The sequence below is a fragment of the Oncorhynchus clarkii genome, unplaced genomic scaffold (genome assembly GCF_045791955.1).
Source record: "Oncorhynchus clarkii lewisi isolate Uvic-CL-2024 unplaced genomic scaffold, UVic_Ocla_1.0 unplaced_contig_5072_pilon_pilon, whole genome shotgun sequence".
NCBI classification, from domain to species: Eukaryota; Metazoa; Chordata; class Actinopteri; order Salmoniformes; family Salmonidae; genus Oncorhynchus; species Oncorhynchus clarkii.
In genome coordinates, this window is record NW_027258352.1 from 1833 (window position 1) to 73921 (window position 72089).

Here is a 72089-nt window from a genome sequence, read left to right on the forward strand (position 1 = left end):
GGTGTCTGTATAGAGCCTTATTACTAACAGGTGTCTGTATAGAGCCTTATTACTAACAGGTGTCTGTATAGAGCCTTATTACTAACAGGTGTCTGTATAGAGCCCTGCTACTAACAGGTGTCTGTATAGAGCCTTATTACTAACAGGTGTCTGTATAGAGCCTTATTACTAACAGGTGTCTGTATAGAGCCCTGCTACTAACAGGTGTCTGTATAGAGCCTTATTACTAACAGGTGTCTGTATAGAGCCCTGCTACTAACAGGTGTCTGTATAGAGCCTTGCTACTAACAGGTGTCTGTATAGAGCCCTGCTACTAACAGGTGTCTGTATAGAGCCTTGCTACTAACAGGTGTCTGTATAGAGCCCTGCTACTAACAGGTGTCTGTATAGAGCCCTGCTACTAACAGGTGTCTGTATAGAGCCTTGCTACTAACAGGTGTCTGTATAGAGCCCTGCTACTAACAGGTGTCTGTATAGAGCCCTGCTACTAACAGGTGTCTGTATAGAGCCCTGCTACTAACAGGTGTCTGTATAGAGCCCTGCTACTAACAGGTGTCTGTATAGAGCCATGCTACTAACAGGTGTCTGTATAGAGCCCTGCTACTAACAGGTGTCTGTATAGAGCCCTGCTACTAACAGGTGTCTGTATAGAGCCCTGCTACTAACAGGTGTCTGTATAGAGCCCTGCTACTAACAGGTGTCTGTATAGAGCCCTGCTACTAACAGGTGTCTGTATAGAGCCCTGCTACTAACAGGTGTCTGTATAGAGCCCTGCTACTAACAGGTGTCTGTATAGAGCCCTGCTACTAACAGGTGTCTGTATAGAGCCTTGCTACTAACAGGTGTCTGTATAGAGCCCTGCTACTAACAGGTGTCTGTATAGAGCCCTGCTACTAACAGGTGTCTGTATAGAGCCTCTACTAACAGGTGTCTGTATAGAGCCTTATTCCTAACAGGTGTCTGTATAGAGCCCTGCTACTAACAGGTGTCTGTATAGAGCCCTGCTACTCTTTTTTCAAATATCTTTCTACTGTTGTTTTATTTCTTTACCTACACACACACACACACACGCACACACACACACACACACACACACACACACACACACACACACACACACACACCTTTTTTTTGGCACCATTGGTTAGAGCCTGTAAGTAAGCAGGTCTACTACACCTGTTGTATTAGGCGCACGTGACAAATAAACTTTGAGACTACACCTAATCTATACAGACTACACCTAATCTATACAGACTACACCTAATCTATACAGACTACACCTAATCTATACAGCACCAACAGACTACACCTAATCTATACAGCACCAACAGACTACACCTAATCTATACAGCACCAACAGACTACACCTAATCTATACAGCACCAACAGACTACACCTAATCTATACAGACTACACCTAATCTATACAGCACCAACAGGCTACACCTAATCTATACAGCACCAACAGACTACACCTAATCTATACAGCACCAACAGACTACACCTAATCTATACAGCACCAACAGACTACACCTAATCTATACAGACTACACCTAATCTATACAGCACCAACAGACTACACCTAATCTATACAGCACCAACAGACTACACCTAATCTATACAGACTACACCTAATCTATACAGCACCAACAGGCTACACCTAATCTATACAGCACCAACAGACTACACCTAATCTATACAGACTACACCTAATCTATACAGCACCAACAGACTACACCTAATCTATACAGCACCAACAGACTACACCTAATCTATACCTCACCAACAGACCTGGGACAACAGACTACACCTAATCTATACAGACTACACCTAATCTATACAGACTACACCTAATCTATACAGCACCAACAGACCTGGGACAACAGACTACACCTAATCTATACAGACTACACCTAATCTATACAGACTACACCTAATCTATACCTCACCAACAGACCTGGGACAACAGACTACACCTAATCTATACAGACTACACCTAATCTATACAGACTACACCTAATCTATACAACACCAACAGACTACACCTAATCTATACAGACTACACCTAATCTATACAGACTACACCTAATCTATACAACACCAACAGACTACACCTAATCTATACAGACTACACCTAATCTATACAACACCAACAGACTACACCTAATCTATACAGACTACACCTAATCTATACAGGCTACACCTAATCTATACAACACCAACAGACTACACCTAATCTATACAACACCAACAGGCTACACCTAATCTATACAGCACCAACAGACTACACCTAATCTATACAACACCAACAGGCTACACCTAATCTATACAGCACCAACAGACTACACCTAATCTATACAGACTACACCTAATCTATACAGCACCAACAGGCTACACCTAATCTATACAGCACCAACAGACTACACCTAATCTATACAACACCAACAGACTACACCTAATCTATACAGCACCAACAGACTACACCTAATCTATACAGCACCAACAGACTACACCTAATCTATACAGCACCAACAGACCTGGGACAAACAGACTACACCTAATCTATACAGACTACACCTAATCTATACAACACCAACAGACTACACCTAATCTATACAGACTACACCTAATCTATACAGCACCAACAGACCTGGGACAACAGACTACACCTAATCTATACAGCACCAACAGACTACACCTAATCTATACCTCACCAACAGACTACACCTAATCTATACAGCACCAACAGACTACACCTAATCTATACAGACTACACCTAATCTATACAGCACCAACAGACTACACCTAATCTATACAACACCAACAGACCTGGGACAACAGACTACACCTAATCTATACAGCACCAACAGACTACACCTAATCTATACCTCACCAACAGACTACACCTAATCTATACAGCACCAACAGACTACACCTAATCTATACAGCACCAACAGACTACACCTAATCTATACAGCACCAACATACTATACCTAATCTATACAGCACCAACAGACTACACCTAATCTATACAGCACCAACAGACTACACCTAATCTATACAACACCAACAGGCTACACCTAATCTATACAGCACCAACAGACTACACCTAATCTATACAGACTACACCTAATCTATACAGCACCAACAGGCTACACCTAATCTATACAGCACCAACAGACTACACCTAATCTATACAACACCAACAGACTACACCTAATCTATACAGCACCAACAGACTACACCTAATCTATACAGCACCAACAGACTACACCTAATCTATACAGCACCAACAGACCTGGGACAACAGACTACACCTAATCTATACAGCACCAACAGACTACACCTAATCTATACAGACTACACCTAATCTATACAGCACCAACAGACTACACCTAATCTATACAGCACCAACAGACTACACCTAATCTATACAACACCAACAGACCTGGGACAACAGACTACACCTAATCTATACAGCACCAACAGACTACACCTAATCTATACCTCACCAACAGACTACACCTAATCTATACAGCACCAACAGACTACACCTAATCTATACAGCACCAACAGACTACACCTAATCTATACAGACTACACCTAATCTATACAGCACCAACAGACTACACCTAATCTATACAGCACCAACAGACTACACCTAATCTATACAGCACCAACAGACTACACCTAATCTATACAGCACCAACAGACTACACCTAATCTATACAGCACCAACAGACTACACCTAATCTATACAGCACCAACAGACTACACCTACTCTATACAGCACCAACAGACTACACCTAATCTATACAGACTACACCTAATCTATACAGCACCAACAGACTACACCTAATTTATCCCTGTGTTGTCTGTTCTTGTTTCCAGGGCTGTCTGATTCTGAGTGATGAGCTGAACCACACCTCGCTGATCTTGGGGGCCAGGTTGTCAGGGGCAACTATTTGGGTGTTTAAGCACAACAGTAAGTAGACATACTCTCAAACTAAAGTACTCAAACCCAACACATCTCTCTGCTCAAACCCCAAACCATATCTCTGCTCAAACCCCAACACATCTCTCTGCTCAAACCCCAACACATCTCTCTGCTCAAACCCCAAACCATCTCTCTGCTCAAACCGAAACACATCTCTCTGCTCAAACCCCAAACCATCTCTCTGCTCAAACCCCAAACCATCTCTCTGCTCAAACCCCAAACCATCTCTCTGCTCAAACCCCAACACATCTCTCTGCTCAAACCCCAACACATCTCTCTGCTCAAACCCCAAACCATCTCTCTGTTCAAACCCCAACACATCTCTCTGCTCAAACCCCAAACCATCTCTCTGCTCAAACCCCAAACCATCTCTCTGCTCAAACCCCAACACATCTCTCTGCTCAAACCCCAACACATCTCTCTCTGTTTTGTGGTGGAAGACTCATTCTGATTGGTTGGTCCAGGCTCCCCATTAGCTGGCCCTATACCCTCCCAGGCCATCCATGGCTGCACCCCTGCCCAGTCATGTGAAATCCATGGATTGGGGCCTAATTAATTTATTACAATTGACTGCTTTCCTCATATGAACTGTAGGAAAATCTTTGAAATTGTTGCACGTTGAGTTGACATTCTGGTTCACTGTAGACACCTCACATCTCTTAGAGGAAAACGGTGCTATCCTCTCCCCAGGTGTCCAATGTGTTCTTTGTTCGGCTGGGTGATGTTGTTGGGTAGAAACATGGTTGAGATTGGCACTTTATTAACTATGGTTTTGACCAGGGCTCTGTAGGGAACAGGGTGCCTTTCAGCCGTCATCTCCCTCTCGGTACAGTAGACAAGACAGATGAGTTTATCAGACGTCTGCTGTAAACCTCGGTCTGTAATGTGTCCTGATTGGTACAAGCAGAACCAGTTAATTAAGGGGGCTGCCCTCGGGGCCTCAGAGCAGCCTCACAGCAGACCTGTCCCCGCAGGGACTCTGACTGAGCTGAAGCCTCAGGCACCAGCTGACCCCCCCCCCCACCCCACCCCTCCTCCACTACCATATCTCTCCTCCGTCCATGTCCATCCAACACTGGACTGAGTGAAACACAGGCTGAGATTCAATATGGTTAACACATGGGTCTACTACTGAAGTGGACATTTGTTACAGTTCAGTCTGTCAGCAATGGGACTTTTTTTTAAATGATTATACACGCCACAATGTTTACAATGTATGCCCGACAACGCCCCACAACACCCCACAACGCCCCACAACGCCCCACTACGCCCCACTACGCCCCACAACGCCCCACTACGCCCCACAACGCCCCACTACGCCCCACTACGCCCCACTACGCCCCACAACGCCCCACAACGCCCCACAACACCCCACAATGCCCCACTACACCCCACAACGCCCCACAACGCCCCACTACGCCCCACAACGCCCCACAACACCCCACAACGCCCCACAACGCCCCACAACGCCCCACAACGCCCCACAACGCCCCACAACGCCCCACTACACCCCACAACGCCCCACTACACCCCACAACGCCCCACTACGCCCCATTGGCATTGTGATTGTGATTGAATTGGTGTGTAAAGGTTTTGATCCACTGGCCACTGTGGCAGGTAGATAAAAAATATATACCAGCCACATTTTTACCAGTCAATATATATATATATATATTCATAATTATTATATATATTTTTTCCTTCATAATTATTATATATATTTTTTCCTTCATAATTATTATATATATTTTTAAATGTATTAGCATGCTTTTTGTTTCAAAAACAATATATATATATATATTACTACACTCAACAACAATATAAACACAACATGCAACAATTTTAATGATTTTCCTGAGTTACAGTTCAGATAAGGAAATCAGTCAATTGAAATCAATTCATTAGGTCCTAATCTATAGATTTCAAATGACTGGGCAGGGGCACAGCCATGGGTGGGCCTGAGAGGGCATAGACCCACCCACTTGGCAGCCAAGCCCACCCACTGTGGAGCCAGGCCCAGCCAATCAGAATGCATTTTTCCCCACAAAAGGTGTTTTTTACAGACAGAAATTCTCCTCAGAACCCCCACCCCTTCCTTTAGTGTAGAACGAAGTAATGGGGATATATTGCTGAATTTCATTTCATTTTTTTGTGACCTGCGTCTTTCAAACAATGTATGTTCAAATAAACAATAGTAAAAACAGATTAAATAATTCTACAATCAAGAATCATCCAGTCTGCCACAAAATGCTGAGTGATACGGTTTAATTAATTATAGATCAGGTCTAAGTAAATAAAAACAAGGTGTACACATGATGTGCTCCTAAAGTAGAAATGTAAAAACTCACAAATAAATCCAGGCGAACAATGACTCAACGTTTTTATTCTGGGGAGCGATCCATCAAACGCAATCATTAGCTGGGACAAATATTTCCAGCTGGCACCTTTTTAAAGGGGGACAGGTCGTTACCGGGGTAACTCGAACACTCGCTTGTCTGCGACGAAGAAGAAGAAGAAGAAGAATCTCCCAACTGCGATGACTCCCGAGCAGCAACTCAAACTAACATTGAAACAACAACCAAAGCGTTTGAACAAAACGATGCAACTAGCCAGAATAAAGTCAGACTTTTTAGTAGTAGCCTTTCAGGTTAATACGACCAACGTCTACAATGTGGTCTTTGGATAAATAAAAATAACGGTTCCCAAATGCTGTGTGTGAAAACGGGTCTGGTGAAATAGACGTTCTTATCCGCCAATGACAAAATCTACCCGCATATGTACCCGCATATGGTTAATTTCCAGCCCTGCCCATCACCTAGTCTGAGAGGCTTGACTCGCGAAGGTGGCCTGTCTCTGTTTGTGTGTCTCTCTGTGTGTAGGAAACCGTGTGTCTCTCTGTGTGTGTAGGAAACTGTGTGTCTCTCTGTGTGTGTAGGAAACTGTGTGTCTCTCTGTGTGTGTAGGAAACTGTGTGTCTCTCTGTGTGTGTAGGAAACTGTGTGTCTCTCTGTGTGTAGGAAACCGTGTGTCTCTCTGTGTGTGTAGGAAACTGTGTCTCTCTGTGTGTAGGAAACTGTAGTGTCTCTCTATCTCTGTGTGTGTAAGAAACTGTGTGTCTCTCTGTGTGTAGGACACTGTGTGTCTCTCTGTGTGTAGGAAACCGTGTGTCTCTCTGTGTGTGTAGGAAACTGTGTCTCTCTGTGTGTAGGAAACTGTGTGTCTCTCTATCTCTGTGTGTTGGAAACTGTGTGTCTCTCTGTGTGTAGGACACTGTATGTCTCTCTGTGTGTAGGAAACTGTGTGTCTCTCTGTGTGTAGGAAACTTTGTGTCTCTCTGTGTGTGTAGGAAACTGTTTGTCTCTCTGTGTGTAGGAAACTGTGTGTCTCTCTATCTCTGTGTGTGTAAGAAACTGTGTGTTTCTCTGTGTGTGTAGTAAACTGTGTGTCTCTCTGTGTGTGTGTGTGTGTGTGTGTGTGTGTGTGTGTGTGTGTGTGTGTGTGTGTGTGTGTGTGTGTTTAGGAAACGGTGTGTCTATGTGTGTGTAGGAAACTGTGTGTCTCTCTATCTCTGTGTGTGTAGGAAACTGTGTGTCTATCTGTGTGTAGGAAACTGTGTGTCTCTCTATCTCTGTGTGTGTAGGAAACGGTGTGTTTCTCTGTGTGTAGGAAACTGTGTGTGTCTCTCTGTGTGTGTAGTAATCTGTGTGTCTCTCTAGCAGATAGACAGAGAAACAGGCTGTGGTGTAGGTACCTGTTCTTAATATTTAGATGACTTTTGGTATTTACAGTGGTACTGTGGAATAGAGTTCCATGTAGTCATGGCTCTGTGTAGTACTGTGGAATAGAGTTCCATGTAGTCATGGCTCTATGTAGTACTGTGGAATAGAGTTCCATGTAGTCATGACTCTATGTAGTACTGTGGAATAGAGTTCCATGTAGTCATGACTCTATGTAGTACTGTGGAATAGAGTTCCATGTAGTCATGGCTCTATGTGGTACTGTGGAATAGAGTTCCATGTAGTCATGGCTCTATGTAGTACTGTGGAATAGAGTTCCATGTAGTCATGGCTCTATGTAGTACTGTGGAATAGAGTTCCATGTAGTCATGGCTCTATGTAGTACTGTGGAATAGAGTTCCATGTAGTCATGGCTCTATGTAGTACTGTGGAATAGAGTTCCATGTAGTCATGGCTCTATGTAGTACTGTGGAATAGAGTTCCATGTAGTCATGGCTCTATGTAGTACTGTGGAATAGAGTTCCATGTAGTCATGGCTCTATGTAGTACTGTGGAATAGAGTTCAATGTAGTCATGGCTCTATGTAGTACTGTGGAATAGAGTTCCATGTAGTCATGGCTCTATGTAGTACTGTGGAATAGAGTTCCATGTAGTCATGGCTCTATGTAGTACTGTGGAATAGAGTTCCATGTAGTCATGGCTCTATGTAGTACTGTGGAATAGAGTTCAATGTAGTCATGGCTCTATGTAGTACTGTGGAATAGAGTTCCATGTAGTCATGGCTCTATGTGGTACTGTGGAATAGAGTTCCATGTAGTCATGGCTCTATGTAGTACTGTGGAATAGAGTTCCATGTAGTCATGGCTCTATGTAGTACTGTGTGCCTCCCATAGTCTGTTGTGGACTAGGGGACTGTGAAGAGACCTCTTGTGGCATGTCTTGTGGGATATCCACGGGTGTCTGAGCTGTGTGCTTGTAGATTAATGTTTATGTTTGTTTTGTTGCTGTCATGGTTTCTTATAGGTCAGGGCTGCCCAATCCTAGTCCTGAAGAGCCCGAAACACTTCTGGTTTGTGTTGCTACCTGGTAGTTAATTGCACTCACCTGGTGTCCCAGGTCTGAAATCAGTTCCCTGATTCGAGAGAAGAGGATGAAAACCAGAAGTGGGCCTCCAGGAGCCCACTTGGACAGTCCTGCTATAGGATTGGACAGTCCTGCTATAGGATTGGACAGTCCTGCTATAGGATTGGACAGTCCTGCTACAGGATTGGACAGTCCTGCTATAGGATTGGACAGTCCTGCTATAGGATTGGACAGTCCTGCTATAGGATTGGACAGTCCTGCTATAGGATTGGACAGTCCTGCTATAGGATTGGACAGTCCTGCTATAGGATTGGACAGTCCTGCTACAGGATTGGACAGTCCTGCTATAGATGCGTATGTCGTCGGTGTGACTTTTACCACTTTACCAAATAGAGTTAATCAACACTGCCATCTAGTGGTAAAACCGCGCTAACTGCAGTATCAATCCCTTCTAGAAACCCATGCATTTATCCAACAATTCTTACAGTGCAACAATGTATGATCCCTGCATAATTAAACCCACAGTCGTTCTCTTGCCAACACAGCTATATATCCACTACTGGTCATTTCCCAGAGACCTCCACACTAGGCTCAGTCAGCAAAATAAGAAGAATTTGGTCAGTGCTCATGTTTGTCCTATTTCACACAAGTACAAGTGTATATTAATATGTGTGTGTGAATTCAAAATGTTTTTTTTCTTCATATCCCAATTCCCCCTGAGTCACCGTCAAAAAATGTGTTCCTATTCTTCTCTATGTAGTCCACTATGTAGTCCACTATGTAGGGAACACTATATAGGGAACACTATACAGGGAACACTATGTAGGGAGCACTATGTAGGGAACACTATGTAGGGAACACTATGTAGGGAACACTATGTAGGGAACACTATGTAGGGAACACTATGTAGGTAACACTATGTAGGGAACACTATACAGGAAACACTATGTAGGGAACACTATACAGGGAACACTATGTAGGGAACACTATACAGGGAACACTATACAGGGAACACTATACAGGGAACACTATGTAGGGAACACTATGTAGGGAACACTATGTAGGTAACACTATGTAGGGAACACTATGTAGGGAACACTATGTAGGTAACACTATGTAGGGAACACTATGTAGGGAACACTATGTAGGTAACACTATGTAGGTAACACTATGTAGGGAACACTATACAGGGAACACTATGTAGGGAACACTATGTAGGGAACACTATGTAGGGAACACTATACAGGGAACACTATGTAGGGAACACTATGTAGGGAACACTATGTAGGTAACACTATGTAGGGAACACTATGTAGGGAACACTATGTAGGTAACACTATGTAGGGAACACTATGTAGGGAACACTATGTAGGGAACACTATGTAGGTAACACTATGTAGGTAACACTATGTAGGTAACACTATGTAGGGAACACTATACAGGGAACACTATGTAGGGAACACTATACAGGGAACACTATGTAGGGAACACTATACAGGGAACACTATGTAGGTAACACTATGTAGGTAACACTATACAGGGAACACTATGTAGGGAACACTATACAGGGAACACTATGTAGGGAACACTATGTAGGGAACACTATGTAGGGAACACTATGTAGGTAACACTATGTAGGTAACACTATGTAGGGAACACTATACAGGGAACACTATGTAGGGAACACTATACAGGGAACACTATGTAGGGAACACTATACAGGGAACACTATGTAGGGAACACTATGTAGGGAACACTATGTAGGGAACACTATGTAGGGAACACTATAAAGGGAACACTATGTAGGGAACACTATATAGGGAACACTATGTAGGGAACACTATAAAGGGAACACTATGTAGGGAACACTATACAGGGAACACTATGTAGGGAACACTATGTAGGGAACACTATGTAGGGAACACTATATAGGGAACACTATGTAGGGAACACTATGTAGGGAACACTATGTAGGGAACACTATGTAGGTAACACTATGTAGGGAACACTATGTAGGGAACACTATGTAGGGAACACTATGTAGGGAACACTATGTAGGTAACACTATGTAGGTAACACTATGTAGGGAACACTATGTAGGGAACACTATGTAGGTAACACTATGTAGGTAACACTATGTAGGTAACACTATACAGGGAACACTATGTAGGGAACACTATACAGGGAACACTATACAGGGAACACTATGTAGGGAACACTATGTAGGGAACACTATGTAGGGAACACTATGTAGGTAACACTATGTAGGTAACACTATGTAGGGAACACTATACAGGGAACACTATGTAGGGAACACTATACAGGGAACACTATGTAGGGAACACTATACAGGGAACACTATGTAGGGAACACTATGTAGGGAACACTATGTAGGGAACACTATGTAGGGAACACTATGTAGGTAACACTATGTAGGTAACACTATGTAGGTAACACTATACAGGGAACACTATGTAGGGAACACTATACAGGGAACACTATACAGGGAACACTATGTAGGGAACACTATGTAGGGAACACTATGTAGGTAACACTATGTAGGTAACACTATGTAGGGAACACTATACAGGGAACACTATGTAGGGAACACTATACAGGGAACACTATGTAGGGAACACTATACAGGGAACACTATGTAGGGAACACTATGTAGGGAACACTATAAAGGGAACACTATGTAGGGAACACTATATAGGGAACACTATGTAGGGAACACTATAAAGGGAACACTATGTAGGGAACACTATACAGGGAACACTATGTAGGGAACACTATGTAGGGAACACTATATAGGTAAAAGTAAATAGGGAACACTATAAAGGGAACACTATGTAGGGAACACTATGTAGGGAACACTATGTAGGGAACACTATGTAGGGAACACTATGTAGGGAACACTATAAAGGGAACACTATGTAGGGAACACTATGTAGGGGACACTATGTAGGGAACACTATACAGGGAACACTATACAGGGAACACTATGTAGGTAACACTATGTAGGGAACACTATACAGGGAACACTATACAGGGAACACTATACAGGGAACACTATACAGGGAACACTATGTAGGTAACACTATGTAGGGAACACTATACAGGGAACACTATACAGGGAACACTATGTAGGGAACACTATGTAGGGAACACTATACAGGGAACACTATGTAGGGAACACTATGTAGGGAACACTATGTAGGGAACACTATATAGGTAAAAGTAAATAGGGAACACTATAAAGGGAACACTATGTAGGGAACACTATGTAGGGAACACTATGTAGGGAACACTATGTAGGGAACACTATGTAGGGAACACTATGTAGGTAACACTATGTATGGAACACTATAAAGGGAACACTATGTAGGGAACACTATGTAGGGGACACTATGTAGGGAACACTATACAGGGAACACTATACAGGGAACACTATGTAGGTAACACTATGTAGGGAACACTATACAGGGAACACTATACAGGGAACACTATACAGGGAACACTATACAGGGAACACTATGTAGGTAACACTATGTAGGGAACACTATACAGGGAACACTATGTAGGGAACACTATGTAGGGAACACTATACAGGGAACACTATGTAGGGAACACTATGTAGGGAACACTATACAGGGAACACTATACAGGGAACACTATGTAGGGAACACTATGTAGTGAACACTATGTAGGGAATACTATGTAGGGAACACTATGTAGGGAACACTATGTAGGGAACACTATGTAGGTAACACTATACAGGGAACACTATGTAGGGAACACTATGTAGGGAACACTATACAGGGAACACTATGTAGGTAACACTATACAGGGAACACTATAAAGGGAACACTATGTAGGGAACACTATGTAGGGAACACTATGTAGGGAACACTATAAAGGGAACACTATGTAGGTAACACTATGTAGGGAACACTATGTAGGGAACACTATGTAGGGAACACTATGTAGGTAACACTATGTAGGTAACACTATGTAGGGAACACTATGTAGGGAACACTATGTAGGTAACACTATGTAGGTAACACTATGTAGGTAACACTATACAGGGAACACTATGTAGGGAACACTATACGGGGAACACTATACGGGGAACACTATGTAGGGAACACTATGTAGGGAACACTATAAAGGGAACACTATGTAGGGAACACTATGTAGGGGACACTATGTAGGGAACACTATGTAGGGAACACTATGTAGGGAACACTATGTAGGGAACACTATTTAGGGGACACTATGTAGGGAACACTATGTAGGGAACACTATGTAGGGAACACTATGTAGGTAACACTATGTAGGGAACACTATGTAGGGAACACTATGTAGGGAACACTATGTAGGGAACACTATACAGGGAACACTATGTAGGGAACACTATGTAGGGAACACTATGTAGGGAACACTATGTAGGGAACACTATGTAGGGGACACTATGTAGGGAACACTATGTAGGGAACACTATGTAGGTAACACTATGTAGGGAACACTATGTAGGGAACACTATTTAGGGAACACTATGTAGGTAACACTATGTAGGGAACACTATGTAGGGAACACTATGTAGGGAACACTATGTAGGGAACACTATGTAGGGAACACTATGTAGGGAACACTATGTAGGGAACACTATGTAGGGAACACTATGTAGGTAACACTATGTAGGGAACACTATGTAGGGAACACTATGTAGGTAACACTATGTAGGGAACACTATGTAGGGAACACTATGTAGGGAACACTATGTAGGTAACACTATGTAGGGAACACTATGTAGGGAACACTATGTAGGGAACACTATAAAGGGAACACTATGTAGGGGACACTATGTAGGGTACACTATGTAGGGAGCACTATACAGGGAACACTATGTAGGGAACACTATGTAGGGAACACTATGTAGGGAACACTATACAGGGAACACTATGCAGGGAACACTATGTAGGGAACACTATGTAGGGAACACTATGTAGGGAACACTATGTAGGGAATACTATGTAGGGAACACTATGTAGGTAACACTATGTAGGGAACACTATGTAGGGAACACTATGTAGGGAACACTATGTAGGTAACACTATGTAGGGAACACTATGTAGGGAACACTATGTAGGGAATAGGGTGCTATTTGGAATGGTGTCAGTATTTGCTGCAGTTAAAGTTGTTATTTAGCCTCTTGTTGTCTTGGTACTTCCTGTTGTGGTCGATAAGCAGGTGTTGTCTTGGTACTTCCTGTTGTGGTCCATAAGGTGTTGTCTTGGTATTTCCTGTTGTGGTCCATAAGATGTTGTCTTGGTATTTCCTGTTGTGGTCCATAAGAAGATGTAGCCTCTCTACTGTATATAGCCTCTCTACTGTATATAGCCTTGCTACTGTATATAACCTCTCTACTGTATATAGCCTCTCTACTTTTATAGCCTCTCTACTGTATATAGCCTCTCTATTGTATATAGCCTCTCTACTTTTATAGCCTCGCTACTGTATATAGCCTCGCTATTGTATATAGCCTCTCTACTGTATATAGCCTCGCTACTGTATACAACCTCTCTACTGTATAAAGTCTCTCTACTGTATATAGCCTCGCTACTGTATATAGCCTCGCTATTGTATATAGCCTCTCTACTGTATATAGCCTCTCTACTGTATATAGCCTCTCTACTGTATATAACCTCTCTACTGTATACAACCTCTCTACTGTATATAGTCTCTCTACTGTATATAGCCTCGCTACTGTATATAGCCTCGCTATTGTATATAGCCTCTCTACTGTATATAGCCTCTCTACTGTATATAGCCTCTCTACTGTATATAGCCTCACTACTGTATATAGCCTCTCTACTGTATATAGCCTCTCTACTGTATATAGCCTCACTACTGTATATAGCCTCTCTACTGTATATAGCCTCACTACTGTATATAGCCTCTCTACTGTATATAGCCTCTCTACTGTATATAGCCTCTCTACTGTATATAGCCTCTCTACTGTATATAACCTCTCTACTGTATATAGCCTCTCTACTGTATATAACCTCTCTACTGTATATAGCCTCTACTGTATATAATCTCTCTACTGTATATAGCCCCTCTACTGTATATAGCCTCGCTACTGTATATAGCCTCGCTACTGTATATAGCCTCTCTACTGTATATAACCTCTCTACTGTATGTAGCCTCTCTACTGTATATAGCCTTGCTACTGTATATAGCCTCTTTACTGTATATAGCCTCTCTACTTTATATAGCCTCTCTACTGTATATAGCCTCTCTACTGTATATAGCCTCTCTACTGTATATAGCCTCTCTACTGTATATAGCCTCTCTACTGTATATAGCCTCTCTACTGTATATAGCCTCTCTACTGTATGTAGCCTCTCTACTGTTTATAGCCTCTATACTGTATATAGCCTCTCTACTGTATATAACCTCTCTACTGTATATAGCCTCTCTACTGTATATTACCTCTCTACTGTATATAGCCTCTCTACTGTTTATAGCCTCTCTACTGTATATAGCCTCTCTACTGTATATAGCCTCTCTACTGTATATAGCCTCTCTACTGTCTATAGCCTCTCTACTGTATATAACCTCTCTACTGTATATAGCCTCTCTACTGTATATAGCCTCTCTACTGTATATAGCCTCTCTACTGTATATAGCCTCTCTACTGTATATAACCTCTCTACTGTATATAGCCTCTCTACTGTATATAGCCTCTCTACTGTATATAGCCTCTCTACTGTATATAGCCTCTCTACTGTATATAGCCTCTCTACTGTATATAACCTCTCTACTGTATATCACCTCTCTGTATATAGCCTCTCTACTGTTTATAGCCTCTCTACTGTATATAGCCTCTCTACTGTCTATAGCCTCTCTACTGTATATAGCCTCTCTACTGTATATAGCCTCTCTACTGTATAAAGCCTCTCTACTGTATATAACCTCTCTACTGTATGTAGCCTCTCTACTGTATATAGCCTCTCTGCTGTATATAACCTCTCTACTGTATATAGCCTCTCTACTGTATATAGCCTCTCTACTGTATATAGCCTCTCTACTGTATATAGCCTCTCTACTGTATATAGCCTCTCTACTGTATATAGTCTGTCTTTTTACTGTTGTTTTATTTCTTTACCTACCTATTGTTCACCTAATACCTTGTTTGCACTATTGGTTAGAGCCTGTAAGTAAGAATTTAACTGTAAGGTCTACTACACCTGTTGTATTCAGCATTTCACTGTGGGGTCTACTACACCTGTTGTATTCAGCATTTAACTGTACGGTCTACTACACCTGTTGTATTCAGCATTTAACTGTAAGGTCTACCCACACCTGTTGTATTCAGCATTTAACTGTAAGGTCTACCCACACCTGTTGTATTCAGCATTTAACTGTAAGGTCTACCCACACCTGTTGTATTCAGCATTTCACTGTAAGGTCTACCCACACCTGTTGTATTCGACACAGGTGACAAATAAACTTTGATTTGATTTGAGATATAAAACACTGTACTCTGGTCCATAAGATGGTGTTGCTGGCAGTTTAAACACTGTACTCTGCACGTGATCTGCCTGCCCTGTGGTTCGGGTGCTGCTTATTATGGGATGCAACACCGCGGGGAGTCTGTAGTTTTATTTATGTGGTGCTAATTTTCAACTATTGCGTATTTGTGGTTGCATTGTTGTGTATTTTCAGACTTGTTTCTCTATCTCTCTTTGTGTGTGTGTGTGTGTGTGTGTGTGTGTGTGTGTGTGTGTGTGTGTGTGTGTACACGTTTTACTTTACTTGTGAGTACCATAAGTCCTCACAAGAATAGTAAACCAACAAAACATTCTGAGAAGTGAGGACATTTTGCCAGGCTATTTTAGGCTTAGGGGTTAGGGGTTAGTTTTAGGGTTAGGGGTTAGGGTTAGGGTTAGGGTTAGGGGTTAGGGTTAGGGTTAGGGGTTAGTTTTAGGCTTAGGGGTTAGTTTTAGGGTTAGGGGTTAGTTTTAGGGTTAGGGGTTAGTTTTAGGCTTAGGGGTTAGTTTTAGGGTTAGGGGTTAGTTTTAGGGTTAGGGGTTAGTTTTAGGGTTAGGGATTAGTTTTAGGGTTAGGGGTTAGTTTTAGGCTTAGGGGTTAGTTTTAGGGTTAGGGGTTAGTTTTAGGGTTAGGGGTTAGGTTTAGGGTTAGGGGTTAGTTTTAGGGTTAGGGGTTAGTTTTAGGCTTAGGGGTTAGTTTTAGGGTTAGGGGTTAGTTTTAGGGTTAGGGGTTAGTTTTAGGGTTAGGGGTTAGTTTTCGGGTTAGGTTTAGGCTTAGGGGTTAGTTTTAGGGTTCGGGGTTAGTTTTAGGGTTAGGGGTTAGTTTTAGGGTTAGGGGTTAGTTTTAGGGTTAGGGGTTAGTTTTAGGGTTAGGGGTTAGTTTTAGGGTTAGGGGTTAGTTTTAGGCTTAGGGGTTAGTTTTAGGGTTAGGGGTTAGTTTTAGGGTTAGGGGTTAGGTTTAGGCTTAGGGGTTAGTTTTAGGGTTCGGCTTAGTTTTAGGCTTAGGGGTTAGTTTTAGGCTTAGGGGTTAGGTTTAGGCTTAGGGGTTAGGTTTAGGCTTAGGGGTTAGTTTTAGGGTTAGGGATTAGTTTTAGGCTTAGGGGTTAGTTTTAGGGTTCGGCTTAGTTTTAGGCTTAGGGGTTAGGTTTAGGCTTAGGGGTTAGTTTTAGGGTTAGGGATTAGTTTTAGGCTTAGGGGTTAGTTTTAGGGTTCGGCTTAGTTTTAGGCTTAGGGGTTAGTTTTAGGGTTAGGGATTAGTTTTAGGGTTAGGGGTTAGTTTTAGGGTTAGGGGTTAGTTTTAGGGTTAGGGGTTAGTTTTAGGGTTAGGGGTTAGGTTTAGGCTTAGGGGTTAGTTTTAGGGTTAGGGGTTAGTTTTAGGGTTAGGGGTTAGTTTTAGGCTTAGGGGTTCGTTTTAGGGTTAGGGGTTAGTTTTGGGGTTAGGGGTTAGTTTTAGGTTTAGGGGTTAGTTTTAGGCTTAGGGGTTAGTTTTAGGGTTAGGGGTTAGTTTTAGGTTTAGGGGTTCGTTTTAGGGTTAGGGGTTAGTTTTAGAATTAGGGGTTAGTTTTAGGTTTAGGGGTTAGTTTTAGGGTTAGGGGTTAGTTTTAGGGTTAGGGGTTAGGTTTAGGCTTAGGGGTTAGTTTTAGGGTTCGGCTTAGTTTTAGGCTTAGGGGTTAGTTTTAGGCTTAGGGGTTAGGTTTAGGCTTAGGGGTTAGGTTTAGGCTTAGGGGTTAGTTTTAGGGTTAGGGATTAGTTTTAGGCTTAGGGGTTAGTTTTAGGGTTCGGCTTAGTTTTAGGCTTAGGGGTTAGGTTTAGGCTTAGGGGTTAGTTTTAGGGTTAGGGATTAGTTTTAGGCTTAGGGGTTAGTTTTAGGGTTCGGCTTAGTTTTAGGCTTAGGGGTTAGTTTTAGGGTTAGGGATTAGTTTTAGGGTTAGGGGTTAGTTTTAGGGTTAGGGGTTAGTTTTAGGGTTAGGGGTTAGTTTTAGGGTTAGGGGTTAGGTTTAGGCTTAGGGGTTAGTTTTAGGGTTAGGGGTTAGTTTTAGGGTTAGGGGTTAGTTTTAGTCTTAGGGGTTAGTTTTAGGGTTAGGGGTTAGTTTTGTGGTTAGGGGTTGGTTTTATGTTTAGGGGTTAGTTTTAGGCTTAGGGGTTAGTTTTAGGGTTAGGGGTTAGTTTTAGGTTTAGGGGTTCGTTTTAGGGTTAGGGGTTAGTTTTAGAATTAGGGGTTAGTTTTAGGTTTAGGGGTTAGTTTTAGGGTTAATGGTTAGTTTTAGGCTTAGGGGTTAGTTTTAGGCTTAGGGGTAAGTTTTAGGGTTAGGGGGTTAGTTTTAGGGTTAGGGGTTAGTTTTGTGCTTAGGTGTTAGTTTTAGGGTTAGGGGTTAGTTTTAGGGTTAGGGGTTAGGGAAAATAGGATTTTGAATGGGAATCATTCGTGTGTGTGTGTGTGTGTGTGTGTGTCCAAGACATGCAGAGCCTGGAGCGTCTGTTGAGGGAGGCGGTGTGTAGTGGGCAGCCTCGGACCCACCGGCCCTGGAGGAAGATCCTGATCATGGTGGAAGGAATCTACAGGTTAGTACACCTAATTATTCTCTGGGACAGTGGGCAGCTCTCTCTCTCTGTCTCTCTGTCTCTCTCTCTGTCTCTCTCTCTGTCTCTCCCGCTCTGTCTGTCTCTCTCTCTGTCTCCCTCTCTGTCTCTCTCTCTCTGTCTGTCTGTCTCTCCCTCTCTCTCTGTCTGTCTGTCTCTCCCTCTCTCTCTGTCTCTCTCTCTGTCTCTCTCTCTGTCTCTCTCTCTGTCTCTCTCTGTGTCTCTCTCTCTCTCTCTCTGTCTCTCTGTCTCTCTGTCTGTGTCTCTCTGTCTCTCTGTCTCTCTCTCTGTCTCTCTCTCCCAGATGCAGACCACAAAATAATCAATAGTTTAATGAACTGGCAACACACAAACAGCGAACACAGGTATAAAAACACAGGGGATAATGGGGAAGATGGGCGACACCTGGAGGGGGGTGGAGACAATCACAAAGACAGGTGAGACAGATCAGGGTGTGACAGTACCTCTAGGGGCACCACCTGACGTCCTACCTGGGCGCACACCTGATTGACCGGGGTGTCGGCGATGAGGCCTGGGTCCAGGATGTCCCTGGCGGGGATCAAGCGCCTCTCCTTCCGGGCCATAACCCTCCCAGTCAACCAGGTACTGGAACCCCCTGCCCCGGGGTCTAACCGTGTGGGGAGACGCCTCACCGTGTAAGCTTGTTGGTCGTCGGTGAGACGGGGGAGAGGGATGGGCCTGAAAATGGGAGACAAAGGGCTGTGAGACATGGGTTTGACTCTGGATACATTAACGTTGGGATGTATACAAAGGGGCAACAGAAGGGCTGTGAGACATGGGTTTGACTCTGGATACATGAAAGTCGGGGTGTATACAAAAGGGTAGGGGGCAACAGAAGACAAACAGCAGATGGTCTAATGATCTTGGAGATGGGGAACGGGCCAATAAACCGGGGGGAGAGTTTGCGGGATTCCACCCGGAGGGGCAGATCCCGGGTGGATAGCCATACCTTCTGCAGAAGACGATACCGAGGAGCCAGTGTCCGATGGCGGTCCGCTTGTCGACGATACCTTGAGGAGGGCCGACCGGGCTGTCCTCCAGGGAATAAGGTATGACGACCTCCTCTTCCTGCTCAGGGAAGAGTGGGGGCTGATACCCTATGGAACACTCAAACGGTGATAGGCCCATGGCAGAGCAGGGAAGGATTCCACCCACACCAGCTGGCTCCAGGTGGTGGGGTTGGTGGAGACTAGGCAGCGCAGGGTGGTTGGCTCGTTCCGACTGGCCGTTAGACTGGGGGTGGAACCCGGAGGACAGGCTGGCCGACGACCAAATGAGAGTGCAGAATGCCTTCCAGAACCAAGACGAGAACTTAGGACCCCGGTCGGAGACCATGTCCATGGGCAGTCCATGAATCCGGAAGACGTGTTGCACCATGAGCTGGGCCGTCTCCTTGGCCGAGGGTAACTTGGGGAGAGGAATGAATGAAGTGGGCAGCCTTGGAAAAGCGATCCACCACGGTCAGGGTGGCCTTGTTACCATCAGATGGGGGGAGACCCGTGACAAAGTCCAGGGAGATGTGAGACCAGGGGCGATGAGGGACAGGCAGAGGTTGGAAGAGGCCAGCCGGAGCTTGTCGAGGGGACTTGTTCCGTGCACAGACCGTGCAGGCGACGACAAAGGTGGCAACGTCCGGACCATGGTAGGCCAATTAAAGCGTTGTCGCACGAAGGCCAGGGTCCGCTGGGAGCCGGGGTGGCAGGAAAGATGGAGGAATGGGCCAGGACCGCGGAGCAGACAGCGTCAGGCACGAACATCCGGTTACCAGGGTTTGGCTCGGACCGCTGCGCCTCCCGGAACTGTTTCCCGATTCCCCAGCTGAGTGCTGTCGCCAGGCACGAGGTGGGAAGGATGGTCTCGGGCTCCGGGGTGGGAGCCGTGGGGTTATAGTGGCGAGACAGGGCATCCAGCTTGACGTTCTTGGACCCCGTCCGGTAGGAGAGGGAAAAGTTGAACCAGGTTAACAGCATCTCGCCTGCCTGGAGTTGAGGCGCTTGGCGGTGCGGAGATACTCCAGGTTTTTGTGGTCGGGAAGAGAGATAGAGAGATTGGGTATTAGTGGTTATGTAATCAGGGAGAGATGGGTATTAGAGGTAATGTAACCAGGGAGACAGAGAAAGATGGTATTAGAGGTAATGTAACCAGGGAGACAGAGAAAGATGGTATTAGAGGTAATGTAACCAGGGAGACAGAGAAATATGGTATTAGAGGTAATGTAACCAGGGAGACAGAGAAAGATGGTATTAGAGGTAATGTAACTCAGTGTATATCTCTGTGCCCTGTTCTAGTATGGAGGGGTCGGTGGTGCGTCTGCCAGACATCGTAGCCCTGAAGAAGAAGTACAAGGCCTACCTTTACCTGGACGAGGCTCACAGTATCGGGGCGGTGGGGCCGACAGGGAGGGGTGTGACAGAACTGTTTGGTCTGGACCCCTCAGACATCGACGTCATGATGGGAACATTCACCAAGAGTTTCGGGGCTGCAGGAGGATACATCGCTGGGAAAAAGGTAGGTGGGCGTTGGGCATTCCTGGGCATCCCTGGTCAATTAGATGAACTTGTCATTAGTCCTGGGTCATGTTCAGCAAGGACAACACGTCTTGGAAAGTTTTTTAAATGTTTTGAAGCTAACTCCACTCCCCAGATGTGTAGTTAAACAACTAGGATGCTGAGACAGACAGACAGACAGACAGACAGACAGGCCTAACTCGAGTCCCCAAATGTGGGCTGGATTTCGGACATGTTCCTAGTTGAATTCAGTCGGAGCAAAACCCCTTCAAGGCCCTAAAGCAGAGATAGTTACCCAGCCCTAGCTAGAACCAGATGTCTGCTTGTTTCAGGGTTCATTTACCCCTGCCCCCCAGGGCTGACAAAACTAATCCTGTCAACCACTAGCTGAATGAATCTACTGTTGACGTTTAGGAACAATGAGCATGACAGGCCTCATCCTTTGGGGCGGCAGGTGGTTAGAGCGTTGAACTTGTAACCGAAAGGTTGCAAGATCGAATCCCCGAGCTAACAAGGTAAAAATCTGTCATTCTGCCCCTGAACAAGGCAGTTAACCCACCGTTCCTAGGCCGTCATTGAAAATATGAATTTGTTCTTAACTGACTTGCCTGGTTAAATAAAGGTTATAAAAAAATTAAAATAATAAAAAAAACTCCTGCCTCACTACAACACGGTCTCTTTACAGTTAGTTGCTGCACTGGTATCCCAAAAGTCTTCCTGTTGTATTCAGTCTTCAGATGGCTGAGGAACAGTGACAGAAATGGTTTTCAGGCTCACGTTGTGTCACATGAGCTCCCTCTACATTATGGTCTTGTGTCGTTTGAGAACAGTTGACTAAGTCAGAGGGTCTCAGGTCTCTCCTCAGGGACCCACAGCTGTTCCAGAGGGTCTCAGTTCTCTCCTCAGGGACCCCACAGCTGTTCCAGAGGGTCTCAGTTCTCTCCTCAGGCACCCACAGCTTTTCCAGAGGGTCTCAGTTCTCTCCTCAGGGACCCACAGCTGTTCCAGAGGGTCTCAGTTCTCTCCTTAGGGACCCAAGGCTGTTCCAGAGGGTCTCAGTTCTCTCCTCAGGGACCCACAGCTGTTCCAGAGGGTCTCAGTTCTCTCCTCAGGGACCCACAGCTGTACCAGAGGGTCTCAGTTCTCTCCTCAGGGACCCACAGCTGTTCCAGAGGGTCTCAGTTCTCTCCTCAGGGACCCACAGCTGTACCAGAGCTACCACACCTGATTCAACTAGACAAGTATTAACACAATAATAACAGAGAAGTTCAACAAAATAACATTCTGGTTAAACAGAATAAATCCCTGTATGGTTCTATAGTACAACATTATCTACAAAGAACCTTTACGATTGAGAAAGGTTTTTTATAGAACCCCTCTTTATAGAACCTTGGGAAATGGTTCTTTATAGAACCTTAGGAAAGTTTTTTTATAGAACCTAAGGAAAGGGTTCTTTATAGAACCTAAGGAACGGGTTCTTTATAGAACCTTAGGAAAGGGTTCTTTATAGAATCTTAGGAAAGTTTTTTTATAGAACCTTAGGAAATTATTCTTTATAGAACCTTAGGAAAGGGTTCTTTATAGAATCTTAGGAAAGGGTTCTGTATAGAACCTTAGGAAATGGTTCTTTATAGAACCTTAGGAAAGGGTTCTTTATAGAATCTTAGGAAATGGTTCTTTATAGAACCTTAGGAAATTGTTATTTATAGAACCTTAGGAAAGGGTTCTTTATAGAATCTTAGGAAAGGGTTCTTTATAGCACCAAAAAGGGTTCCGCTATGGATAGAAGCACAATATATAGAACCATTTTTTTGTGTGTGTGCCTGCGTAGCCACTCCCACAGTGTGTAATGTTGCCCTGTGATTGGTCTGTATTACAGGAGCTGGTGGACTACCTGCGTAGCCACTCCCACACTGTGGTGTATGCCTTGGCCACTTCTCCCATCACATATATACAGTACGTGTATTCATGGCTCTAATGTTATAAACTGTACTCTCTCGCTCTTCTCTCTCTCTCCCTCCCTCTCGCTCTCTTTCTCTCCCTCTCTCACCTTCTTCTCTCTCTCTCTCCCTCCTTCTCGCTTTCTTTCTCTCTCTCTCTCTCTCTTTCTCTCCCTCTCTCGCTCTCTTTTAGGAGCTGGTCGACTACCTGCGTAGCCACTCCCACAGTGCGGTGTACGCCTCGGCCATGTCTCCTCCCGTCACAGAACAGATCCTGAGAGCCATGAAATGCATCATGGGGCTGGATGGAACCACCGTGGGTAAGCTCCCAGAACCTCCCTTTAGTCCCTCAGCCCTTATCATGTGTCCAACAAATGTTCCCAGCTTTTTCTCTCTCTGTGTGTATCTCTTTCTCTCTGTTTCTGTCTCTCTCTCTGTGTCTCTCTCTCTCTCTGTGTGTGTCTCTCTCTCTCTGTTTCTGTCTCTCTCTCTGTGTGTGTCTCTCTCTCTCTGTGTCTGTCTGTCTCTCTGTTTCTGTCTCTCTGTGTCTGTCTCTCTCTCTGTGTCTCTCTCTCTCTGTCTTTCTCTCTCTCTGTGTCTGTCTCTCTCTCTGTGTCTGTCTCTCTCTGTGTCTGTCTCTCTCTCTGTGTCTGTCTCTCTCTCTCTCTGTGTCTTTCTGTCTCTCTCTCTGTGTCTCTATCTGTCTCTCTATCTCTGTCTGTCTGTCTCTGTGTCTGTCTCTCTCTCTCTGTCTGTCTCTCTCTCTCTCTCTCTGTGTCGCTCTCTCTCTCTCTGTCTCTCTCTCTCTGTTTGTCTCTCTGTGTCTGAGCCTTTGCATTTCCCTTCATGCCCTTAAACTCCATCCATACTCTGTAGATGGTCAGATCCAGGGTCTAGTAGTAAATAGATGGTCAGAACTAGTAGTAGATATAGGGTATAGTAGTAGATATAGATGGTCAGATCCCAGATATATATGGTCAGAACCAGGGTCTAGTAGTAGATATAGATGGTCAGATAGTAGTAGATATAGATGGTCAGATCCCAGGGTCTAGTAGATATAGATGGTCAGATCCCATGGGTCTAGTAGTAGATATAGATGGTCAGATCCAGGGTCTAGTAGATATAGATGGTCAGATCCAGGGTCTAGTTGTAGATATAGATGGTCAGATCCAGGGTCTAGTAGTAGATATAGATGGTCAGATCCAGGGTCTAGTAGATATATATGGTCAGATCCAAGGTCTAGTAGATATAGATGGTCAGATCCAGGGTCTAGTTGTAGATATAGATGGTCAGATCCAGGGTCTAGTTGTAGATATAGATGGTCAGATCCAGGGTCTAGTAGATATAGATGGTCAGATCCAGGGTCTAGTTGTAGATATAGATGGTCAGATCCAGGGTCTAGTTGTAGATATAGATGGTCAAATCCAGGGTCTAGTTGTAGATATAGATGGTCAAATCCAGGGTCTAGTAGATATAAATGGTCAGATCCAGGGTCTAGTAGATATAGATGGTCAGATCCAGGGTCTAGTAGATAAATAGTATAAATTCCATGGGACCAGGCAGCCGTCATACCGCTCAGGAAGGAGACGCGGTCTGTCTCCAATAGATGAATGTACTTTGGTACGAAAAGTGCAAATCAATCCCAGAACAACAGCAAAGGACCTCGTGAAGATGCTGGAGGAAACCGGTATAAAAGTATCTATATCCACAGTAAAATGAGTCCTATATCGACATAACCTGAAAGACCACTCAGCAAGGAAGAAGCCACTGCTCCAAAACTGCCATAAAAAAGCCAGACTACGGTTTGCAACTGCACATGGGGACAAAGATGGTACTTTTTGGAGAAATGTCCTCTGGTCTGATGAAACAAAAATAGAACTGTTTGGCCATAATGACCATCGTTATGTTTGGAGGATAAAGGGGGAGGCTTGCAAGCCGAAGACACCATCCCAACCGTGAAGCATGGGGGTGGCAGCATCATGTTGTGGGGGTGCTTTGCTGCAGGAGGGACTGGTGCGCTTCACAAAATAGATGGCATCATGAGGTAGGAAAATTACATGGATATATTGAAGCAACATTCAAGACATCAGTCAGGAAGTTAAAGCTTGGTCGCAAACGGGTCTTCCAAATGGACAATGACCCCGAGCATACATCCAAAGTTGTGGTAAAATGGCTTAAGGACAACAAATCTCTAACGGCTCTCGTTTGTAGAATGAGTAGACGAAGGCTCAGCATGGAAAGTGTTCATGATTTTTAATATTCAAAAAAGCACTCAAACAAACAACAAACGTGAAAGCTCACAGTTCTGTCGGGCAAAAAAATCACTAAAACAGAAATCAAGATCCCACAAAACCCAAAAGGAAAATGACAACTTATATGTGATCCCCAATCAGAGACAATGATAGACAGCTGCCTTTGATTGGGAACCACACTGGGCCAAACACACAGAAATAGAAAACAGACTTTCCCACCCGAGTCACACCCTGACCTGACCAAACATAGAGAATAATAAGGATCTTTAAGGTCAGGGCGTGACAGAAGTCAAGGTATTGGAGTGGCCATCACAAAGCCCTAACCTCAATCCCATAGAAAATTTGTGGGCAGAACTGAAAAAGCGTGTGCGAGCAAGGAGGCCTACAAACCTGACTCCGTTACACCAGCTCTGTCAGGAGGAATGGGCCAAAATTCACTAAACTTATTGTGGGAAGCTTGTGGAAGGCTACCTGAATCGTTTGACCCAAGTTAAACAATTTAAAGGCAATGCTACCAAATACTAATTGAGTGTATGTAAACTTCTGACCCACTAGGAATGTGATGAAAGAAATAAAAGCTGAAATAAATAATTCTCTCTACTATTATTCTGACATTTCACATTCTTAAAATAAAGTGGTGATCCTAACTGACCTAAGACAGGGATTTTTACGAAGATTAAATGTCAGGAATTGTGAAAAACTGAGTTTAAATGTATTTGGCTAAGGTGTATGTAAACCTCCCGAATTCAACTGTACCACGGGGATGACAAAACAGTACTTTTTACTGTTGTAATTACATTGGTAACCAGTTTATAATAGAAATAAGGCACCCCCAGGGTTTGCGGTATACGGCCAATATACCACGGCTAACGGCCGCATTGAGTCATGCATAAAAACAGCCCTTAGCCGTGGTATATTGGCCATATACCACACCTCCTTGGGCATTTGATCTGGCGAGGTTTAATAAGGGCAAATAACTTTTTTCTCTTGCCATACATTCAAATGCCTTCATTATGTCATAGCTTTCAATAATTATTATTTTGAGGAAAATGTTGCTTCTAACGTCGGTACTATGATATAATTGACTCGATAACGTTATGGGGAAAATAATTATTGTATAAGGGCCTCCCGGGTGGCGCAGTGGTTAAGGGCGCTGTACTGCAGCGCCAGCTGTGCCATCAGAGTCCTGGGTTCGCGCCCAGGCTCTGTCGTAACCGGCCGCGACCGGGAGGTCCGTGGGGCGACGCACAATTGGTCTAGCGTCGCCCGGGTTAGGGAGGGCTTGGTCGGTAGGGGTGTCCTTGTCTCATCGCGCACCAGCGACTCCTGTGGCGGGCTGGGCGCAGTGTACGCTAGCCAAGGTGGCCAGGTGCACGGTGTTTCCTCCGGCGCATTGGTGCGGCTGGCTTCCGGGTTGGATGTGCGCTGTGTTAAAGAAGCAGCGGCTTGGTTGGTTGTGTATCGGAGGACGCATGACTTTCAACCTTCGTCTCTCCCGAGCCCGTACGGGAGTTGTAGCAATGAGACAAGATAGTAGCTACTACAACAATTGGATACTACGAAATTGGGGAGAAAAAGGGGTAAAATTCAAAAAAAAAAAAAGGAAATAATTATTGTATAAATATGGCAACTCTTAGCTCTTGCTGTGAACAAACATAAATTGGTGCTTAAGTTTCCTTTTTTGGTGGGTTTTGAGTAGTCATTGAGCTACAAAATGTAGCTTGACCTGGCAACCCTGAGGCCAAGCTCTGAAAGGTAGAATGTTTTCGTGGTGTGTGTACTAGATCTAAATAAAAGAGAGTCAAGGCTTTACATGATTCACTGGTGACTAACCCTCTGTCCTCTGGCCCTGGAGGCTTCTGAGAGGTAGTAGGAGGGATGCTTGGTGCCTGACGTAGCCCAGGAAAACAGCTGTTTGTTGGGAAGGAAATGAGCTCTGACCTGCCTGTCAGTTGTGTACTCTTCCAACACACCAGGGAATGGTGAAGTCAGACATCTCCACACTAAAGGTTAAAGTTTACACAGCTTTGGGGTGAGAGGTCACGTTATGAATACAAATACTGGAAGGGTATGCGAAATATGTCTATCTCTCTCGCTCTGATTTGGAGGGGTTGGGTTAAATGCGGAAGACACATTTCAGTTGAGTGCAGTCAGTTGTACAACTGACTAGTTGTATCCCCCTCTCGTTCTCTGTGGTTTTCAATATGTCTTAAACAACAAGCCATAGAGGAAGGTGAACTGTCATGCACTTCCATGAAACCGGCACTTGCTTTTGTCAACATTATGTCAAGGATTTGTCTTATTTTATCAGGAGGGAGCAGTTGACAAAAACAGGGCTTGTGTTTTCGGCAGGTTATTAAGTGTCTTCTGCCTTCTATCGTTGCTTTGAATAGCCAATCAGCTCTGAGGTAAATGCCCTACTGGTTGGTCCTAAAGTTGCCTGGCTCTGGCTCTTACCTGGCTCTCCCTTAGCTCTTACCTGGCTCTCCCTTAGCTCTTACCTGGCTCTCCCTTAGCTCTTACCTGGCTCTCCCTTAGCTCTTACCTGGCTCTCCCTTAGCTCTTAACTGGCTCTCCCTTAGCTCTTACCTGGCTCTCCCTTAGCTCTTACCTGGCTCTCCCTTAGCTCTTACCTGGCTCTCCCTTAGCTCTTACCTGGCTCTCCCTTAGCTCTTACTTGGCTCTCCCTTAGCTCTTACCTGGCTCTCCCTTAGCTCTTACCTGGCTCTCCCATAGCTCTTACCTGGCTCTCCCTTAGCTCTTACCTGGCTCTCTCTAGCTCCTACCTGGCTCTCCCTTAGCTCTTACCTGGCTCTCCCTTAGCTCTTACCTGGCTCTCCCTTAGCTCTTACCTGGCTCTCTCTTAGCTCTTACCTGGCTCTCCCTTAGCTCTTACCTGGCTCTCCCTTAGCTCTTACCTGGCTCTCCCTTAGCTCTTACCTGGCTCTCCCTTAGCTCTTACCTGGCTCTCCCTTAGCTCTTACCTGGCTCTCTCTTAGATCTTACCTGGCTCTGGCTCTCCCTTAGCTCTTATCTGGCTCTCCCTTAGCTCTTACCTGGCTCTCCCTTAGCTCTTACCTGGCTCTCCCATAGCTCTTACCTGGCTCTCCCTTAGCTCTTACCTGGCTCTCTCTTAGCTCCTACCTGGCTCTCCCTTAGCTCTTACCTGGCTCTCCCTTATCTCTTACCTGGCTCTCTCTTAGCTCTTACCTGGCTCTCCCTTAGCTCTTACCTGGCTCTCCCTTAGCTCTTACCTGGCTCTGGCTCTTACCTGGCTCTCCCTTAGCTCTTACCTGGCTCTCCCTTAGCTCTTACCTGGCTCTCCCTTAGCTCTTACCTGGCTCTCCCTTAGCTCTTACCTGGCTCTGGCTCTTACCTGGCTCTCTCTTAGCTCTTACCTGGCTCTGGCTCTTACCTGGCTCTCCCATAGCTCTTACCTGGCTCTCCCTTAGCTCTTGCCTGGCTCTCCCTTAGCTCTTGCCTGGCTCTCCCTTAGCTCTTGCCTGGCTCTCCCTTAGCTCTTGCCTGGCTCTCCCTTAGCTCTTGCCTGGCTCTCCCTTAGCTCTTGCCTGGCTCTCCCTTAGCTCTTACCTGGCTCTCCCTTAGCTTCTGGCTCCCCAGTCCTTCACATCATTAGTTCTCCCAGCGGGGTTGGCCTGCTGCTATAGATTTGTCTGTGATCATCAATATCTTAAAGAGATGTGATACATTGAAGCGTTGTTTGTGTTTCACCTGTGGCTCAGCACCAGAGAGGCACATCCAGGGTCCAACGCTGTTTTCTAGGAAATACATTGTATCCTATTGGCCAGGGAGCTCTGGGATGTGTGCCAAATAGCACCCTATTCCCTACATATCCCTATAGGCTCTGGTCTAATGTAGTGCACTATATAGGGAATAGGGTGCCATAGGGTTCTGGTCTAAAGTAATGCACTATATAGGAAATAGGGTTCCATAGGGTTCTGGTCTAAAGTAGAGCACTATTTAGGGAATAGGGTGCCATAGAGTTTTGGTCTAAAGTAGAGCACTATATAGGGAATAGGGTGCCATATGTGATGTGTCTCTGGTCTTGGCAAGGTGTAAGTGTGTAGTACACCTCCCTCCCTTCATCAGATGGACAACCCAGAACCAACTGGCTGCAGGAGCAGGATACAGAGAGCTGGATAGGAGGTTGTGGAGAAGCATTGATATGCTGTACAGTAATCACGTATTGAAGGAGAAAGTTCTTGATGGCTGACAGGAGGTTGGTAGGAACCAGATTGCTGGACTGAGAGAGAGAAATGGGGCGAGGGGAGGGAGAGACAGAGAGAGAGAAATGGGGCGAAGGGAGGGAGAGACAGAGAGAGAGAAATGGGGCGAGGGGAGGGAGAGAGAGACAGAGAGAGAGAGAAATGGGGCGAGGGGAGGGAGAGATAGACAGAGAGAGAGAAATGGGGCGAGGGGAGGGAGAGAGAAATGGGGCGAGGGGAGGGAGAGAGAGACAGAGAGAGAGAAATGGGGCGAGGGGAGGGAGAGAGAGACAGAGAGAGAGAAATGGGGCTAGGGGAGGGAGAGAGAGAAATGGGGCAAGGGGAGGGAGAGAGAGAAATGGGGCGAGGGGAGGGAGAGAGAGAAATGAGCCGAGGGGAGGGACCGAGAGACAGAGAGAGAGAAATGGGGCGAGGGGAGAGGGAGAGAGAGAGAGAGAGAAATGGGGCGAGGGGAGGGAGAGAGAGAAATGGAGCGAGGGAGGGAGAGAGAGAGAGAGAGAGAGAGAGAAATGGGGTGAGGGGAGGCAGAGAGAGAGAGATGGTAGGGAGAGGGGGAGAGAGAGAGAGAGAGAGAGAGAGATGGTAGGGAGAGGGGGGAGAGAGAGAAAGAGAGAGAGAGAAATGGGGCGATGGGAGGGAGAGAGAGATGGTAGGGAGAGGGGGGAGAGAGAGACAGAGAGAGAGAAATGGGGCGAGGGGAGGGAGAGAGAGACAGAGAGAGAGAGAAATGGGGCGAGGGAGAGATAGAAATGGGGCGAGGGGAGGGACCGAGAGACAGAGAGAGAGAAATGGGGCGAGGGAGAGAGAGAGAGAGAGAAATGGGGCGAGGGGAGGGAGAGAGAGAGATGGTAGGGAGAGGGGGAGAGAGAGAGAGAGAAATGGGGCGAGGGGAGGGAGAGAGAGAGATGGTAGGGAGAGGGGGAGAGAGAGAGAGAGATGTGGACATTAGGGAGAGAGAGCAGCAGGGCTCTTCAGTAATCACTGGCTTTGAAGCCTGGAAGTCCAGGGTGGACTGGCCCAGACAGAGGGGCTGGACTGAGGAACAGCAGGGTGGACACTCCAGGAGAGTTCCCACTACACTACACTATCACTACACTGTCACTACACTATCACTACACTATCACTATCACTACACTATCACTACACTACACTATCACTACGCTATCACTACACTACACTGTCACTACACTACACTACACTATCACTACACTGTCACTACACTACACTATCACTACACTACACTATCACTACACTGTCACTACACTATCACTACACTACCACTACACTGTCACTACACTACACTATCACTACACTACACTGACACTACACTGTCACTACACTGTCACTACACTGTCACATCACTACACTATCACTACACGATCACTACACTATCACTACACTATCACTACACTATCACTGTCACTACACTGTCACTACACTATCACTACACTATCACTACACTATCACTACACTATCACTACACTATCACTATCACTACACTGTCACTACACTACACCATCACTATACTATCACTACACTACAATACACTATCACTACGCTATCACTACACTGTCACTACACTACACTGTCACTACACTGTCACTACACGATCACTACGCTATCACTACACTATCACGACACTATCACGACACTATCACTATCACTATACTATCACTACACTACAATACACTGTCACTACACCACACTATCACCACACTATCACTACACTATCACTACACTGTCACTACACTATCACTACACTATCACTATGCTATCACTACACTAAACTGTCACTACACTACCACCATCACTACACTAAACTATCACTACACTATCACTACTACACTATCACTACACTAAACTATCACTACACTAAACTGTCACTACACTGTCACTACACTACCCCCATCACTACACTAAACTATCACTACACTATCACTACTACACTATCACTACACTACACTATCACTACACTAAACTATCACTAAACTATCACTACATTATCACTACACTAAACTATCACTAAACTATCACTACACTAAACTATCACTACAATATCACTACACTAAACTATCACTACACTAAACTATCACTACACTAAACTATCACTACACCACAGTGGATATTCCTGGAAGGTTCTCATAACTTTGAACGAATGGCCATTCCTGGTGGGTCACCGAGCAGAGCCAATGTCTGGCAGAGCACACACTGGGTTTACTTTCCAACGGCTGGGGTCTGTGGCTGAGGAACGGAGGCTTTAGCGGTCGCCGTGTGTGGTTCTATCTGCTAACACTGTGACCCCCCCCCCCCCCCTCTCCATCCCTGGTTCATGTTAACTGGCCAGGTGGTATGGTGCAGCTCATTAAAGTGTCCAGGGTCAGTTTAAACCTACATGTGGTTCAAGCTGACTAAAACAATGTAGAAGAGACAGTGTTCTATAATGAATGCTGTGGCTCCAGTGCTATGAAGTATTACTCCCCCATGATGGTTCCCTACACCACCGTGGCTCATCTTCTGGGGGTGACAGGTAAACCTAAAGGTTAGCGAGGCAGAACTGTTACCAAAGTGTTGCCGGTTTGAAACCCAAGGCTGACGGGAAGAAGTTTGGGATTCTAGGTATCGTTCAAATCAACTCAAAGCGAAACACTTAACTGATCCAGGGTTGCTACACTGGGGTTTGTTCTGGATGCTAGATAACTGTCACGGTGTTCGTAATAATGGTCGGACCGAGACGCAGCGCGATATGAGTTACACATACTTTATTATTAAGGAAACTTAACAAAACAATAAACGATAAACGAACAGACCGTGACTCCTGAGGTCCTATGTGCAATAACTTATAAACAATTATACTTAAATACGACAACGATAACCAGCTGCCTCTAATTGGGAACCATACAAATCACCAACATAGAAAATCAAACCTAGAACCCCACATAGAAAATATAAACTAGAACAACCCCCTCAGTCATGCCCTGACCTACTCTACCATAGAAAATCAAACCTAGAACCCCACATGAAAAATATAAACTAGAACATCCCCCTCAGTCATGCCCTGACCTACTCCACCATAGAAAATCAAACCTAGAACCCCACATGAAAAATATAAACTAGAACAACCCCCCAGTCACGCCTACTCTACCATAGAAAATAAAAGCTTTCTATGGTCAGGACGTGACAATAACAAACTAATGTATAAATAAACCTTATGTTTTTCTCCTGACTCCAGGCCAGGGTTGAACCCCATCACCACTAGCCCTAACCCCATATTAACTCTCTCCAGGGTTGGACCCCATCACCACTAGCCCTAACCCCATATTAACTCTCTCCAGGGTTGGACCCCATTACCACTAGCCCTAACCCCATATTAACTCTCTCCAGGGTTGGACCCCATTACCACTAGCCCTAACCCCATATTAACTCTCTCCAGGGTTGGACCCCATTACCACTAGCCCTAACCCCATATTAACTCTCTCCAGGGTTGGACCCCATCACTACTAGCCCTAACCCCATATTAACTCTCTCCAGGGTTGACCCCATCCCCACTAGCCCTAACCCCATATTAACTCTCTCCAGGGTTGGACCCCATCACCACTAGCCCTAACCCCATATTAACTCTCTCCGGGGTTGGACCCCATCACCACTAGCCCTAACCCCATATTAACTCTCTCCGGGGTTGGACTCCATCACCACTAGCCCTAACCCCATGTTAACTCTCTCCAGGGTTGGACCCCATCACTACTAGCCCTAACCCCATATTAACTCTCCAGGGTTGGACCCCATCACCACTAGCCCTAACCCCATATTAACTCTCCAGGGTTGACCCCATCCCCACTAGCCCTAACCCCATATTAACTCTCTCCAGGGTTGGACCCCTCACCTCTAGCCCTAACCCCATATTAACTCTCTCCAGGGTTGGACCCCATCACCACTAGCCCTAACCCCATATTAACTCTCTCCAGGGTTGGACCACATCACCACTAGCCCTAACCCCATATTAACTCTCTCCAGGGCTGGACCCCATCACCACTAGCCCTAACCCCATATTAACTCTCTCCAGGGTTGGACCCCATCACCACTAGCCCTAACCCCATATTAACTCTCTCCAGGGTTGGACCCCATCACCACTAGCCCTAACCCCATATTAACTCTCTACATGGTTGGACCCCTCACAACTAGCCCTAACCCCATATTAACTCTCCAGGGTTGGACCCCATCACCACTAGCCCTAACCCCATATTAACTCTCCAGGGTTGGACCCCATCACCACTAGCCCTAACCCCATATTAACTCTGTCTCTGTAGGTCAGGCCAGGGTGCACCAGCTGGCAGAGAACACACGCTACTTCAGGTCTCGTCTTCAAGAGATGGGCTTCATCATCTATGGTAACGATGATTCTCCTGTGGTCCCAATTCTGCTCTACATGCCAGGAAAAGTTGTGTAAGTTGCTTTCATTTGGTTTATTCGACAGGGACAATGCACTGCTTTCTAACCCCTCTGTTCTACATGCTGGGAAAGTGATATAAGTATCAGAATGGACCCTTCATACATTTGTCTATTTTATTGTGGAAGGAATGAAAGGAGAGGATAGATTGTGGTCCTTTTGTAGCTCGCAGTTGGTTGAACGTGGTGCTTCTAACGCCAAGGGTAGTGGGTTTGATTCCCGGGACCAGCCGACTGGTAAACATTCATGCACCTCATGGGTATAAATCGCTTTGGATAAAAGTCTGCTAGATGGTATATTAGATTAGGAATATAACCCTTGCCACTAGGGGGCGTATGTAGTCTGTTGTCTGACCTACCACCACCATCAGACCCAGACAAGACCACCTTCAACTAATCACCTGGCACATAAAATAACTCATAGAGGAAATCTGCTTTCACTTTCTGTGTGTCTATCTCATCTTGCCTTCTGTGGACATAACAGGGGCGACAGGGTAGCCTAGTGGTTAGAGCGTTGGACTAGTAACTTAAAGGTTGCAAGTTCAAACTGACAAGGTACAAATCTTTCGTTCTGCCCCTGAACAGGCAGTTAACCCACTGTTCCTAGGCCGTCATTGAAAATAAGAATTTTGTTCTTCACTGACTTGCCTAGTTAAATAAAAGTTTAAACAAATATATATATATATACACACAGTACATTATAGCTGTAGAATTGGTTAGTTCCAGAGGCCACAACAATGTCTGAATGTATGTACAACAGGTCAGCTATTGGCCATGATCTTTTTGCACGCTGTTTCAATTGATCGAGTCACTTGGACTAATTGTCATACAGCTACTGTATCTGTTGTTGGAAAGCAGGTGGTCATTTTACTAGGGGTCAGTTCAGAAGCAACAACAACAAAAAAAGATCAATATTGAGTGTCTTTTCAAGATGACTTTGAACAGCGGCCATGTTTACTGTGTCCAGATGCTCAGTGAATCAGTCAGTGAATCAGTCAGTGAATCAGACAGTGAATCAGTCAGTGAATCAGTCAGTGAATCATATAAAATGTAGTAGGCGAGGATCGTATTCACACAGGACAGACACTTTCAGATGCGTCCCAAAGATAACAGCCTTCTGGCAGGATAACAACGAACCCTGTTGAGCAGCTGGAGGACCTTGTATGCTGGGCTTCCTTCTACTATGATGTCATCACTGGTCGTCTGCTGTCCTAGTTCCTGGTGGAAAACTAGGTTAATGTTCAGGGAGCCAATGTCCATCTCTACCATTCCACTCAGTGGCACCAAGGACAAATAGCAGAAAATTTGCTGATCAAATGCTACCATGTGGTTTGATCATGTGAGCGAGTAGTAAACAAGGTCATACGTTCAGGGTCATACTGTACGTTCAGGGTCATACTGTATGTTCAGGGTCATACTGTACGTTCAGGGTCATACTGTATGTTCAGTGTCCTACTGTACGTTCAGGGTCATACGGTATGTTCAGTGTCCTACTGTATGTTCAAGGTCATACTGTATGTTCAGGGTCATGGTGTATGTTCAGGGTCATGGTGTATGTTCAGGGTCATAGTATATGTTCAGGGTCATACTGTATGTTCAGGGTCATACTGTATGTTCAGGGTCATAGTATATGTTCAGGGTCATACTGTGTGTTCAGGGTCATACTGTATGTTCAGGATCATACTGTATGTTCAGGGTCATACTGTATGTTCAGGATCATACTGTACGTTCAGTGTCCTACTGTACGTTCAGGGTCATACGGTATGTTCAGTGTCCTACTGTATGTTCAAGGTCATACTGTATGTTCAGGGTCATGGTGTATGTTCAGGGTCATGGTGTATGTTCAGGGTCATGGTGTATGTTCAGGGTCATGGTGTATGTTCAGGGTCATAGTATATGTTCAGGGTCATACTGTATGTTCAGGGTCATACTGTATGTTCAGGGTCATACTGTATGTTCAGGATCATACTGTACGTTCAGGGTCATAGTGTACGTTCAGGGTCATACTGTACGTTCAGGATCATACTGTATGTTCAGGATCATACTGTATGTTCAGGGTCATGGTGTACGTTTAGGGTCACACTGTATGTTCAGGGTCATACTGTATGTTCAGGGTCATACTGTATGTTCAGGGTCATACTGTATGTTCAGGGTCAAACTGTATGTTCAGGGTCATACTGTATGTTCAGGGTCATACTGTATGTTCAGGGTCATGGTGTATGTTCAGGGTCATACTGTATGTTCAGGGTCATACTGTATGTTCAGGGTCATACTGTATGTTCAGGGTCAAAGTGTATGTTCAGGGTCACACTGTATGTTCAGGGTCATACTGTATGTTCAGGGTCAAAGTGTATGTTCAGGATCATACTGTATGTTCAGGGTCAAAGTGTATGTTCAGGGTCACACTGTATGTTCAGGGTCATACTGTATGTTCAGGGTCACACTGTATGTTCAGGGTTATACTGTATGTTCAGGGTCATACTGTATGTTCAGGGTCATACTGTATGTTCAGGGTCATACTGTATGTTCAGGGTTATACTGTATGTTCAGGGTTATACTGTATGTTCAGTGTCATACTGTATGTTCAGTGTCATACTGTATGTTCAGGGTCATACTGTATGTTCAGGGTCATACTGTATGTTCAGGGTTATACTGTATGTTCAGGGTCATGGTGTATGTTCAGGGTCATACTGTATGTTCAGGGTCATGGTGTATGTTCAGGGTCATACTGTATGTTCAGGGTCATACTGTATGTTCAGGGTCATACTGTATGTTCAGGGTTATACTGTATGTTCAGGGTCATACTGTATGTTCAGGGTCATACTGTATGTTCAGGGTCATAGTGTACGTTCAGGGTCATAGTGTATGTTCTGGGTCACACTGTATGTTCAGGGTCATAGTGTACGTTCTGGGTCACACTGTATGTTCAGGGTCACACTACGTTCAGGGTCATACTGTATGTTCAGGGTCATACTGTATGTTCAGGGTCATACTGTATGTTCAGGGTCATAGTGTACGTTCAGGGTCACACTGTACGTTCAGGGTCATACTGTATGTTCAGGGTCACACTACGTTCAGGGTCATACTGTATGTTCAGGGTCACACTACGTTCAGGGTCACACTACGTTCAGGGTCATACTGTATGTTTAGGGTCACACTACGTTCAGGGTCATACTGTATGTTCAGGGTCACACTACGTTCAGGGTCATACTGTATGTTCAGGGTCATACTGTATGTTCAGGGTCACACTACGTTCAGGGTCACACTACGTTCAGGGTCATACTGTAAGGTGGTTCTGTTTAACACATTCAGTTGTGTATTTCATGGTGGACCAGGCAGGTTACTGAACAGCCCTTTATGACAGCTGGGTAAAAGGGGCTGTAAATACAAATGATTGATACATTGGTACGTTCATTCATCCCTGCGCCTTGTCTTTCACAATGCCTTCCTGTGACTGTGTTCTGCCTCTGTAGGGCTTTCTCTCGCGCCATGCTGAAGAGGAAGATAGGAGTGGTGGTGGTAGGGTTCCCTGCTACGCCCATCACAGAGGCACGGGCCCGCTTCTGTCTGTCTGCTGCACACACCAAGGCCATGCTCGACCAGGTGAGTACACACGCAAACACACACAGGGACACAAACACACTCAATTAAATTTCGCAAATTACTTCAATTTCTCTCCCCCCCCCCTTTCCCTCTCTGCCTCTCCCTTAATGCATTTCAATGTCTCTCTCCCTCTCTCCCTCTCTCTCTTTCTCTCTCAATTAATTTCTCTCTCTCTCTCCCGCTCTCCCTCCCTCTCCCCCTCTTTCTCTCAATTAATTTACATTTCTCTCTCTCTCTCCTGCTCGCTCTCCTGCCTCTCTCTCTCTCTCTCGCTCTCAATTAATTTCAATTTCTTTCTCTCTCTCTCCCCCCACTCTTTCCATCTCCCCCTCTCTCAATTCAATTCTCTCTATTCATTACAATTTCTCTCTCTCTCCCTCTCTAACATTATATTTTCATCCTCCCCAGGTGTTGTTTGATCTGAACGAGTTAGGAGATGATTTGTGTCTGAAGTTCTCCCGGAGGAAATATTCTCCTCGTCCACAACAACACAACAACAACGACGACACAGACTTTGAGCTGGACAGTTAGCCAATAGACTGATAGGATAACCCCTGATCTCTGACCTCCCACCTCTGACCTCTGCATTGAGAGACTGTAACGGTGGTTCCATGCTGACAGGGAATGGCCATACATCCCAATAATTTGTCCTTTATCCCGAAGTGTGCACTTGTGCTCTCCTCCCCACACATGTTATAAACATTGGATTGGGTGTAAGCATGGGTTAGACAGTGTCTAGTACCATTTGTCTTGTACCAGATCATAATGGGAAGTGAACCGGTCGTACATGGTTAGATTTTGGGAACAGCAGGTGCCTTCCATGCCAGTCCAATACACAGAGAGAGTGGGGTCTCATCCCTGCCAGTCCAATACACCGAGAGAGTGGGGTCTCGACTCAACCAGTCCAATACACAGAGAGAGTGGGGTCTCATCCCTGCCAGTCCAATACACCGAGAGAGTGGGGTCTCGACTCAACCAGTCCAATACACCGAGAGAGTGGGGTCTCGACTCAACCAGTCCAATACACAGAGAGAGTGGGGTCTCATCCCTGCCAGTCCAATACACAGAGAGAGTGGGGTCTCGACTCTACCAGTCCAATACACAGAGAGAGTGGGGTCTCGACTCGACCAGTCCAATACACAGAGAGAGTGGGGTCTCATCCCTGCCAGTCCAATACACAGAGAGAGTGGGGTCTCGACTCTACCAGTCCAATACACAGAGAGAGTGGGGTCTCGACTCTACCAGTTCAATACACAGAGAGAGTGGGGTCTCATCCCTGCCAGTCCAATACACTGAGAGAGTGGGGTCTCATCTCTACCAGTCCAATACACAGAGAGAGTGGGGTCTCATCGCCACCTTATACAACCAAAAGGAATGTCCAGTGCCCGAAGTGCTGCTGCTCTGTTCTGTATATAATAGTGTGTGTTTATATTAGAATGTAAATTAAGAGATCATATAATTCGGATCATTATACAAGGCAACCAATCGTTCCAGGCTGCCTTTGTAAATAAGAATGTGTTCTTAATTGACTGGCCTGATTTATAAATAAATGTCAAATGAATTGAATTGATCTGAAATGTATGAAAGCCAGAGTTCAAAGGAAAGATGTCTGTCTCTCGGTGTTTCACGATGTGTTTTATTAAATGTTGCTTTGTTACCGTACCTCTTGGTTCTTTACCGAACTGGTTGCAGTGACTTGTCATTTTACACCGAAATACATCGTTGCATTTTGCTTTTGTTTCCCCCCAGAAGGTTTTCCATGTGCTTCTGGACTCACATTGATGATAATGTTGTGACGTGATAATATCTCACTATCGTCTGAATCTGATAGAGACGAAGACCACATATCTCAACAGAGGAACTGCTTTAGTTCCAGAATGTTCCGGGAAGACCACATTTCTCAACAGAGGAACTGCTTTAGTTCCAGAATGTTCCGGGAAGACCACATATCTCAACAGAGGAACTGCTTTAGTTCCAGAATGTTCCGGTAAGACCACATATCTCAACAGAGGAACTGCTTTAGTTCCAGAATGTTCCGGGAAGACCACATATCTCAACAGAGGAACTGCTTTAGTTCCAGAATGTTCCGGTAAGACCACATATCTCAACAGAGGAACTGCTTTAGTTCCAGAATGTTCCGGTAAAAGTCATGCTGTCTGTCTCTACGACAAACCAGAATGTTCCACTAAAAGTCATGCTGTCTGTCTCTACGACAAACCAGAATGTTCCACTAAAAGTCATGCTGTCTGTCTCTACGACAAACCAGAATGTTCCACTAAAAGTCATGCTGTCTGTCTCTACGACAAACCAGAATGTTCCACTAAAAGTCATGCTGTCTGTCTCTACGACAAACCAGAATAATACAATAACAGCTCATGTAGAAATTACAAATCTTACACGCAATGAAATCTCAACAGATCTTTGCATAGAACTGAACTAGATGTCGTGGCTTGTCCTTCTCTTGGCTTTAGATGTAGTTTTTAACAGCTTAATTGTACGGTTTACAGAGGTGCCTTTTCTCCCTGTCTGAGGTGAGTAGTGTGAGGACATGTACTGTAAATATTCACGGTATGCATCGTCTGAGCCAACAGTAACCAAACCTAGCAACGAGCACAATAGAGATCAACCTTGTCCCAAATGACACCCTATTCCCTATTTAGTGCACTACTTTTGACCAGAGCCCCCTCAGAGCATAGGGAGTCATTTGGAACACTGCCCCGGGATTCTGTTGGTATGGGGTAATGATCGTTTGATTAACACACACACACAGACACACACACACACACACACAGGCAGGAAGGAATTTACACAGATGATAAATACTTCACAATGTGTCATATTCAGTCTAGTCTGCACTTGTTTTGCTGTACCCCAACGGGATGATGGGGTATTTTCCATCACATAAACAACACAGTGATCACCTTTTACAAGGCTGACTGGATCACTGCTAAGAAAGGGCTGTCAGCGTCGATGAAAACGTACGTGGTTTGGGGTCCGTTTTGCATTTTCAAAAATGAAGCTCCCAATGTTTGTCACGCGTCTAAGCACATGTTCTGGTTATGAAAGAGCTGTCCTCACTAAACTCTTATAGGACTCTGACTAAACACACAGAGAGAGGGAGAGAAGGAGAGAGAGAAGGAGAGAGAGAGAGGAGAGAGAGAGAGAGAGGGAGAGAGAGAAGGAGAGAGAGAGAGAGAAGGAGCGAGAGAGAGGAGAGAGAGAGAGAGAAGGAGAGAGAGGGAGAGAGGAGAGAGAAAGAGAGAGGGAGAGAGAAGGAGAGAGAGGGAGAGAGAGAAGGAGAGAGAGAGACTCATTCCATGGATGGTTTTAGAGAGAGTTACTTGGGAAGAAACTCAACTGGACTGTCAGCAGCTTAGTTCCTGGTCCAACCGAGTCATCAGCCCACCCCCTATACACTTGGTTTCATTGCAGCTGTAGATCCTGCCTCAAGACTGTGTCAACACTGACAGAAAACACACAGGATGTGGGGATCCTATACTGTAAAACAGAGTTCAGACTGCAAGAGCCTGGTGGGAATCAGCCAGGGAATCAGGTGTGCTCAGGCCTGGTTTGGAGTTGCAACCAGCCAGTGTGTTTCATTGGGTACTGAATGATTTAATGAAGCGTCACATTCCCCCCCTCCTCTGAGTGTTTTCCTGCAGTATTCCTGTGTTGTATCTTTATCTGAACGTGTAGTAACTGTTAGTCTCTTATTGTTTATTTGAACTTGTGACTCTTCACACCACACAGTGTTGTCTGCTTCGTCCGTTGGTGTATCTCCGTGCAGGACAGGAGGAATGTTGTACAGATGTGCTCATCGTGTAATGTTGTAACGGCTGACCATCTTTTACAAACGTGTCGTTACACTGATTGACACAAAGGGGGGTAATTTACAACATCACCCCAATGTGTTGACCATACCTGTCACGATCGTCGTAAGAAGAGGACCAAAGCGCAGCGTGGCATGAATGCATCATTTTAATGGATGACGAAAACACGACGCAAACTGAACAAAACAATTAAATGAACGCCAACCGTGACGCTACATACCAACTGTGCTGACACAAGCAACATAACATAGACAATCACCCACAACCCACAACGACAAAACAGGCTACCTAAATATGGTTCCCAATCAGAGACAACGACTAACACCTGCCTCTGATTGAGAACCATATCAGGCCCAATCATAGAAACAGACAAACTAGACACACAACATAGAATGCCCACTCAGATCACACCCTGACCAAACAAAACATAGAAATAGACAAACTAGACACACAACATAGAATGCCCACTCAGATCACACCCTGACCAAACAAAACATAGAAATAGACAAACTAGACACACAACATAGAATGCCCACTCAGATCACACCCTGACCAAACAAAACATAGAAACAGACAAACTAGACACACAACAGACAAAGCAAACTATGGTCAGGGTTTGACAATACAACAACTTCCGAAGGCTTGTAAGGTAAGATCGTTTTGAAAGACAGGGTACATACAGTATTTTACCGTAAAATCCAAAGGAACTTTACTGTAAACTGTGTTGTTTTTTTTACTGCAACTTTACAAGTAACTAAGAAAAACAGGATTTAGTTTTAACATTGTATAGTTTAGTTAAGACCATAAGACCTTGGTTTATAACGTTATTTATTTAGTTAGTTAGTTAGTTATTGTCCACTGAGTCATACGTTATGTATTAGGGGGTACTAAAATGTGAAGCCATTTGGCATTTTGAGTGGTTAAATATTATCTCTTTGCATGTGCCATTATCTTTTAGAAATTACTAGAGGGGGATTTTTTTTCTTCAAATTCATTTGGAAAATGTCTAATTCTCTGGCACCGGGTTTAACCTTGAAATGTGGCTTCTATTAAATCACATAGAAATGGTTGACGGGGGGGGGGGGGGGAGTCCACTTAAAACTTTCAAACAAATGACTGTCCGCAACAACAACAACAACAACAACTACAACTACAACAACTACAACAACAACAACAACAGCAACAACAACAACAACAACTACAACAACAACAACAACTACAACTACTACAACTACAACAACAACAACAACAACACATGTCTTCCATTGTCATAGACGGCGTGAGCGGGGTAACATGTGATTCCAGGAGAGGAGCATCTGTGTGGTTAAAACAGAAGCCTTGAAGGAAGCGGCTCTTTGTTTATTTGTTTGACTTGTCTTACAGGACTAGACACCCTCTCTCTGTAGAAGCCTCTGCAGCACAGTGTGAGCCTAAGCCGTTTCCATAGAGACCACGTCCTCCCCCCTCTATGGGCTACTGGCCCCTTCACTGTAGCTCATACACCCTCCTGCATCCCCCTCACCTCCTGCACTCCATCTGTCCTCTCATTTCATTTCTCTCCGCCTTCTCTCGCTCTCTCCCTCCTTCCCTCCTCCTGGCCCCCGCTCCCTTCTCTCTCTCTCTCTCTCTCTCTCTCTCTCTCTCTCCCTCCTTCTGGCCCCCGCTCCCTTCTCTCCCTCTCTCTCTCCCCCTTCCCTCCTCCTGGCTCCCGCTCCCTTCTCTCTCTCTCTCTCTCTCTCTCCCTCCTCCTGGCCCCCGCTCCCTCCTCTCTCTCTCTCTCTCTCTCTCCCTCCTCCTGGCCCCCGCTCCCTTCTCTCTCTCTCTCTCCCCCCTTCCCTCCTCCTGGGCCCCCACTCCCTTCTCTCTCTCTCTCCCTCCTTCCCTCCTCCTGGCCCCCGCTCCCTGCACTCTCTCTCCTCCTGGCCCCCGCTCCATTCTCTCTCTCTCTCTCTCCCTCCTCCTGGCCCCCGCTCCCTTCTCTCTCCCTCTCTCTCTCTCTCTCTCTCCCTCCTCCTGGCCCCCACTCCCTTCTCTCTCTCTCTCCCTCCTTCCCTCCTCCTGGCCCCCGCTCCCTGCTCTCTCTCTCTCTCTCTCTCTCTCCCTCCTTCTCTCCTCCTGGCCCCCGCTCCCTTCTCTCTCTCTCTCCCTCCTTCCCTCCTCCTGGGCCCCCGCTCCCTCTCTCTCTCTCTCTCTCTCTCTCTCCCTCCTTCCCTCCTCCTGGCCCCCGCTCCCTTCTCTCTCTCTCTCTCTCTCCCTCCTTCCCTCCTCCTGGCCCCCGCTCCCTCTCTCTCTCTCTCTCTCTCTCCCTCCTTCTCTCCTCCTGGCCCCCGCTCCCTTCTCTCTCTCTCTCCCTCCTTCCCTCCTCCTGGGCCCCCGCTCCCTCCTCTCTCTCTCTCTCTCTCTCTCTCCCTCCTTCCCTCCTCCTGGCCCCCGCTCCCTTCTCTCTCTCTCTCTCTCTCTCTCTCCCTCCTTCCCTCCTCCTGGCCCCCGCTCCCTCTCTCTCTCTCTCTCTCTCCCTCCTTCCCTCCTCCTGGCCCCCGCTCCCTTCTCTCTCTCTCTCTCTCTCTCCCTCCTTCCCTCCTCCTGGGCCCCCATACTCTCCTTCGCAGTATTCTTTCATCTCTAACCCGCTTGAGCCAAAAGAAACATCATTATCCTGCTCGTATGGTTAAAGAAGAATACCTTCGTCTTCAGTCCAAACTGACCCTTAGTTTCTGATCACGGGCATTGAGTTGACCGAGGTGTGTGTGTGTGTGTGTGTGTGTGTGTGTGTGTGTGTGTGTGTGTGTGTGTGTGTGTGTGTGTGTGTGTGTGTGTGTGTGTGTGTGTGTGTGTGTGTGTGTGTGTGTGTGTGTGTGTGTGTGTGGAATTGGTCTTGTGAAATCAGTTTTGCCTGATTTTTGTTGTTGCAGCATGCAGATTGTTTGACAGAATCATACTCGTGGAGCAATCAATTCATTTCCCTAGGTACAGATCCATAATGGACAAACAACAATTGCCTACAGAAACATAAATACTGTATTAACTGCTTATTCCTGCATCCCAATAAACAACTAAACATAATTGTTCTCATCCATAATGTCTCTTCCTTTTGGAATGATATCCAATGAATATGTTGTTGGAATGGACCAGTCTGGAATGATATCTCAATCCTGCATGTTGCATTACTAAGAGACTGCTGAGTATCTGTTCTAAACAATTAAACAATCCCTGTTCTAAACAATTAAACAATCTCTGTTCTAAACAATTAAACAATCCCTGTTCTAAACAATTAAACAATCCCTGTTCTAAACAATTAAACAATCCCTGTTCTAAACAATTAAACAATCCCTGTTCTAAACAATTAAACAGTCCCTGTTCTAAACAATTAAACAGTCCCTGTTCTAAACAATTAAACAGTCCCCATTCTAAACAATTAAATAGTCCCCATTCTAAACAATCCCCATTCTAAACAATCCCCATTCTAAACAATCCCCATTCTAAACAATCCCCATTCTAAATAATCCCCATTCTAAACAATCCCCATTCTAAACAATCCCCATTCTAAACAATCCCCATTCTAAACAATCCCCATTCTAAACAATCCCCATTCTAAACAATCCCCATTCTAAACAATCCCCATTCTAAACAATCCCCATTCTAAACAGTCCCCATTCTAAACAATCCCCATTCTAAACAATCCCCATTCTAAACAATCCCCATTCTAAACAATCCCCATTCTAAACAATCCCCATTTTAAACAATCCCCATTCTAAATAATCCCCATTCTAAATAATCCCCATTCTAAACAATCCCCATTCTAAACAATCCCCATTCTAAACAATCCCCATTCTAAATAATCCCCATTCTAAACAATCCCCATTCTAAACAATCCCCATTCTAAACAATCCCCATTCTAAACAATCCCCATTCTAAACAATCCCCATTCTAAACAATCCCCATTCTAAACAATCCCCATTCTAAACGATCCCCATTCTGAACGATCCCCATTCTAAACAATCCCCATTCTAAACAATCCCCATTCTAAACAATCCCAAACAACAGCCCTGCTTTGTGAGGTCACTGACAGACTGAACAATGCTCAGCATCCAAATCAATATGCTTAGTTAGACTAAACATGACTGAATAATATGTGAGTTGAAGGACCCTGGCTGTTTTATAGATTGTTTTCATTTATGTCCTGCTCCCAGCAGCTCTAAAAGGGCAAATATAATGACAGAGAAGCATCCAAATATGTGTGTGTGTGTGTGTGTGTGTGTGTGTGTGTGTGTGTGTGTGTGTGTGTGTGTGTGTGTGTGTGTGTGTGTGTGTGTGTGTGTGTGTGTGTGTGTGTGTGTGCCGAGTGTGTTCGAAAGAGAGACTACTAAATGACTAAAAATGACTTAAAACCAAGCAAGACTGCCTACATGAGCTAGATTAGACCACCTGCAGTTCACACACACACACACACACACACACACACACACACACACACACAGACGGAGGTATGTTTTATTCTAATTAAAGAGATCATGTAAATTCCCTGGCCTATGACAACATCCATCTCTACTAACCATACCATATGATTAATACCTGACTCATTTCCTCTGGTTCGTTGTCATGTCTTAATGGGGTCTTGGACAATGAAGCTTCTATTCACATCTATTCACTTGTCTAGACCGAACGGAAAAGGCCCGCGGGAGCTCTTCAATCAACACGTGCTCTAATAACCAACTGATTGGGGTTTACCCCAAGCTTCATATTGGGAGAGGTATAGAAACAGATTTCCTAGAATGGGTTAAAGATCCTCTGAACCAACGCAATCAGGCACCTCGTAGAATGCCACTGAACCCCCATAAGTATATGTGTGTGTTCAGCGATTAACGTCTCCAGGCTTGTACTGCTTGGGGGAAACCGAGGGAGGTAATATTGGTAATAGCATTTTGCTGCCAGGTTCTGGTACTGTAAAGGCCCAATTTGCTGCCAGGTTTTGCTACTGTAAAGGCCCAATATGCTGCCAGGTTCTGGTACTGTAAAGGCCCAATTTGCTGCCAGGTTCTGGTTCTGTAAAGGCCCAATTTGCTGCCAGGTTCTGGTACTGTAAAGGCCCAATTTGCTGCCAGGTACTGGAACTGTAAAGGCCCAATTTGCTGCCAGGTTCTGGTACTGTAAAGGCCCAATTTGCTGCCAGGTACTGGTACTGTAAAGGCCCAATTTGCTGCCAGGTTCTGGTACTGTAAAGGCCCAATTTGCTGCCAGGTACTGGTACTGTAAAGGCCCAATTTGCTGCCAGGTACTGGTACTGTAAAGGCCCAATTTGCTGCCAGGTTCTGGTACTGTAAAGGCCCAATTTGCTGCCAGGTACTGGTACTGTAAAGGCCCATTTTCCTGCCAGGTTCTGGTACTGTAAAGGCCCAAATTGTTGCCAGGTTCTGGTTCTGTAAAGGCCCAGTAATGATGACAAGTCAGATGCCATCTCATGTTGTTGTGCCCTTGAGGAAGGCCCTCAACCCTTCAAACGGCTCCAGGGGCACTGCAGAGCAGCTGACTGTGTCTGCAGAGGGGTGAACAAAGTAACTACTTGTATTTATTTCATTTAATGAACCTTTATTTATTTGTATTATTATTATTTATTTATTAATTTATTTCATTTAATGAATCTTTATTTAACAAGGCATGTCAGTTAAGAACAAATTCTTATTCACAATGACGGCCCACACCCGCCTGGCCAAACCCGGACGACGCTGGGCCAATTGTGCGCCGCCCCTATGGGACTTCCAATCACGGCCGGATGTGATACAGCCTGGAATCGAACCAGCGACTGCAGTGACGCCTCTTGCACTGAGATGCAGTGTCTTAGACCGCTGCAATAACGATAGACAGTAAAGCCATCTTCTCATTAATCTTCTTTTTCCGCAAGCTGGGTGTGATCTCACGACACAATTCAACAATGGACCAAGTTATTTCAACAACAACAAAAAATAATAATAATTGAAATAACTGTTTCAGTTGTCAGTCATGAGTCTTTCATTCAAACTTTTCAAAGTACACCACATCACGCAATTGTGATTTAGTGCTGAGCTTTGTAGTTTTATGAGTTTAATTTGAAAGTAGCCTAGATATAGTATGTAAGGTAAAAAGTTAAATGTTCCATTCATTAAAATACATGGCAACATATATTTTAGAAATATATTTTGGAATATATTTCCACACCATACAGTATATTTAATCATTGCATATAAACAAATATCACATATTCAGACCCTCAGTACTTTGTTGAAGCACCTTTTGGCAGCGATTACAGCCTCAGGTCTTCTTGGGTATGACTCTATAAACCTGACACAACTGTATTTGGGGAGTTTTTCCCATTCTTCTCTGCAGATCCTCTCAAGCTCTGTCAGGTTGGATGGGGAGTGTCGCTGCACAGCTATTTTCAGGTCTTTCCAGAGATGTTCGATCGGGTTCAAGTTCGGGCTCTGGCTGGGCCACTCAAGGACATTGGGACCACTACTACGTTGTCTTGGCTGTGTGCTGAGTGCTCTACAGCAAGTTTTCATCAAGGATCTCTCTGCACCTCGCTCCGTTCATCTTTCCCTCCATCCTGACTAGTCTCCCAGTCCCTGCCACTGAAAAAACATTGCCACAGCATGATTCTGCCACCACCATTCTTCACTGTAGGGATGGTACCAGGTTTCCTCCAGACGCTTGGCATTCAGGCCAAAGAGTTCAATCTTGGTTTCATCAGACCAGAGAATCTTGTTTCTCATGGTCTGAGAGTCCTTTAGGTGCCTTTTGGCAAACACCAAGCAGGCTGTCATGTGCCTTTTACTGAGGAGTGGTTTCCGTCTGGCCACAATACCATAAAGGCCTGATTGGTGGAGTGCTGCAGAGATGGTTGTTCTTCTGGAAGGTTCTCCCATCTCCACAGAACTCTGGAGCTCTGTCAGAGTGACCCTCGGGTTCTTGGTCTCCTCCCTGGCCAAGGCCCTTCTCCCCCGATAGCTCCATTTTGTCTGGGCGGCCAGCTCTAGGAAGAGTCTTGGTGGTTCAAATGTCTTCCATTTAAGAATGATGGAGGCCACTGTTTTCTTTGGGACCTTCAATGCTGAAGAAATGTTTTGGTACCCTTCCCCAGATCTGTGCCTCGACACAATCCTGTCTCGGAGCTCTACGAACAATTCCTTGTTCCTCATGTCTTGGTTATTGCTCTAACATGCACTGTCAACTGTGGGACCTTATATAGACAGGTGTGTGACTTTCCAAATCATGTCCAATAAATAGATTTTACCACAGGTGGACTCCAATCAAGTTGTAGAAACATCTCAAGGATGATCAATGGAAACAGGATGCACCTGAGCTCAATTTCGAATCTCATAGCAAAGGATCTGAAAACTTATTTAAATAAAGGTAAATAAAATGTCTAAAAACCTGCTTTTTGCTTTGTCATTATCGGGTATTGTGATGTCATCATGGGGTATTGTGATGTCATTATGGGGTATTGTGATGTCATTATCGGGTATTGTGATGTCATCATGGGGTATTGTGATGTCATTATGGGGTATTGTGATGTCATTATGTGGGTATTGTGATGTCATCATGGGGTATTGTGATGTCATTATGGGGTATTGTGATGTCATTATGTGGGTATTGTGATGTCATTATGGGGTATTGTGTGTATATTTATGAGGAACACATTTAATTGGATACATTTTAGAATAAGGCTGTAACGTAACAAAATGTGAAAAAAGTCAAGGGGTCTGAATACTTTCCAAAGGCACTGTATGTGTACCAGTGAAGGCTCCTCAGAGGAGGAAAGGGAGGACCATCCTCCCCAGTGAATATGTAAGATTCCATACAAATAAAGGCATTTTGATTAATTATATGGAGAGTGCCTTGGTCCTCTCTTTGTGTAAGGTTCTGTATTTATTTTCTTAGTCAACCTTGTGTTCTGTTTCGTTGTGTTCTTGAACGTAGCCCTGTCTTTCATATTTGTTCATTGATTTCACCTGTGTTAGTTACTCACCTGGTCTCATCAGCTCCTTATTTAGTTCAGTTCATTCTGTTTGTGCCTTTGTGAGGTATTGTCCATTTTGACTCTACTAAGACTTTTCCTAGCTTGTTTGTGAGAACCAGTTATAGCCTTCAGTCCTAGTTTTGATTTTCCTACCTGTGTATGACCACGATCCTTCTGCCAAATAAACACCTGCCGCACTCTGCTCGTGAATCAACACCTTTTTCTCCTGATAATTTATTACAGAATTTCATAAACATAAAAACTGTAAAACATTTAAAAAGTTATCCTTTTTAGATAAAACTTTACTAAATATATTCACGGCAACATGTTATTGATTAAAACACACTGTTTTGTAATAGTAGCCTCAACAGCACTCTGTAGGGTAGCACCATGGTGTAGCCGGAGGACAGCTAGCTTCTATCCTCCTCTGGGTACATTGACTTTAATACAAAACCTGGGAGGCTATTGATTTTCACCCCCTTCCATTACACAGTAATTATGACAACTTCCGGAGGACATCCTCCAACCTATAAGAGCTCTTGCATCCTGAACTGACATGTTGTCCACCCAATCAAAGGATCCCATTTTAGCACTGCAGTGTATAAAATGTGACGAGTAGTTGACTCAAAGTGAGCGGAAGACAAAAGTTTAACAGTTTTTAACAAATTAATTTCTTCAAAAATGAAGGAGAAACAAGAGAGAGAGAGGGAGATTTTTTTTTTTCAGTTTCACTTACTTAGCTATCAAATGCAGCTAGCTGGTTTAGCCTACTTAAAACACCCGGCTCAAACAGAGAGGGATGCTATGTTAGCTAGCTGGCTGTGGCTATCCAACAGAGAGGGATGCTATGTTAGCGAATGGAATATTCTACAGTCATCCAATATGCTGTAATAGACATAAGGCCAAAAAAAGAACATCACTAATGCGTACATATAAGGCTTCAACATAGTTCGATATCTGCAATACTGTATACGTAAATACACGTGTACAATACATGTAAAAATATTATGTCAATATATATGTTTTCCGTATACTGTACTGTCTGTAGTAGTTTACTAGAGGTCAGTGCCTTGTCTGTAGTAGTTTACTAGAGGTCAGTGCCTTGTCTGTAGTAGTTTACTAGAGGTCAGTGCCTTGTCTGTAGTAGTTTACTAGAGGTCAGTGCTTTGTCTGTAGTAGTTTACTAGAGGTCAGTGCCTTGTCTGTAGTAGTTTACTAGAGGTCAGTGCCTTGTCTGTAGTAGTTTACTAGAGGTCAGTGCTTTGTCTGTAGTAGTTTACTAGAGGTCAGTGCCTTGTCTGTAGTAGTTTACTAGAGGTCAGTGCTTTGTCTGTAGTAGTTTACTGGAGGTCAGTGCTTTGTCTGCAGTAGTTTACTAGAGGTCAGTGCCTTGTCTGTAGTAGTTTACTAGAGGTCAGTGCTTTGTCTGTCTGTAGTAGTTTACTAGAGGTCAGTGCTTTGTCTGTAGTAGTTTACTGGAGGTCAGTGTCTTTGTCTGTAGTAGTTTACTAGAGGTCAGCCATCTGTACGGGGTAAATACGTCTCAGCCAGCCTGGCTCATGTTTGGGATAAACCATGCCAGATGTGTGGTAGGGAACATTTCATCTCTGCCATTGCAATGGATTGGAAACAGATAATGAGATGAAATGGACCAATAATCTCTGAGAAGGTTGCTGGCTGACCTGTTCTTCTTGAACACTGTTCTTGTTTGTGTATTTTTATCTTGTATGTTTGATTAAACCCAAGGAAGAGTAGCTGCTGTCTAGCTGCATGTCTAGTATCTAATGGGGATACTAATAAACCACATTAAACCTGCCTGGAGACTGGAGGAAGAATATTTCTCAGATTGAATTGTAGTGTTGTGATTTCCAATTCATGGAATTAGGCTACTATGATATTTGAATAAACTGTGATGTGTACAGTGCCTTGCGAAAGTATTCGGCCCCCTTGAACTTTGCGACCTTTTGCCACATTTCAGGCTTCAAACATAAAGATATAAAACTGTATTTTTTTGTGAAGAATCAACAACAAGTGGGACACAGTCACGAAGTGGAACAACATTTATTGGATATTTAAAACTTTTTTAACAAATCAAAAACTGAAAAATTGGGCGTGCAAAATTATTCAGCCCCCTTAAGTTAATACTTTGTAGCGCCACCTTTTGCTGCGATTACAGCTGTAAGTCGCTTGGGGTATGTCTCTATCAGTTTAATACTTTCGCAAGGCACTGTAATATTCAAGAGTCCCCCTCCCCCCTATCATATTCCATTTCATAAAGCTCGCTAGCTTGTTGTCCTAAATCATCGGAAATTAATGGGGAAAAAAATAGAGTTTTGGAATTAATGCTGAAAATAAGGTCTGAGGTTAACACAGGTTTAAGAGATAATATCAGTCAGTTGACATGACATTTATGGGCTTTATGGCCTTTAAAAAAAAATTATGCTTAAGAATTCACAAAACGTGTCATTAGTTGTTTAATTTTTTTTTTAACCTTTATTTAACTAGGCAAGTCAGTTTAAGAACAAATTCTTATTTACAATGACGGCCTAGGAACAGTGGGGTTAACTGCCTTGTTCAGGGGCAGAACGACAGATTTTTACCTTGTCAACTAGGGATTCGATCCAGCAACCTTTCTAACTGCTTGGCTACCTGCCGCCTCGTGGAATATGGAGATTGTCTCATAGGACAAAACGTATAAGATCTCCTACCACCTTATTTTCAGCATTTATCCAAAAACCATACAAAAAAAAACTTGATTTCCCGATGGGCTTTGAACTATGTCTGAGTAAGTTCCTAAAACAAAACATGATTACTCTCTATTTGTAGTGGTTTCAATCTGTGTGCCGCGTTCACGTGCTAGTCGGAACTAGGAAACTCTGAAATGTCCGACTTGCTGACTGGTTGAACGCGGCATGTGTATAACTACAACCTATTAGCAAATCGCACATTTCAGAGTTTCCTATTTTTCCGACTAGCACGTGAACGCGGTAATAATCTCTCATGTACACTGAGCAAAAATATAAACGCAACATGCAAAGCTTTCAAAGATTTTACTGAGTTACAGTTCATAGAAGGAAAGCAGTCAATTTAAATAGATTCACTACAGAAGGTAGAGGGGCGTGGATCAGAAAAACCATCAGAAAAACCAGTCAGTACCTGGTCACCACTGGTCACCACTTGCCTTGTGCAGGATGACACATCTCTTTCACATAGAGTTGATCAGGCTCTTGATTGTGGAATGTTGTCCCCGCTCCTCTTCAATGGCTGTGCGAAGTTGCTCGATATTGGCGGGAGCTGGAACACACTGTCGTACACATCGATCCAGAGCATCCCAAACATGCTCAATGGGTGACATGTCTGGTGAGTGTGCAGGCCATGTAAGGACTATGACATTTTCAGCTTCCAGGAATGGTGTATAGATTCTTAGTGACATGGGTACTAGCAGTGGCGCAGTGGTCTAAGGCACTGTATCTCAGTGCAAGAGGGTTCACTACAGTGACTGATTTCAAATCCAGGCTGTTTCACATCTGGCTGTGATTGGGAGTCCCATAGGGTGGTGCACAATTGGCCCAGCGTTGTCTGGGTTTGGCCGGGGTAGGCTGTCATTATAAATAAGAATTTGTTCTTAACTGACTTACCTAGTGAAACAAAATGATCATGCTGAAACATGATGTGATGGTGGTGGGTGAATGGCATAACAATGGGCCTCAGAATCTCGCCATGGTATCTCTGTGCATTCAAATTGCCACCAATAAAATGCAATTGTGTTCGCTGTCTGTAGCTTTTGCCTGCCGATACCATAACCCCACCGCCACCATGGGGCACTCTGTTCACAACGTTGACATCTGCAAACCGCTCGCCCACACGACGCCATACATGTGGTCGGCAGTTGTGAGGCCGGTTGAACCTACTGCCAAATTCTCTAAAACGATGTTGGAGGCGGCTTATGGTAGAGAAATGAACATTAAATTCTCTGGCAACAGCTCTGGTGGACATTCCCGCAGTCAGCGGGCCAATTGCACGCTCCCTCAAAACTTGAGATATCTGTGGCATTGTGTTGTGTGACAAAACTGCACATTTTAGTGTGGCCTTTTATTGTCCCCAGCACAAGGTGCACCTGTGTAATGATCATGCTGTTTAATCAGCTTTTTGATTTGCCACACCTGTCAGATGGATGTATTATTTGGGCAACAGGGATGTAAACACATTTGGGAAAAACAAATTAGATAAATAATATGTTTGTGCATATGGATAATTTCGGGGATCTTTTATTTCAGCTCAAGATACATGGGACCAGCACTACATTTCGCGTTTATATTTATGTTCAGTGTAAAACTCGTGGGATTATGTCTCGTTCCAGTCTAGTCGGAAACGAGTAAACGCGGAAATTTCCGACTTGCCATCTGGTTGATAGCGGCAATTGTATAACTATAAACAGTTACAAAAGTTGAAAATTACCGAGTTTCCTGGTGCCGACTAGTATTTGAACGTGGCAATAATGTTTTGGGACGCGCACATTTGCGTCATGTGACGTAACCCTGAACCCGGAAGAGATTTCTGCTGCAGAGCCGCAGCCAGAGTACAATCTCAACTTGCAAAGTTTTTAATAGTAAAGTAAGTTTTCACATAAACACAAGAACACGTACCTGGTCCGTACTAGTGTGGCAGCTAGTTAGCAGATTCGTGCAAAAAAACAAGTTTTTATAGTCGAGTCTTCAAAATGTGGATGCTATGCTATGTAGCTAGTTAGCTTGCTCAGTTGTCGCAAAACGTTAGATGTCAACGAATATTTGCACGCTGTAACTACGCACTGAGGGACACATGCTACCTTTCTCTAATCGTTAGTTAGACACTTTTATTTTTAAATCAATTTATTCGATAACAACCTAGACGTTAAGGCTAACTAGCTTCCAAACAGACTAGCCAGCTAAGCTAATGCCTACAATGGCATGTCAGCCTGAATGATGTAGTCTCGGGGAATCACATTGTTTACATTGTGGCAGGCAACCCGTCTCAGTCAAACAACCCAGCAGCAACACTGTGTCCCCACTCAGTTGATTTGTGCGATGAGCTTTTCCCCAAGCAGGTTTGAACTAAAATGATATTGTGCGCCTTTTTAGTGTCGGCACCTACTTATCCAGACTATCAAAGCACAGTCCAAAATCACACAATGTTCATAGATCACGTTCAGCAGATGACTGTTGACACTGCTTATAGGCATTTGCTAAAATACAACTCGTTTATCAATTGTGGTACACAGATGCTTAAGCCACCATTCCTAGTAGGACAAATGGCATCTCCCCATTTAAAAAAAAATATATATATTTTCTCCCAGGTGTGAGAGCCAAGATGCCAGTGTTACCTGGGGCCAATGGTCCATGATGCATGTGGAGGGTTATGGAGACGCCACTGAACTGTGCTGAAGAGCAACAACCCCCTCCTGCCTCCTGGTCGACAGTCACACCACAGGAGTCTCCTGCAGACAGAAACGACAAGGGGAACGCTGTTGGCTTTGTGTTGGTGCATGCAGGTTTGGTGTACTTTGGTGTACCTTTAGTGGTCTGATTTTTCTGTGCTGCGTAAATTAAGCCGTTGTCAGGTGTCCGATGAGATGACATTCAGTTTACATGTGATAAGGATAAGTTACTGATGACGTTGACTGTCTCTATATATATACTGAATCTGTTATCACTTCTGGAGCGTTATCGTGTTCTGTCTTCTTACCTACTACTTTAACCACACTTAGAGAGCTTGTTTCCCGCTGTTCATACATTTTTGGTAGAGTGCGTCCCCTATTCTAATTTATCAGCAGTTGTCGAACATACACGCGTGTGTGTGTGTGCGCTCGCGCATGTGTGCGTGTGAAAATACTATTCTCTTCCTCAATAGTGTGCAGAAATGAGTACAACATCCTGGCATTTACATCCCCCTACTATTTTGAACCCACGTCTGTGTATTCTGACATGGCCTCTGACTATGCAGACCGTGAAAGAGAGGCCTACAAAATGGGATGTAGGATGATGTCATCATTAACCAGCTGTTGAAAACGACACACTGTCTTTACTGATGAATTTGCAACCCTTTTAAAAAAAAAAAAAAAAAAAAAAAATTCACATCACATACCTTCTTTTCACTTCTTTGTGTGTTGTATTTTTTTTCAGGAGCAGGATACCACTCTGAGTCCAAAGCCAAGGAATACAGGCATGTCTGCAAGAGAGCTTGTCAGAGAGTGAGTTTCCTTCGCCTTGTCCGGCGCTTCCTGCATCAGTGCAGAATGCACCGCTTTGCACATGGCTTTGGCCAATGTTAACGCCTGTTTCCCATGCCAATAAAGCCCCTTGAATTGAATTGAATTGAGAGGAAGCCGCGGTAGAGTATTGAGACGACAGCGCTGTGGTCGTGTTCAGATCAGGAGGACAGGGAGGGATCTAGCACCCTGTCTTCAGAGAGGAGTCCCGTGTGAGACGGTGTTGCGTCAGGGAGTTATGTGTAATGGTAACACGGCATCGTCAGTCTCAGCTGGTCGGAGAAAACTACACGCTGTAATGTCATGTTCCGGCACTTCCTGTGTTTTCAGCAGAAAACCTCCTTTTACTTGTATTTTATAGTCCATCAGATTAGAGCAGGGTCAGGGTCAGGGTCAGGGTCGGGTTGGGTCAGGGTCAGGGTCAGGGTTAGGGTTGGGTCAGGGTCAGGGTCAGGGTTAGGGTTAGGGTTAGGGTTAGCAGCTACAGACGTCCACGGGGAACATCGGCTGTCTGTCCAAGTCTCTATCCTGTCTCTGTCTCTGTCTGTCTATATGCTGTCTCTGTGCTGGCTGTCTCTGTGCTGTCTCTATCCTGTCTCTGTACTATCTGTCTCTGTGCTGTCTGTCTCTAACCTGTCTCTGTACTGTCTGTCTATATGCTGTCTCTGTCTGTCTATATGCTGTCCAAGTCTCTATCCTGTCTCTGTACTGTCTATATGCTGTCTCTGTGTTGTCTCTTTGTGCTGTCTACTGTCTCTTTGCTGTCTCTGTGTTGTCTCTGTCTCTTTGCTGTTTCTGTGTTGTCTGTCTCTGTGCTGTCTTTTGGCTGTCTCTGTGCTGGCTGTCTCTGTGCTGGCTGTCTCTGTGCTAGCTGTCTCTGTGCTGTCTGTCTCTGTGCTGTCTACTGTGCTGTCTACTGTCTCTTTGCTGTCTTTGTGTTGTCTCTGTCATGTCCCTACTGTCTCTTTCTCTGTTGTCTACTGTCTGTCTATATTCTGTCTCAGTGCTGTCTCTCTGTGTACTGTCTCTGTGCCGTCTCTGTCTCTCTCTCGATGTCGTCTCTGTCTCCGTCTCTGTCTCTGTGCCGTCTCTCTCTCGATGTCGTCTCTCTCGATGTCGTCTCTGTCTCTGTGCCGTCTCTCTCTCGATGTCGTCTCTGTCTCTGTGCCGTCACTCTCTCGATGTCGTCTCTATCTCTGTGCCGTCACTCTCTCGATGTCGTCTCTGTCTCTGTGCCGTCTCTGTCTCTCTCTCGATGTCGTCTCTGTCTCTGTCTCCGTCTCTGTCTCTGTGCCGTCTCTGTCTCTGTGCCGTCTCTGTCTCTGTGTCCGTCTCTGTCTCTGTGCCGTCTCTGTCTCTGTGCCGTCTCTGTCTCTGTGCCGTCTCTGTCTCTGTCTCTGTGCCGTCTCTGTCTCGGTGCCGTCTCTGTCTCGGTGCCGTCTCTCTCGGTGCCGTCTCTGTCTCGGTGCCGTCTCTGTCTCGGTGCCGTCTCTGTCTCGGTGCCGTCTCTGTGCCGTGCCGTCTCTGTGCCGTCTCTGTCTCTGTGCCGTCTCTGTCTCTGTGCCGTCTCTGTCTCTGTGCCGTCTCTGTCTCTGTGCCGTCTCTGTCTCTGTCTCTGTGCCGTCTCTGTCTCTGTGCCGTCTCTGTCTGTAATGTCTCCGTCTCTGTGCCGTCTCTGTCTCTCTCTCTGTGCCGTCTCTGTCTCTCTCTCTGTGCCGTCTATGTAGTGTTAAGTGATGCAGTAGGTAAATGCTGTCTCTGTAGTGTTGAATGATGCAGTAGGTAAATGCTGTCTCTGTAGTGTTGAATGATGCAGTAGGTAAATGCTGTCTGTAGTGTTGAATGATGCAGTAGGTAAATGCTGTCTCTGTAGTGTTGAATGATGCAGTAGGTAAATGCTGTCTCTGTAGTGTTGAGTGATGCAGTAGGTTAATGCTGTCTCTGTAGTGTGAGTGATTAGGAGTGTAGTGTTGAGATGCAGTAGGTAAATGCTGTCTCTGTAGTGTTGAGTGATGCAGTAGATAAATGCTGTCTCTGTAGTGTTGAATGATGCAGTAGGTAAATGCTGTCTCTGTAGTGTTGAATGATGCAGTAGGTAAATGCTGTCTATGTAGTGTTGAGTGATGCAGTAGGTAAATGCTGTCTATGTAGTGTTGAATGATGCAGTAGGTAAATGCTGTCTCTGTAGTGTTGAGTGATGCAGTAGGTAAATGCTGTCTCTGTAGTGTTGAATGATGCAGTAGGTAAATGCTGTCTCTGTAGTGTTGAGTGATGCAGTAGGTAAATGCTGTCTCTGTAGTGTTGAGTGATGCAGTAGGTAAATGCTGTCTCTGTAGTGTTGAATGATGCAGTAGGTAAATGCTGTCTCTGTGAAATATGATCCCCATGATTTGTTGGTGTTCAATCAGCAAGGAGAGAGATTGTATTGCTCTTACCCTGTTTGCATCATGGGTCGTGTTCATTAGGGCATGCAACGGACAACAACGAGTAAGTCCAGGGAGACTCTCCCTGTTTCAGTCCCTTGTTCGTCTGTTGTGCGCCCCGTGAACACGGCGACTGTCAACTGTCCTACCTGTAATGTAACGTCTCTCTCTCAGGCTGTGGACAGACTGAAAGCCGGTGCTCTGGCAGTGGACGCTGTGACCGCAGCCCTTGTTGAGCTTGAGGTTAGTGTGTGTGTGTGTGTGTGTGTGTGTGTGTGTGTGTGTGTGTATGTGTGTGTGACCACAGCCCTTGTTGAGCTTGAGGTTAGTGTGTGTGTGTGTGTGAGAGACCACAGCCCTTGTTGAGCTTGAGGTTAGTGTGTGTGTGTGTGACCACAGCCCTTGTTGAGCTTGAGGTTAGTGTGTGTGTGTGTGTGACCGCAGCCCTTGTTGAGCTTGAGGTTAGTGTGAGTGTGTGAGACCACGGACCTAGTTCAGCTTGAGGTTAGTGTGAGTGTGTGTGTGAGACCACGGACCTAGTTCAGCTTGAGGTTAGTGTGAGTGTGAGACCACGGACCTAGTTCAGCTTGAGGTTAGTGTGAGTGTGAGACCACGGACCTAGTTCAGCTTGAGGTTAGTGTGAGTGTGAGACCACGGACCTAGTTCAGCTTGAGGTTAGTGTGAGTGTGAGACCACGGACCTAGTTCAGCTTGAGGTTAGTGTGAGTGTGAGACCACGGACCTAGTTCAGCTTGAGGTTAGTGTGAGTGTGAGACCACGGACCTAGTTCAGCTTGAGGTTAGTGTGAGTGTGAGACCACGGACCTAGTTCAGCTTGAGGTTAGTGTGAGTGTGAGACCACGGACCTAGTTCAGCTTGAGGTTAGTGTGAGTGTGAGACCACGGACCTAGTTCAGCTTGAGTTAGTGTGAGTGTGAGTGTGAGACCACGGACCTAGTTCAGCTTGAGGTTAGTGTGAGTGTGAGACCACGGACCTAGTTCAGCTTGAGGTTAGTGTGAGTGTGAGACCACGGACCTAGTTCAGCTTGAGGTTAGTGTGAGTGTGAGACCACGGACCTAGTTCAGCTTGAGGTTAGTGTGTGTGTGAGTGTGAGACCACGGACCTAGTTCAGCTTGAGGTTAGTGTGTGTGTGTGTGTGTGAGTGTGAGACCACGGACCTAGTTCAGCTTGAGGTTAGTGTGTGTGTGAGACCACGGACCTAGTTCAGCTTGAGGTTAGTGTGTGTGTGTGACCACGGTGTGTTGTGTGTGTTGTGTGTGTGTGTGTGTGTGTGTGTGTGTGTGTGTGTGTGTGTGTGTGTGTGTGTGTGTGTGTGTGTGTGTGTGTGTGTGTGTGTGTGTGTGTGTGTGTGTGTGTGTGTGAGACCACGGACCTAGTTCAGCTTGAGGTTAGTGTGTGTGTGAGACCACGGACCTAGTTCAGCTTGAGGTTAGTGTGTGTGTGTGTGTGTGTGTGTGTGTGAGACCACGGACCTAGTTCAGCTTGAGGTTAGTGTGTGTGTGAGACCACGGACCTAGTTCAGCTTGAGGTTAGTGTGTGTGTGTGTGTGTGTGTGTGTGTGTGTGAGTGTGTGTGTGTGTGTGTGTGTGACCACGGACCTAGTTCAGCTTGAGGTTAGTGTGTGTGTGAGACCACGGACCTAGTTCAGCTTGAGGTTAGTGTGAGTGTGTGAGACCACGGACCTAGTTCAGCTTGAGGTTAGTGTGAGTGTGAGACCACGGACCTAGTTCAGCTTGAGGTTAGTGTGTGTGTGAGTGTGAGACCACGGACCTAGTTCAGCTTGAGGTTAGTGTGTGTGTGAGACCACGGACCTAGTTCAGCTTGAGGTTAGTGTGAGTGTGAGACCACGGACCTAGTTCAGCTTGAGGTTAGTGTGAGTGTGAGTGTGAGACCACGGACCTAGTTCAGCTTGAGGTTAGTGTGAGTGTGAGACCACGGACCTAGTTCAGCTTGAGGTTAGTGTGTGTGTGAGTGTGAGACCACGGACCTAGTTCAGCTTGAGGTTAGTGTGAGTGTGAGACCACGGACCTAGTTCAGCTTGAGGTTAGTGTGCGTGTGAGACCACGGACCTAGTTCAGCTTGAGGTTAGTGTGTGTGTGAGACCACGGACCTAGTTCAGCTTGAGGTTAGTGTGTGTGTGACCGCAGCCCTTGTTGAGCTTGAGGTTAGTGTGTGTGTGTGTGTGTGTGTGTGTGTGTGTGAGACCACGGACCTAGTTCAGCTTGAGGTTAGTGTGAGTGTGAGACCACGGACCTAGTTCAGCTTGAGGTTAGTGTGTGTGTGAGACCACGGACCTAGTTCAGCTTGAGGTTAGTGTGAGTGTGTGAGACCACGGACCTAGTTCAGCTTGAGGTTAGTGTGAGTGTGAGACCACGGACCTAGTTCAGCTTGAGGTTAGTGTGTGTGTGAGTGTGAGACCACGGACCTAGTTCAGTGTGAGGTGTGTGTGTGTGTGAGACCACGGACCTAGTTCAGCTTGAGGTTAGTGTGAGTGTGAGACCACGGACCTAGTTCAGCTTGAGGTTAGTGTGTGTGTGAGACCACGGACCTAGTTCAGCTTGAGGTTAGTGTGTGTGTGACCGCAGCCCTAGTTCAGCTTGAGGTTAGTGTGTGTGTGTGTGTGTGTGTGTGTGAGACCACGGACCTAGGCACTGCCATAAACGTGTTCTATGACACATGAGGGCCTACAGGGAGAGAGGCACTGCCATATATACAGGGAGAGAGGCACTGCCATATATACAGGGAGAGAGGCACTGCCATATATACAGGGAGAGAGGCACTGCCATATATACAGAGGCACTGGAGAGAGGCACTGCCATATATACAGGGAGAGAGGCACTGCCATATATACAGGGAGAGAGGCACTGCCATATATACAGGGAGAGAGGCACTGCCATATATACAGGGAGAGAGGCACTGCCATATATACAGGGAGAGAGGCACTGCCATATATACAGGGAGAGAGGCACTGCCATATATACAGGGAGAGAGGCACTGCCATATATACAGGGAGAGAGGCACTGCCATATATACAGGGAGAGAGGCACTGCCATATATACAGGGAGAGAGGCACTGCCATATATACAGGGAGAGAGGCACTGCCATATATACAGGGAGAGAGGCACTGCCATATATACAGGGAGAGAGGCACTGCCATATATACAGGGAGAGAGGCACTGCCATATATACAGGGAGAGAGGCACTGCCATATATACAGGGAGAGAGGCGCTGCATTCAGGAAACTATTCAGACCCCTCCCCCTTTTTCCACATGTTGTTACGTTACAGCCTTATTCTCAAATTGATGAGGAAATGTTTTTCTTTCATTAAAGAAGTCTTTTTTTTTTGTAGGCCGTCATTGTAAATACGAATTTGTTCTAAACTGACTTGCCTAGTTAAATAAAATAAATAAAATCTACACACAATACCCTATAATGACAAAGCGAAAACAGTTTTTTTAGAAATGTTTTCAAATGTATATATATTTTTTTAAAGGATATCGTATTTACTTACGTTTTCAGACCCTTTGCTATGAGACTCGGAATTGTTCTCAGGTGCATCCTGTTTCCATTGAACATCCTTGACATATTTCTACAACTTGATTGGAGTCCACCTGTGGTAAATTCAATTGATTGGACATGATTTGGAAAGGCACACACCTGTCTATATAAGGTCCCACAGTTGACAGAGCATGTCAGAGCAATAACCAAGACATGAGGAACAAGGAATTGTTCGTAGAGCTCCGAGACAGGATTGTGTCAAGGCAGAGATCTGGGGAAGGGTACCAAAACATTTCTGCAGCATTGAAGGTCCCCAAGAACACAGTGTCCTCCATCATTCTGAAATGGAAGAAGTTTGGATCCACCAAGAGTCTTCCTAGAGCTGGCCGCCCGGCCAAACTGAGCAATTAGGGGAGAAGGGCCTTGGTCAGTGAGGTGACCAAGAACCCGATGTTCACTCTGACAGAGCTCCAGAGTTCCTCTGTGGAGATGGGAGAACCTTCCAGAAGGACAGCCATCTCTGCAGCACTCCACCAATCAGGCCTTTATGGTAGAGTTGCCAGATGGAACCCAGATGGAACCCACTCCTCAGTAAAAAGGAATATGACAGCCCACTTGGAGTTTGCCAAAAGGCACCTATATTTTCTCAGACCATGAGAAACAAGATTCTCTGGTCTGATGAAACCAAGATTGAACTCTTTGGCCTGAATGCAGAGCGTCACGTTTGGAGGAAACCTGGCAGCATCCCTATGGTGAAGCATGGTGGTGTTGGCAGCATGCTGAGAAGAATGTTTTTCAGCGGCAGGGACCGGGAGACTAGTCAGGAACGAGGCAAAGATGAACGGAGCAAAGTACAGAGAGCCCCTTGACAACCTGCTCTAGAACGCTCAGGACCTCAGACTGGAACGAAGGTTCACCTTCGAGACAAGTTTCAATGTCCTTGAGTGGCCCAGCTAGAGCCCAGACTTGAACCCCCATCAAACATCTTTCGAGAGACAGAGCGATTCTCCCCATCCAACCTGACAGAGCTTGAGAGGATCTGCAGAGAAGAATGGGAGAAACTCCCCAAATACAGGTGTGTCAAGCTTGTAGCATCATACCCAAGAAGACTTGAGGCTGTAATCGCTGCCAAAGGTGCTTCAACAAAGTACTGAGTACAGGGTCTGAATACTTACGCAAATATGATATTTCAGTTTTTTATTTGTAATAAATTTACAAACATTTCTAAAGACCTGTTTTTTGCTGTGGTGTATTGTGTGTGTGTGTGTAGGATACATTTAAGAAAAATATATTTATTTTAGATTTAGGCTGTTATGTAACAAAAAGTGGGAAAAGTCAAGAGGTCTGATTACCTTCCTAATGTAATTTCACAATTTTCACCATCATTTAATTAGATTTTTGTTGACTGTTTGAATTGCGGTGTATTTGTACAACAAAGCTGATTTTAGAGGAAAACCTTTATATATATATATATAATTTAAAAAAAGTAAAGCCCAGCCCTATTGCACACTGAATCTGAGTACAGACACGCATTAAATCCAACCACAGATGCCTTTTAAAGCACTACTCCTGAATTCTAAAAACATGCATATCACAGAGTGAGTATTTAATGGACTGAATGGACTGTTAGGATCCTTACAAAGTGATGTGTGACATAACATCTATGTTTAGATCACAGCTACTTAGTCCTCCTACTGGGTGAAGGAAGGAGGCCCTAGTAAAGTTTCCTTTCTGTGAAAATGTATATCTGTGTCTAAATGTCCTATTTCTTAATGTAAACTTGGCAAAGAAACTTCCCTTTTTCAGGACCTTTGTCTTTCAAAGATAATTTGTAAAAATCCAAATAACTTCACAGATCTTCATTGTAAAGGGTTTAATTAAACACTGTTTCCCATGCTTGTTCAATGAACCATAAACATTTAATGAACATGCACCTGTGGAACGGTTGTTAAGACACTAACAGCTTACAGACGGTAGGCAATTAAGGTCACAGTTATGAAAACTTAGGACACTAAAGAGGCCTTTCTACTGACTCTGAAAAACACCAAAGAAAGATGCCCAGGGTCCCTGCTCATCTGCGTGAACGTGCCTTAGGCATGCTGCAAGGAGGCATGAGGACTGCAGATGTGGCCAGGGCAATAAATTGCAATGTGCGTACTGTGAGACGCCTAAGACAGCGCTACAGGGAGACAGGACGGACAGCTGATCATCCTCGCAGTGACAGACCACGTGTAACAACACCTGCACAGGATCGGTACATCTGAACATCACACCTGCGGGACAGGTACAGGATAGCAACAACAACTGCCCAAGTTACACCAGGAATGCACAATCTCTCCATCAGTGCTCAGACTGTCTGTGAGAGGCTGGACTGAGGGCCTGTAGGCCTGTTGTAAGGCAGGTCCTCACCAGACATCATCACTATGGGCACAAACCCACCATCGCTGGACCAGACAGGACTGGCAAAAAGCGCTCTTCACTGACGAGTCGCAGTTTTGTCTCACCAGGGGTGATGGTCGGATTCGCATTTATTGTCGATGGAATGAGCTTTACACCGAGGCCTGTACTTTGGAATGGGATCGATTTAGAGGTGGAGGGTCTGTCATTGTCTGGGGCGGTGTGTCACAGCATCATCGGACTGAGCTTGTTGTCATTGCAGGCAATCTCAACGCTGTGCGTTACAGGGAAGACATCCTCCTCCCTCATGTGGTAACCTTCCTGCAGGCTCATCCTGACATGACCCTCCAGCATGACAATGCCACCAGCCATACTGCTCATTCTGTGCGTGACTTCCTGCAAGACAGAAATGTCAGTGTTCTGCCATGGCCAGCGACGAGCCCGGATCTCACGCCTGGGACCCTTTGGATCGGAGGGTGAGGACTAGGGCCATTCCCCCCTCCCAGAAATGTCTGGGAACTTGCAGGTTTCTTGGTGGAAGAGTGGGGTAACATCTCACAGCAAGAACTGGCAAATCGGGTGCAGTCCATGAGGAGGAGATGCACTACAGTACTTAATGCAGCTGGTGGCCACACCAGATAGTGACTGTTACTTTTGATTTTGACCCCCCCATTTGTTCAGGGACACATTATTCCATTTCTGTTAGTCACATGTCTGTGGAACTTGTTCAGTTTATGTCTCAGTTGTTGAATCTTGTTATGTTCATACAAATATTTACACATGTTTAAGTTTGCTGAAAATAAACGCAGTTGACAGTGAGAGGACGTTCCTTTGTTTATCTGTGTCAAAGTGTCAGTTCATGATTCTTCTAAATGTTTTTGTCATCCACAGGATTCTCCGTTCACCAACGCTGGAATGGGCTCTAACTTAAACCTGTCTGGGGAGATCGAGTGTGACGCCAGCATCATGGATGGGAAGTCTTTACGTTACGGAGCTGTAGGTGCTGTTAGTGGTGGGTTACTGACCAACTACTGATGCCTTCGTGTTTGTGTAACTAGCAACTATTTAAAGCCCTATCGCAGGGGGCAAAACTTCTAGAAAATATATTCTATTCTGGTTGTAATGTTGTCAGATTGACGTTATTTCAACCAGCTCTGCCTGTTGGGATCTATGGTAGAACTTCAGCTATAAGCAACCCTGAACCAACTTTTCAGCTATACGCCACCCTGAACCAACCCTTGAGCTATCAGCATTGTACAGTCCCCTGAACCAACCCTTCAGCTTTGTGGAGTGCATTCCTCGATAGCTGATTCTACATCTACAGATCCAACCCCTTTTAAAAGAGTGACGTGTTATTGGCTTTGTAACCAGTCCTGCACTGTGTTCACCATTAACATTTCAGCAGTCTGCCCTGCGCCAAAAAGGCCTCCAGCAAAGACAGATCTCCTGAGTATAGACTTCACAATGTTCTGAGAACACACAACCACACACACACAACCACACACACAACCACACACACACACACACAACCACACACACACACACACACACACACACACACACACACACACACACAACCACACACACACACACACAACCACACACACACACACACAACCACACACACAACCACACACACACACACACACAACCACACACACACACACAACACACACACACACACACACAACCACACACACACACACACAACCACACACACACACACACAACCACACACACACACACACAACACACACACACACACACACACACACACACACACACACAACCACACACACACACACACAACCACACACACACACACACAACCACACACACACACACACACACACTAGAGGCGAACGTCAGCGGGCATTTCGACATTGAGGTAAAACAACAAAACAAGACACAGCCGTTTTTTACTCCCCTGCGTGCTGTAACAGTCAGACATTTTTAAAATTTAAATCAGTACATGACAAATGAAAGTTTCTTGGCTCCGATTGGACCTGTTCTGTTTTGTTCTGTTCTTTCCAGGCCTGTATTTCACATAAGGGCAGCGTAGTAATGCACTACGTAGGTGTATTGTAAACCACGTCCTATAACAGGTCTATGAGCCAAGGTTGTAGGTTCAATTCCCACAGAGATCCGAGACACTTAACAAAAAAATATATATATATTTACTCACTTCTCTTGTAAGAAGTTTGGACAGAGGTGTCTGCTAAGTGGAATACACCACAACAGTACCTGGCGTGTACCAGTCTATTTACTGGCTCCATAGAGCTGTTGTGGAGGTCCTGAGCTGACGTGCTGGTCTGTGGTTTTGAAGGCCGGTTGGATGTACCGCCAAATTCTCTAAAATGACATTGGAGGCGCTTTATGGTATAGAAAATTTACTTTTAAATTCTCTGGAAACGGCTCTGGTGGACATTCCTGCAGTCAGCATGACAATTTCATGCTTCCTTCAACTTCTGTGGCGTTGTGTTGAGTGACGAAATTGTATATTTGAGAGTGGCCTTTTGATTGTCCACAGCACAAGGTGCACCTGTGTAATGATCATGCTGTTTAAATCAGCTTCTTGATATGCCACATCTGTCAGATGGATGGTTTATCTTGGCGAAGGAGAAATGTTCACTAACGAGGATGTAAACAAAGTTTTGCACAAAATTTAAGAGAAATAATTGTTTTTTTGTGCGTATCTTTTATTTGACCATGTTGCGTTTATATTTTTATTCTGTGTGTATGTATGTGTGTGTGTGTGTATATATATATATAATTACACACACACACACACAGAATAAAATATATATTTAATTAATTAGTACCAGTCAAAGGTTTGGACACCTACTCATTCAATGGTTTTTCTTTATTTTTACTATTTTCTGCAGAATAATAGTGAAGACATCAAAACTATTCAATAACACACATGTAGTAACCAAAAAAGTGTTAAACAAATCAAAATAGATTTGAGGTTCTTCAAAGTAGCCACCCTTTGCCTTGATGACAGCTTTGCACACTCAGCCAGATTCATGAGGTAGTCACCTGGAATGCATTTAAATTAACAGGTGTGCTTTGTTAAAAGTTAATTTGTGGCATTTCTTTCTTTCCTGTGTTTGAGCCATTCAGTTGTGTTGTAACAAGGTAGGGGTGGTATACAGAATATAGCCCTATTTGGTAAAAGACCAAGTCCATATTATGGCAAGAACAGCTCAAATAAGCAAAGAGAAATGACAGTCCATCATTACTTTAAGACATGAAGATCAGTCAATTTCAAGAACTTTGAAAGTTTCTTCAAGTGCAGTTGCAAAAACCATCAAGAGCTGTGATGAAACTGTCTCTCATGAGGACCACCACAGGAAAGGGAGACCCAGAGTTACCTCTGCTGCAGAGGATAAGTTCATTAGAGTTACCAGCCTCAGAAATTGTAGCTCAAGTAAATGCTTCACAGAGTTCAAGTAACAGACACATCTCAACATCAACTGTTCATGGTCGAATTGCTGCAAAGAAACCATTACTAAAGGACACCAATAAGAAGAAGAGACTTGCTTGGGCCAAGAAACATGAGCAATGGACATTAGACTGGTGGAAATCTGTCCTTTGGTCTGATGAGTCTAAATTTGAGATTTTTTGGTTTCAACCGCCGTGTCTTTGTGAGATGCAGAGTAGGTGAACGAATGATCTCTGCATGTGTGGTTCCCACCGTGAAGCATGGAGGAGGAGGTGTGGAGGTGCTTTGCTGGTGACACTGTGATTTATTTATAATTCAAGGCACACTTAACCAGCATGGCCACCACAGCACTCTGCAGTGATACGCCATCCCATCTGGTTTGAGCTTAGTGGGACGATCATTGGTTTATCAACAGAACAATGACCCAACACCTCCAGGCTGTGTAAGGGCTATTTGACCAAGAAGGAGAGTGATGGAGTGCTGCATCAGATGACCTGGCCTCCACAATCACTCGACCTCAACCCAATTGAGATGGTTTGGGATGAGTTGGACCGCGGAGTGAAGGAAAAGCAGCCAGCAAGTGCTCAGCATGTGTGGGAACTCCTTCAAGACTGTTGGAAAAGCATTCCAGGTGAAGCTGGTTGAGAGAATGCCAAGAGTGTGTAAAGCTGTCATCAAGACAACGGGTGGCTACTTTGAAGAATCTCAAATATAAAATATACTTTGATTTTAACACTTTTTTTGGTTACTACATGATTCCATATGTGTTATTTCATAGTTTTGATGTCTTCACTATTATTCTACAATGTAGAAAATAGTAAAAAATAAAGAAAAACCCTTGAATGAGTAGGTGTGTCCAAACTTTTGACTCGTATTATATATTCAGTATATTATTCAATATTCATTATTTTTGTACTTTTTGTGTGTGTGTGTGGGGGGGCACTAACTTCTTAAAATTCTACACATTTTGCCATGGGGTGGAGAGAAAATGTTACTGTTTTAAAGCTAATTTCCTACGATTCTAAGCATTTTGCCATGGGGTGGAGAGAAAATGTTACTGTTTTAAAGCTAATTTCCTACAATGCTAAGGATTTTGCCATGGGGTGGAGAGAAAATGTTACTGTTTTAAAGCTAATTTCCTACAATTCTAAGCATTTTGCCATGGGGTGGAGAGAAAATGTTACTGTTTTAAAGCTAATTTCCTACAATGCTAAGGATTTTGCCATGGGGTGGAGAGAAAATGTTACTGTTTTAAAGCTAATTTCCTACAATGCTAAGCATTTTGCCATGGGGTGGAGAGAAAATGTTACTGTTTTAAAGCTAATTTCCTACAATTCTAAGCATTTTGCCATGGGGTGGAGAGAAAATGTTACTGTTTTAAAGCTAATTTCCTACAATGCTAAGCATTTTGCCATGTGGTGGAGAGAAAATGTTACTGTTTTAAAGCTAATTTCCTACAACGCTAAGGATTTTGCCATGGGGTGGAGAGAAAATGTTACTGTTTTAAAGCTAATTTCCTACAATTCTAAGCATTTTGCCATGGGGTGGAGAGAAAATGTTACTGTTTTAAAGCTAATTTCCTACAATGCTAAGGATTTTGCCATGGGGTGGAGAGAAAATGTTACTGTTTTAAAGCTAATTTCCTACAATGCTAAGCATTTTGCCATGGGGTGGAGAGAAAATGTTACTGTTTTAAAGCTAATTTCCTACAATTCTAAGCATTTTGCCATGGGGTGGAGAGAAAATGTTACTGTTTTAAAGCTAATTTCCTACAATGCTAAGCATTTTGCCATGGGGTGGAGAGAAAATGTTACTGTTTTAAAGCAAATTTCCTACAATTCTAAGCATTTTGCCATAGGGTGGAGAAAATGTTACTGTTTTAAAGCTAATTTCCTACAATTCTAAGCATTTTGCCATGGGGTGGAGAGAAAATGTTACTGTTTTAAAGCTAATTTCCTACAATTCTAAGCATTTTGCCATGGGGTGGAGAGAAAATGTTACTGTTTTAAAGCTAATTTCCTACAATTCTAAGCATTTTGCCATGGGGTGGAGAGAAAATGTTACTGTTTTAAAGCTAATTTCCTACAATTCTAAGCATTTTGCCATGGGGTGGAGAGAAAATGTTACTGTTTTAAAGCTAATTTCCTACAATGCTAAGCATTTTGCCATGGGGTGGAGAGAAAATGTTACTGTTTTAAAGCTAATTTCCTACAATGCTAAGCATTTTGCCATGATTTATGACGTGTTCATATGTCTGGGGAGGTCTCGTACGTGGCCCAAAATGTGGACGGCCTTTGGGTTCACCAGAACCAGGATGAATAAAACACTGGTCTAATGGACTAATCCATCTCATCATTAGCTGCGGTGCTGGGTGATCCCTTCAAGCAATCTTTAAAATTGTTTTTAAATTTAACCTTTTATTTAACTAGGCAAGTCAGCTAAGAACAAATTCTTATTTACAATGACGGCCTGGGAACAGTGGGTTAACTGCCTTGTTTTAGGGACAGTTCGATCTAGCCTTTCGGTTACTTGGCCCAACGCTCTAACCACTAGGCTTCCTGCCGCGTGAACGACTACCTGCTGATTTCTTGTTTTATTACATAAGAACAGCCGAGTGAACGTGTGTTTACGCCGTCCTAACCACAGGACATGGCCTGGTGGATCTATATGTACCATGGAGACAGGGCCCTATGTAACCACAGAACATGGCCTGGTGGATCTATATGTACCATGGAGACAGGGCCCTATGTAACCACAGGACATGGCCTGGTGGATCTATATGTACCATGGAGACAGGGCCCTATGTAACCACAGAACATGGCCTGGTGGATCTATATGTACCATGGAGACAGGGCCCTATGTAACCCAGAACATGGCCTGGTGTATCTATATGTACCATGGAGACAGGGCCCTATGTAACCACAGAACATGGCCTGGTGGATCTATATGTACCATGGAGACAGGGCCCTATGTAACCACAGAACATGGCCTGGTGGATCTATATGTACCATGGAGACAGGGCCCTATGTAACCACAGAACATGGCCTGGTGGATCTATATGTACCATGGAGACAGGGCCCTATGTAACCACAGAACATGGCCTGGTGGATCTATATGTACCATGGAGACAGGGCCCTATGTAACCACAGAACATGGCCTGGTGTATCTATATGTACCATGGAGACAGGGCCCTATGTAACCACAGAACATGGCCTGGTGTATCTATATGTACCATGGAGACAGGGACCTATGTAACCACAGAACATGGCCTGGTGGATCTATATGTACCATGGAGACAGGGCCCTATGTAACCACAGAACATGGCCTGGTGTATCTATATGTACCATGGAGACAGGGCCCTATGTAACCACAGAACATGGCCTGGTGTATCTATATGTACCATGGAGACAGGGACCTATGTAACCACAGAACATGGCCTGGTGTATCTATATGTACCATGGAGACAGGGCCCTATGTAACCACAGAACATGGCCTGGTGTATCTATATGTACCATGGAGACAGGGACCTATGTAAAACCCCTTTATTCACAACCTTTCTGTTTCCTGTGCAGGTATAAACAACCCAGTGCTGGTGGCCAACAGGTTACTGAGTGAAGCCCAGAAAGGAAAGCTGTCAGCCGGACGAATACCCCCCTGGTAAACATCTCTTTTAAAAAATTATTTAAAAAAAAACACTATTGTCCAGTATTTTGTCTTACCTTTCACAGATTTACTTTGTGGAGCTCAATGTAACCCAGGAGGCTCTTAACTATTTCTGTAACGATCACTGGCACAGCAGTAACACTCTACTAACTCACAAGGGAATTAATGGTGAAAAGGATATCTGAAATGACTGAGAGAACATATAATCCAACCGGGGCCAAGAGCTAGAGGTGTGATTTTAACTGTGTGATCTCTGCGATGAATTTCCTCCACTGAAAGCATCGTTTATTGTTCTTTTTTTTTGATCTCTTAAGCTTTCTAGTGGGTCGAGGAGCACATGACTGGGCTGTGAACCATGGGATACCTCCTTGTCCCTCAGAGAAGATGGCTACCAGTGAGTATCTGTCAATCAGTCAATCATGTTTTTCTAGCTGGGAGGGGGGGGGGGGGGGGGGGTCCAAATCCTGACGTGTGAGTGACCATGTAAATGAGAGTAAATCAACATTGTTTTCCTAACCTTTTGAGTGAACCTGACTGCGTGGTAGTGACCAGCCTGACCGTGTGTTAATGACCAGCCTGACCGTGTGGTAATGACCAGCCTGACC

General features: G+C 44.8%; 2 protein-coding genes across 2 annotated transcripts; both read left to right on the forward strand.

The window, feature by feature from the left end:
* Positions 1-3890: 3890 nt before the first annotated feature.
* On the forward strand, positions 3891-39275 carry LOC139396788 (serine palmitoyltransferase 3-like; the record flags this gene model as incomplete). Its single annotated transcript, XM_071143701.1, has 7 exons — positions 3891-3984; positions 18832-18937; positions 21265-21484; positions 23617-23743; positions 34227-34362; positions 37839-37968; positions 38377-39275. Coding segments are annotated over 7 exons (936 nt in total), but the record flags the coding sequence as incomplete, so codon positions are not given.
* A 15059-nt stretch (positions 39276-54334) lies between these two features.
* LOC139396789 (threonine aspartase 1-like) lies at positions 54335-71878 on the forward strand (the record flags this gene model as incomplete). Its single annotated transcript, XM_071143702.1, has 7 exons — positions 54335-54405; positions 55127-55321; positions 55953-56020; positions 58636-58704; positions 65268-65388; positions 71394-71478; positions 71799-71878. Coding segments are annotated over exons 2-7 (568 nt in total), but the record flags the coding sequence as incomplete, so codon positions are not given.
* Positions 71879-72089: the final 211 nt, after the last annotated feature.